This window comes from Lactuca saligna, chromosome 5 (assembly GCF_052625555.1).
Source record: "Lactuca saligna cultivar CGN05327 chromosome 5, ASM5262555v1, whole genome shotgun sequence".
Classification (NCBI taxonomy): domain Eukaryota; kingdom Viridiplantae; phylum Streptophyta; class Magnoliopsida; order Asterales; family Asteraceae; genus Lactuca; species Lactuca saligna.
The window spans coordinates 246,535,649-246,607,737 of record NC_136421.1 but is presented as its reverse complement, the minus strand read 5'-3'; the positions used below and the strand labels follow the sequence as shown (position 1 = coordinate 246,607,737).

General features: G+C 36.3%; 2 protein-coding genes and 1 non-coding gene across 3 annotated transcripts; all 3 read left to right on the top strand.

The window, feature by feature from the left end:
- The first annotated feature begins 27,760 nt into the window (after positions 1–27,760).
- On the top strand, positions 27,761–29,963 carry LOC145046480 (Gag-Pol polyprotein/retrotransposon). The gene is made up of 2 exons (XM_078994765.1): positions 27,761–28,241; positions 29,788–29,963. The coding sequence occupies exons 1-2, from the start codon at positions 27,761–27,763 to the stop codon at positions 29,961–29,963; spliced, it is 657 nt and encodes a 218-aa protein (XP_078850891.1).
- A 20,065-nt stretch (positions 29,964–50,028) lies between these two features.
- LOC144999224 (small nucleolar RNA R71) lies at positions 50,029–50,135 on the top strand. The gene has a single exon (XR_013660742.1). It is a non-coding gene; the product is annotated as a small nucleolar RNA R71 (small nucleolar RNA).
- Positions 50,136–62,728: 12,593 nt separating this feature from the next.
- On the top strand, positions 62,729–65,624 carry LOC145047250 (uncharacterized). The gene is made up of 8 exons (XM_078995494.1): positions 62,729–62,955; positions 63,832–63,882; positions 64,006–64,276; positions 64,372–64,421; positions 64,504–64,681; positions 64,781–64,877; positions 64,964–65,046; positions 65,343–65,624. The coding sequence occupies exons 2-8, from the start codon at positions 63,835–63,837 to the stop codon at positions 65,348–65,350; spliced, it is 735 nt and encodes a 244-aa protein (XP_078851620.1). The 5' UTR covers positions 62,729–62,955; positions 63,832–63,834; the 3' UTR covers positions 65,351–65,624.
- The last annotated feature ends 6,465 nt before the right edge of the window (positions 65,625–72,089 follow it).

The window sequence follows — 72,089 nt, the reverse complement described above, 5'->3', positions numbered from 1 at the left end:
AAGGATATTAAGAGAAAGGAGTAAAAGACTAATTGGACTTAGTCAGAGTACCTACTTGGATAAGGTGTTGAAAAGGTTCAACATGCAGAATTCCAAGAAACGAGATTTACCGATCCAAAGCAACACCAAGCTGAGTAAGACTCAGAGTCTGAGTACAGAGGCAGAGATAGCTGAGATGAGCCAATTACCGTATGCTTCCGCTGTTGGCTCGATCATGTATGCTATGACTTGTACCCGCCCTGATGTGGCCTTTGCTTTGAGCATGGTCAGCAGGTATCAGGGGAACCCTGGTAAAGCTCATTGGACTGCGGTAAAGAACATTCTCAAGTACATGCGGAGGACTAAGGATTGGATCCTTACCCTTGGTGGGAGTGATGACTTGAGAGTATTAGGGTATAGTGATGCTAGTTTTCAGACTGATAGGAATAACTTTCGCTCTCAGTCGGGCTGGGTCTTTACCTTAAATGGAGGGGCAATCTCTTGGAAGTGTTCCAAGCAGGAGACAGTGGCTGATTCGACTTGTGAATCAGAGTATATAGCAGCGAGTGAAGTAGCAAAGGAGGCGATATGGCTGAAGAACTTCATCGGAGACCTTGGAGTTGTGCCAGCTATTAAGGAGCCTATGGAAATTTTCTGTGACAACAATAGTGCGGTTGCTTTAGCTAAAGAACCGAGAGATCATGGGAGATCCCGACACATTGACAGAAAATATCACTTCATAAGACACAAGATAGAAGAAGGACTCCTCGTGGCAAAGAGGATATCATCAGATGAGAACCCTGCGGATCCCCTTACAAAGGGACTGACGAGGGTAAGCATTTTCAGCATGCAAGGCGCATCGGGCTGAGGGACGATATTAGTTTTACAGATTAGATAGATTCTCTGAAACTTGTAAAATGTAATCGACATTTGATGATGAATAAAATTGTGATTTATTTATGAGTAAGGAGTTGCTATCATTGTCAATTATTTACAATTGTTTCAACTTTACATGTTTTGACTTCCAGAATAATTAATTTATTCAAACCTCCACAATCGGTCATACGTCGGAAGTAGGTGTGAATCAAGATTGTCATGAATTGGGTTTGTAGATGGCTAAAGGTGTTTAGACATGGAAATGGTTGCTACAACGTTCATGAGTACTCATAAGTTATGAGTATTGGAATAAACCCACGCTCACTTGTATCACTTCATGGAATTTATCTCGAGTGATCGTGAGACGGTAATATCATATAAGTCTTCAAACCTAGAGATATGAGTTGTTACCTATGAGTTGGTTGTGCATTGATTGCACGTAAACACATCAGTAACTTGATGTTATAAAATGTGCCTTTGTGTACAATTCAACAAGTAGTAGAACAAGTATATGAGTCGAAGTTTATCTGTTCCTTCTAGAAATAGAAGCGATATCTGGGCCCCTCGATAATTTTGTGTTGACCCATGTACCGGGCCCGATCAGAACTAAATTGATGTGTTCAGTTGAGTTCTTTGTCAAACAAATCGGAAATCGAGAAACAACTGCCAGACAATAAGCAAGACATAGTTCCATGTGGTTCTCCAGCTGATATCATGAGAACAGAGGATTGTATGATCACTTATCTTAAAATGGCGCTTCATAGTTCAACAAAGTTTTCGAGAGCTATGATTGCTGGTTGGTTCGTGAAGTAATAGGCAAATACAGTTATTAGACTTATCCAAGTGGGAGTCTGTTGGATAAGGTGTCTAAGTCCATAACTTATTTGGTATATACTTGACCCGACCCGTCATGGTCCATTTGGGTTGCATTTCATCCAAACTATTTATGGTTAATTTTATGAGAGTTGTACACATATGATTATTAATATATTATAATTTATAATATATTAATATGAAGTCATGTTATTTAATTAGTCTTAGTCTTAAATTAATTATGAATTAATTTAGAGATTAAAAGGAAGACTAATTAGATTGTGGGCTATTGGTTTTATATGGTGTGGGCTAATACTCATTTGTTAATGGGCTAGGCTTGTATGGAAGTCCATCGATGATCCATGGAGCTTTTAACCCATGGATCCTTGGAAAAGGAAAGGTCATGGGTTATTAAGGTTTCACCCTAATCATGTACACTATATAAGCATGCTTATGTTGCATGAAATAGCCACTAGTGTGTGTGTTTGTGTGTAGCCGAAATTAGTGTGTGTATACACTCTCTCAAAGTTTTCCAAGAGTTTGTGGTGATTTGTGATTCCATTTGAGGCATTCACACTATTGGTGCTTGGCCCTCAAACTCCTTAAGAATCAAACTCATCAAAAAGGTATGTAAACTCTTCTAACTCTTTTATGTTTAAAAGTACCCCATGCCATGTTAGATAGGTTATGAACCTTGGAAAATTATTATTTTGCATGTATTTAGACAAACATAGATCCAAGGTTTATTAGGGTTGCATGCAGACTTAGGAAGTGTTAGATTGCCCAAAACCCAACACATAAAGCTATCAGCTTGGGCAAGTATGAACCCCTCCTTAAGTGTAAAACCCCATTTCAAGCTTGGTTTTGGCATTTTGAGTCATTAGAGCCTTGCATGAACGTAAAGTTTGCAACTTTACCTGATAAGCATGCCTTGGGAAGTTGGATCTATAGTATGGAGCCTTAGCATGGCTTAAAAAGCATCTGTATGGATGAAGGACTGAAGGGACTAGGCGAGTCGCATGGTAGACTCGGCGAGTCACATGAAGATGGTCATGAACTTGACGAGTTGGATGAACAACTTGGCAAGTCCGATGAAGATTGCCTTGGGCTCGGCGAGTGGCATGGTGACTCGGTGAGTTGGTAAGTTATGCAAGGAACTCAACGAGTAGCTTAGGGTACTCGAGAGTTGAGGTCAACATGGACTGTTGACCTTGATAGTTGACTTTGACTTTGACCAACGGTTGACCATTTTGACTATTGAGGATCATTGGTAAGTGGGTATTTATGAATTGGATCTTTGATGGTTATAGGTGTTGGAGTTTGGGGTAGTGTTTCGGGAGCATGATTTTGTGGTTCAGTCTGGCATTGCAAGGTGAGTTATCCTCACTATATCAACAGGGTCTAAGGCACCAAGGCCGGCCCTTTTCTCGGATTGTGTACTTGTATTTTTTTTGATATGCTTATTGTTATGTTAGATTGGCATCCTGGTAAATTATGACGGTATTATGTTAGTGACCTGGTTTAGGTTGGTATCTTGGTATATAGGATGATGCTATGTTAGTGACCGGTTAGGTAGGTATCATGGTTAGGATTGTTGCTATGCTTTGTAATCTGTTAGATCGGTTTGACTGTTATATATATACATGCTAGTGTTATATGATATCTATGTGCACATGATTGTCCTGATTATAGGATGATGTTATGTTAGTTATCGGTTAGGTCTGTACCCCGATTATTGGGATATTGCTATGATTAGTGATCTATTAGATCAGTTTGACTGTTATATGATATGAGCTAGAGTATGATACTTATGTGCACATGTTTGTTTGGTTGGGGGTTGGGTTGAGGCGGTCCTTCTTTGTGTTGTAGGCTAACATACCCGATGACCGGTCCGGATAGGCTGTAGGCCCTATGAGGCGGTCCAGTCATGCCGAAGGCTTGGGAGCTGTCGAGTCAGGCTGAAGGCTCATTATGCATTTTGTTCTATATTTATTGATATGATATGATTAAAATTATGGTTATATGAGGTTGGTATTTTGAGGGTAACTCACTAAGCTTCCGGGCTTACAGTTTCAGTTTTTTGTTTCAGGTTCAGCGGATAGTTGCGGGTAGGCGAAGGCGTAACCGTACACTTCCTCAATTGACGATTATGATTTTTGGGAACTCTAATGTATAATCTATTTTAAAAACAATTTGTAATAATTGAATGGTTTCAAATGATTTAAAAAGTTTCAAATTGGCTGGAATTTTATAGGTGTTACACAATATGATAAAATAAAGTTAATCAAAGCATTTATTAAAGAAATATATTTTCATTATGTAACAAAACTCTCGAAGTCATGTTCCAATACAAACCAACATAAACAATACAACATAGACCTTACAATAGTTATTTACAACTACTAGTCTATAAACAAAAATATAGTCACAAGTTTTCCAACTTATGCTCTCGCGCGACTACCTATAATACAAAAAAACTGAGTGGGTCAGGCTTAGGAGCCTGGTGAGCATATAGGGTTTTCAACCCATAATAAATAATTATATTTAATTTCACCAACCAACAATAACCTGATTACCCATTCCCATTATCCTCACTTTACGTCCCTAAAAAAACTATTATAAGGGACCTAATCTAGGATATTGCATCGGGATGGACATTACTGCAAAGGGGCTTCCTCAACAATAAATGTCCTAAAGGCAAATGAACACCTAAGTTCACTACACTTACAGGTTATGAGCCTATCAGTGTCCCACTGAACTATCTAGAAAAGTCTGTGGTCGTCATCCATATTATGCTGGACAACTAGATCACAATCACATCGAGGCATCTCATCATTTTTATTTCATCACACATCACTATCTACCCATGTTCTACCCAACATATTTGTAGATAAATTATACTTGTTTATATACAACTTAAAACCTGTATAACATATTCATTCAATACTCATACCACATAACAAATAGTATATAATCACATAGCACGTATTTCATAGAGCATAATTCATATATGTGTATTATCAGAAAGCAACTACACATATATCATATATATATATATATATATATATATATATATATATATATATATATATATATATATAATACATTCATCAATACTTGTATTAAAATCGTGTATATGAAAGGGACTATACACTCACCTGATAAGATGGTTATCGGACAACACTACTGCTCTTCAAGTAGTAATTCTTCGATGAAATCGGGAGATCTTCACAAACACCGGGCTTCTTGCAAGCAGAGCTTCGGCTTGAAACTCTTTTCTTCTCGAGATCTTCAAAGCGTTGGGACTTGCTTTGGGATGATACTGGGGCTTCAGGGGTATAACTTACACATAAAATGAGGTAATATAGGACAGAGAGAAGAAATTTGGCAACCAAACTTGATTGCCTTCATGTTCTATTTATAGCGTGTTGAACCCCTGATTACACTGGGCGTAACCCCAGAGTATGTTGGGCGTACTACCATGCCGACATGTACGTTGGGCGTACGCCTCGTACGCTGGGCGTACTGGGTGGATAAGACCGGAGGCTTTCGAGTCTGCGACGTGGCTCATCCATGGCCAAGAACACGATTACGTTGGGCGTACTACGTATTTCTAAACTTCAAAAATTTGTAACTTTTGCATACAAGCTCCATTTTTGACGATCTTTATATCTACATGCAGGTGAGACTATGCTCTACAACTTTCATTTAGACTATGTCGGCTAATTTTGACTTTATTTTTATTATATTATTTTTATTAGGCTGGGATAGGAAAACTCCGTTAGAAATTCATAACTTCTTCATCTGACGTCCGTTTTCGTCTGTCTTTCTTCTGTTGCACTAATATCGACGAGATCTTCGATTCTCATTTACATTTTTTCGGTTAGAAATCACTCGGTCTCAAATCCGAACTTCGTGTTGCATACTGCTAAGCTGAAACTTAGAAAAATCATAACTTCCTCATACGAAGTCAGATTTGGACGTTATTTTTTATGAACGCTCTCGGTTTAACGAACTCTATGACTTTGATTTAGATCACTAAGGCTAAATATCGCTCTATCGTAAATTCACTATTCACGTCACGCAGTGGCGTACCGGTTCTGTCGCGAAACTTCGATAGGTCATAACTTCTTCGTTATAACTCGGATTTCGGCATTCTTTATATATTCAGAAACCTTGTCACGATCACTACAACTTCCTTCATAGCTATTCAATTTATTTAACATTTTATTTTATCGCTTATTTTTTATGCTTAATTCTTTTAAATCACACAAGTAAGCATAAAACACATAATATTCAAATAATACATTTTTATTATTATTTCAAAACGGGTTACAAAGGTTAACCTAGACTATTACATCAACATTAATGTGTAGCCTAGAAACACGGGCGTTACAATTCTCTCCACCTTAGGATGATTCCGACCCCGGAATCACACATTAATAAACAAACGTGGATAGCGACTCATCATGTCACTCTCCGTTTCCCAAGTGAGATTTGGCCTATTCGTATGTTTCCAACGCACAATCACTAATTCGACCATCTTGCATCACAGCTTCTTAGTCTTACGGTCAATGATTGCCTTTGGTTCTTTAATTAACCTCTTATTTTCATCAATTCTTAACTTCGAAAGTGGAATCGTGTCGGGAACTTCTCCCGTGAACTTCCTCAAATAACACACATGGAAAGTCTTATGAATTCCATTCAGTTCTTCGTGTAATTCGAGCTTGTAAGCTTGGTTTCCAATCCTATGAAGAAATTTAAACGGTCCAATAAATCTTGGACTTAACTTTCCCCTTTTACCAAATCTTATAAGTCCCTTCCACGATGAGACTTTAAGCAAAACCGAATCTCCAACTTCAAAAGTCATCGGTCTTCTTTTATTGTTAGCATAGGTCTTTTGATGATCCTGAGCTGCTAACATTCTTTCCCTGATTATTTTTAGCTTTTCAGCAGTCTGATGGACTATCGCTGGTCCTATAAATTGCTTTTCCCCAGCCTCAAGCAAACAAGACGGCGTACGACACTTCTGTCCGTACAAATCTTGCTAAAGTGTCATCTTAATGGTTGAGTGGAAACTATTATTATAGGAGAATTCTACCAAAGGTAAGTGTTCATCCCAGTTACCTTGGAATTTCAGGGTACATGCTCTCAGCATATCTTCAAGTGTTTGTATTGTTCGTTCGCGCTGACCATCAGTCTGTGGATGGTAAGCTGTACTCAAACATAACTTGGTACCCAATTCCTCTTGTAGACTTTTCCAAAATCTTGAGGTGAAATGGCTGTCACGATCCGACACAATCGTTAATGGAACAACATGAAGCCTCACAATTTCTTTCATGTAAGAATTCGCAAGCTTATCCAAAGACCATTTCTCGTTGGCTTGTATGAAATGCGCACACTTAGTGAAGTGATCAACGACCACCCAAATCATATCGTGACCATTCTTTGTTCTGGGCAGTTTAGTGAAAAAATCCTTAGCAATGTATTCCCATTTACCCATAGGTATAGGCAAAGGTTCTAAACTCCCATATGGTTTCTGATGTTGTGCCCTAACTCTTGCACATGTCACACACTCGGTCATGTATTCTGCAATATCAAGCTTCATCGTTGGCCACCAGTAATAAGGTTTCAGGTCCCTATACATTTTAGTGCTGCTAGTATGAATTGAGTATATGGTTTTGTGAGCTTCTTCCATCAGAAGATCTCTTATTCCTCCTGACTTAGGCACCCAAATACGATCTTGGAATACCTTCAGTCCATGACCGTTTGTACCAAACACCAACATTTTTCCCAAATGTTCCTCCTTCCGGTCATTCTTTTCAGAAGCTTCCTCTTGATATTTCTTTATACTCTCTACAATTGTCGAGACAACTTCTACTCACAACGCTCTTGGCCTTTTTCTCTCAATATTGACTTTCCGACTGAGAGCATCAGCGACAACATTAGCTTTACCGGGGTGTTAAAGTATCTCACAGTCGTAGTCCTTAAGTAACTCTAGCCAGCATCGTTGCCTCATATTCAATTCTTTCTGACTAAAGAGATATTGAAGACTCTTATGATCAGTGAAAAGTTTGCACTTCGTGCCATAGAGGTAATGCCTCCATATCTTTAGAGCAAAAACTACAGCCGCCGACTCCAAATAATGAGTGGGGTAGTTCTCTTCATGTTCTTTCAGCTGTCGAGACGCATATGCTATCACCTTTTCTCTTTGGGTCAAAACACTACCCAACCCAACCCAAGACGCATTGCTATAGACAACGAAGTCCTCAACTCCGTCGGGTAGAGAAAGAATCGTTGCCTCACATAGCTTCTTCTTTAGCTTCTCGAAGGCTTCTTTATGCTTATCACTCCAGGCATAAGTAGCTATTTTGTGGGTTAAAGGTGTTAATGGAGTAGCGATCGAAGAAAAGCCTTGGATAAACCTTCGGTAATATCTGGCTAATCCCAAAAAGCTTCGGATCTCCGTGGGACTTTTCGGTTGTTCCCACTTCATCACAACTTCAATCTTTGCTGGATCAACCATTATCCCTTCTTGGTTGACCACGTGACCCAAGAATTGGACTTCTCGATTCCAAAAATCACATTTGGAGAACTTTTATACAGCTTCTCCCTCTTCAAGACTTCTAATACTTCTCGCAAGTGTTTACCATGCTCCTCTTAGCTTTTTGAGCAAATCAGAATGTCATCTGTGAACACTATCACATATTTATCAAGGAACGGTTTACAAACCCTATTCATTAAATCCATAAATGTTGCTGGAGCATTGGTTAGTCCAAACGACATAACCAAAAACTCGTAGTGTCCATATCATGTTCTGAATGCAGTCTTCTCGATATCATGCTCTCTCACCTTCAGCTAATAATATCCTGACCTTAGGTCGATCTTTGAAAAATAACTTCAACCTTGTAGTTGATCGAACATGTCATCAATCATTGGTAATTGATACTTATTCTTTATTGTTGTCTTGTTCAGCTCTCTGTAATCGATGCACATTCTCATACTTCCATCTTTCTTTTTCACAAATAACACTGGAGCTCCCCAGGGTGATGAACTAGGTCTAATGAAACCGTTGTCCAAAAACTCTTGAAGTCATCATCAGCTCCTTCATCTCCATCGGTGCTAGTCTGCAAGGTGCTTTTGCTATCGGCATGCTTCCTGGTAACAAGTCTATTATGAACTCCACTTGTCTATCAGGCGGTAATCCAGGAAGATCTTTGGTAAATACTTCCGGATAATCACACACCACCAGAATGCTCCGCACCTCCTTTTTATCCTTCTTTGCATCTATCACAAATCCCAAATATGAGGTACATCATTTGGCCAAACACTTTATGGCTTTCATTAGCGAAATGATTCCAGAATTTACTCTATATTCGTCCCCATACACCATAAATGACTCTTTCCCTGGTGGGTTTACTTTTACTATCTTCTTTTTGCATAATATTTCGATGCCATTAGCACTAAGCCAATCCATTCCCAGCATGATGTCGAAACCATTCAGCTCGATAGGCAATAACTCCTCATGGAACTTATTCCCATTTAGATCGATGAAGATGTTTTTCATATGATGGATAACAAGTACAAACGTGCCACTAGAAACCTCGACTAATAAAGCATTATCTAGTCTATCGATAGGTAAAACTAGTTTTCTAGCAAGTTCATGCGAACTAAAGCAGTAGTTGTCTCCAGAATCAAATAATATTTGGGCAGGCAATTTGTTTACGAGAAAAGTACCTGAAGCGACATCAGCTTATTCTTTAGCAGCTTCAAGTGTTATTTGGAAGGCTCTAGCTTTCGGCTTTAGGGGAATTTTGGGTCTAGTTACCTCCTTCTTCTTCGGATAGTCTTTCGAAATGTACCCCTCTTCATTAGATCCAAAACACACTCTCTTGTTGGACGAACACTCGTTGGCGTAATGCCCCGTCTTTTTACACTTGTAGCAAGTCACTTCCTCACTATATTTCCCAGAGTGCTTTTTCTTGCACTTTTCACACCATTTCGATTCGCCCCCTTTTCCTCCTCCAAACTTTTTCAAATTAGACTTCGAAAATTTGCTTTTCTTGCTGGAACCTGAAGTTCCTTCAAACTTTCTCTTTTCACCAACTTTAACTTTGCTGGCGGTTCTTCCCTTGATCATATCCTCAATAGACTTGGCAGCCCAAATAGCTGCCTCTAGAGTATGTGTCTGACGTACTGGCACCGCATACTCCCATGGGAGTCCCTTTGCATACCGGTCAACTTTCGTCTGGGATGATGCGCAAAGCAAACCCCATTTTGTCGGTGAAGGTGTTAGTGTAATCGTCAACTGACATGCTACCTTTTTTCAATGTCAGAAACTTGTTCTCCAACTCTAGTAGATTCTGGGCCGAGCAGAACTTACGCTTGAACTGCACCAAGAACTCTGCCCATGTCAGTTGCAGTGGCTCATTATGGCTTAAGGTCTTCCCCAGAGTGTTCCACCAACAAACTACACCACCCCTAAACTAATGTACTATGAAAGTGGTCAGTAACTTGCCTCTGCAACCACGTGTCATGAAGGCTAGCTCCATTTCTGAGATCCAATCCATAACTCCGATCGGATCTTCCTTTCCATTGAAGGTCGATGGTTTGCAAGTCAAAAAGTCTTTGTACTTGCATCCAACTCCATCATTTCCTCCATCGTGGTTATTTTGTCTAACTATCGGTGGGTTGGCTTGGCCAATGATCCCACTAAAGTTACCTCCCTCTGAATGCCATCCATTCACTTCAGGCTCTTCCACTTGAATTGATATTTCTTCATGATTCTACCTAAGCAGATGTCCTGTTTCTTCCATTTGACGATCCAACATTGTTTGAATCATCATTTGTACACCATCCATTGTTATTGGCTCAGGTGCTACTACTGCAACAGATACTTGTTCCATCACATGTTGTTGATTCCCGTTTTCATTCACGTTTCCAACTCCACTTCTGGTTCTTACCATTTTTGATCTACACGCCAAATAAAGTGAATTTGGATCCTCATTCACGATAGATGATTAAATCATCCTTATCAATCCAAAATGTTTACATGCTAGTTCTAATATCATCGTCATACACTTAGAATCCTACACACATAAGGTCTCCAGATCTGGTCGACAACAGACCATAGATCCGAACAAATAATTGTTGGGTTATGAGCATTCTAACACTCCTAAGTGTACATGCAACCCTAAATACCTTGGATCTATGTTTTCTCTATTATACATGCAAATATGAACATCCAAGGTATTATCCTAATCTAGCATACAAAACTATCAATATAACAAGATAGAATACATACCTCTTTGATGTAGAATGTCTTCATCAAGCTTGAGTGCCTAGTGCCCCAAGTGTGACACCTCAAATGGTTCACACAACACCAAATACACTTGGATTAACTTGAGAGAAATCTACACTTCATGAAAATCGGCTAGCCCTTTCTTACTATCTCTAGTGCCGATTTTGTCAAGAATAATATCTTTATATAGTGTTACAATTAGGGCAAACCCTAATTGTCATGACTTTCCATTTCCTTGGATCCATGGGTTCAAATACACCATGGAGCATCCATGGAGCATCATATGGGTTTTGGCCCAACTAGATAATCCATGGAGCATTAGCCCACTATACAAGCATGGATGATTTACACAATCAACCCATATATTTAATTAGTCTTCTTTCGATCACTTAATTAATCCTAGATTAATTGTTGATCAATACTAATTAAATAATCTTATTATTCTTATTATTAATATACTAGAACTTATAATATATTAATAACCATAAGTGTCTTATTTCTCTCATTATAGTCTATCCAAGTGCATGATGCCATGCAACCCAAATGGACCATGCAGGGTCGGGTCAAATCTTACCAATTATAGTTATGGACTTAGACATTAATCCAACAGTCTCCCACTTGGATAAGTCTAAAAGTATTATTGCGTATGACTTCAGGAACCAACTGGAAAACGTAGCTCTCAAAAGCTTCTGTCGAACTCTGACCTTGTCGATGAACTTTGACCTTTGTTAATGACTTGTCCATTAGATAAGGGATCATATATTCCTACATTCTAGATATCATATGGACTGAGACATGGATTATAATCATTCTCTCTGTCCATTTGTTGTTTCCCGATTTCCGATTTATGATGACTGACTAATTGAACAAATCAACTCAGTCCTGGCCCGGCCGAGCACTTCCATTTGTCATCATCAAATCATCGAGGGCCCACAGATATCGCTTTTATCCCGAAGGTAAAAGGAATGGATAAACTTCGACTCATATGGCTTGTTCTACTACTTGTTGAATCATACACAAAGGCACGTTTTATAGCACCGAGTTACCAAATGCGGTTTCATGCAATCAATGTACAACCAACTCATAGTAACAACTCATATCTCTAGGTTTAAAGAATATAAGATATTATCATCTCATGATCACTCGTGATAAAATCCATGAAGTGATTCCAATGAGCGCGGGTTGAATCCAATACTCAGAACTTATGAGCACTCATGAGTGTTGTAGCCCTTTTTCCAACACCTTAGACTTCTACAAGCCAACCCATGACAGTCTTAATTCATATCTACTTCCAACATATGACCGACTGTGGATGGTTTGAATAACTTAGTCATTCCGGAAGGATAACCCAGTTTATTCGGGAAGTCAAAACATGCAAAGTGAAACACAATAATAATTGAATCCAATATGGTATCAAAACCTATGAACATAAATAAAACACCTTTTATTTATCACCATATGATTACACATTATTCATTGTATACTGTTTCAGCTATCAACTTTATTCTTGAATTTAAAACAATAGTTGTCCCATGCTCCAAGCATGTACACTATGTTTTCTAAACACTAGTCATGCCATACACCAAGTATGCATACTATGTTTGTCTATGATCTTTACTTTGTGAACTAGATCAATTGACCATAACTTCAATGATTCTCTTTTCACACTCCTAAATCCTTACTGCAAATGCAAGAATTCCAAATTCATGCCATTTACTGAAATCTGTTAGATTCTAAACTTATACGCATTGATCCTCTTGTAATGGTTATGCACAAAGTCATAAAGTCTTGACAACAACCATTACAGAGCATTCCAAAGGAGATCGGCTCCTTGGAAACATCCTTCTTGCATTAAGTTTCCATAATCTTACACAGATTGAAAATTCTAACTTTGAAACATTTCCAGATTCCATTTTGACTATCACTTCTGAACAAGAGTTGCCTCCTTACAGATTATGTCAATATGGTCCTTCCAGAATTATCACTATACTTCCAACTGTCCTTAAGCAACCAATCTTTGGTAAACCTTATATTATCCTCGACAATTGTTTAATCCTTTTAGTCATATCTAGTTCTAAACCTTTTACCTTCTTAATGCCCCAGGCATTTGGAAAATTTTAGAAGGATGAATATAGCACATGTAATCGATCCTATATCTGAAGCATATGGGACACGATTCATGATGTCTCACATAAAGACTAAACCAGTCTTTTGCTATAACATTTCCATTTCTATTTGCTAAGTTCTCATAATTCAGATTATGAAAAGGGATGTCGTAATCATAATCGAATTTAAGAACGCAAATAATGGACCCATATACAGAATTTCCTTATGTTGAGCCATTCCAACATGAAATTCATATATATTTCCTTGACTAAATGATTAAAACCTCACGATCTAAGCTTATAGATTTAAGATGAAGTATAATTTCCTCTCCCTTAATTATAGCAAAACAACTTTTCCCAATTGAAACCTTTTGTTTTCTATAATTAACATTGCTAGTTTGCAATAGTTATCATAATTATCATGCTCCCACTAACATGATGATTATTAGCATAACACTTATGCTCCCACTAGCTTTGACATGTACTCAGAAATCAGCTGACTTTCTTACCAAAGTTCAGATTTCTTATACTAGATTGTTTTGATAAAACTTTATCAAAAACATACAACTTCCCTTAGATAGCACACTTGTGTGTCTAAACAATTATGAAGAGGGATGCCGTAATCATAATGGTTCGACCTTTTTGCCACTTCTCACAAGTCCAGGTTAGTGTGCCGGTAAACCACACACGCTCCACTAACGACTTTGAGAATGCAAATATCACAATTGCTATCTAACTAAAATCTACTTAGTGAAAGTGTTTCCTCACCATCATTTTCATGAATCGAAGAGAAATCTTATGACACTTAGATTTAATGCTGTATGTGTTCTTATCCATGTGAATTGTCAAAACCATAGTCACAAGACAAGGATAATGACAAATCCAAACTCATATGGATTGAACTCAATCTTAACTTCTTGCCACCTCGCAGCTCAAGGGCCTGCCATTGCTTCCAAGTTGTTGTGCAACCAATTGAGAACTCTAAGAACTCATATGCAAAGCCAACTTTAATTGGAATGGGCACATAGTATGTCAACACGATAGGTTATAAACCTCAAGTCGTGTGCTAGTGAAGAATTTCAGGTTCTATTCTTGATTAGTTCTTGAGACTTTCAAGACTTTTAAGACTCCCACTGTCCTCTTAACCTATAAGACTTCCTTGTCAAACATCCAAGAGATAGTGTGGATTCTAATCAAGACAAACACTTCACACAATTGGCCTAAGTTGGTCTTTGTTTTATCCAAAACATCATAACTTACCAATTTCAAATGTACAAGAGTAGAAAACTTTTACTCCTACATTTGACAAGTGTTTTAAACCTTCTTTAAGACATGTCACTCAAGTTACAATCTTGGAGTATGACTCTCAAAATGGTTTTTGGAACGAAGTATGACTCATCTTCTTGATTTAACCATTTCAACAATTCAAGTTCCTCTTCTTAGTCATAAGAATGCACTAAGATTTCCTTAGAGAACTAATTGTGCTATGGTTTCTTAATCATTAAGATGATCACAAAAACTGATACTAAAGTACTCTCCCATCTTTTCAGATTTGAGAAACTTTTATCCTTCTACCTAATTTGATTCTTCTTGTTCGCTCTGCCTTACATTGGAACCTTTTCCAATGTCTCAGAGTTACACTCAAGCTTGTAAGTATAACCATATTTACTAAGCTTTAGTAAACTATGACGAATAATCTTATCGATCTTTTGTGGTGGACTTGACCAGTGCACAAGAATGTGTACTCAATCCCTTAGTCCTTCACATTACTCACACATCCATGTGAACAAGTAATTAGTCTTAATTTTCCAATACTTGAAAGTTCTCATTCATCATGCTATACACCTTGCATGATTCCAAGTTCTGGTCCAATTGAGACTTGGGTGATGAGAATCTTTCCTTTATTTGGTAAATTTAGACATTACTACAAATGAAAGAATCAATTTCATATTTCCACTCTTGCTATTAATGGAATCATATAAGCAACAATTTTTTCTCAAATGCCATTGTACGGATATTTTTAAAATAAATAAAATCATCATATTTTTTTCCTTTTATTTTAAAAACTTTGCGAAAAAAAAAACTATCCTTACAATCCATATGAAAACTTGTTGTTATCTATTCCTAAGCAATATCTCATAACTCGTAAGAAGTAGCTCAAGAATCCGATTTTCAAACTACGCGATAGAAATCCATCTACGCGATCAGATTCAACATATTCTTTTCTTTAAGTTTCTTCACTTTTCTTTGATTCTTAAACATCACCATGTGACCCAGTCTCATCATATATCAAGAATCTCATAATAGAAACTTAACAGAGTTAGATAGTGGACTTTACCTGAAGTAGAGTCAAACTTATTGACTTTAACATCCTTAGGTAAACTTGGCAGCTTCGCAACCAATGCCCCTTCCTTTGGCAATATAAACATATGGACCCTTTGATAATGGTACACGAGACTATCACAAACTTATCTTTTTCTCTTTACCATTTGGTCAACCGAGTTGACTATGGCCGATCCCTTTCCTCTGGGAAGAGAATGCTTTTCTGGATTTCCTGTGTCACTATTGTCAATGTCCATCAAGTTTTAAGAAAGTTGATCTTAACAAATAGATAAGATCATTAAGGGTCTTGTCATAGTCTATTTCATAGGTGTCCCAAAGGAACTCACTATGTGACTTAGAAAGTGATTGAACCACCAACTTTCTCAAGACTTTGACACCCAACTCTCCCAGCTTGTCAATATGTGACTACATCTCCAAGATGTGATCACACCTAGACATTGCCTTGCCAATAGGGCTTGAGTGACCTTAAACTTTTCAAGAACTTGTGGGTTAGGGAGATTAATTGGAGGAGGATAAAGAAGTATTATATCCATGGGACATCATCTTCATTAGGAAAGCTTGTTTCAAGAGATTTGGGAAGATCATAAATGTCTAAACCGGACATGTTTTGGGAGATATTCAAGATAGTTGATCTTAAGTCCTTAATATACACCCAATATGAAATATTAAGGCTAGGACCCAACAATCTATTTTATAACTTAGAAGAGGGATGCCATAATCCAAGCTATAAAATATTTGAAGGTAGGTGAATGACGATTCACCAATTTCCACCAAGATAAACGAAATGTATTATTAGGTTTTAATTGGTTTTGAAACTCCTAGATCTTTTGAGATTCATTGAACTGTTCAATGGCATGTTTCAATCTCGAGTGTGCCCTTCAGGTTTTGTGACTGGGATGCCGAGGATCATAAAACAAGGTGTGAAGTAACCATTTAAATTACTTGGTACCCTTAAGTGTTTACCCCTTAATCGATGTGCCGGTTAACCACACACGCTCCATCGATACTATGATAAATATTAAGTCACCCTTTACCTACCTTGTTAAGTCCAAGTTAGTGTGCCGGTTAACCACACACGCTCCACTAACCGACTTAAACAAAGTGAAAAGTGTAATTTCATGGATTAGCACCTTCTTCACATTTTCCTAAGTAACTAAGATTGGGTATTTATAAGAGTTTAGTTACTTAGTATTTATCATTAATACTTTTAATGAAGGGAGAATTCTAGTCCTGTCAAACCCATTCGGCTAACGACCCTCCACCAGTCAAGCAAGCGGTGGGTGAGAGTGGACACCCATTAAGTTGCCATTTTATAGGCAACAACCTTATACCCACCTTATAGACCGGCTTCGTGAATGAGGCGTACTAGCGGTAAGACTGACTTTACTCTAATATATATATATATATATATATATATATATATATATATATATATATATATATATATATATATATATATATTATTAACTTATAATATTATAAAGTATAAGGGTTGAATTTTAACTTTTAAAAATTCTAAGGGCTAACTTGGAATTAAAGTATTTATAAGAGAAAACTTTACAAATTCCAAAACTTGAGGGCAAGTTTTTGAAACTATTCAAAACTAATTAATTCCATAACTTATGTGTTTAAAGTAGTTTTAATCCAAAAACTCTTCAAGTTCCATAACTTGAGGACAAGTTATGGAAGACTTTAAACTAATAAAAAAAAACTTTTCTATATTTTATAACTTATGGAATTAATTAAGGTTACACTTTTTTTTATTTATTATTTAATGAAGAGACTCTTGGTCCTCCATAACTTGAGGACAAATTATGGAGTCATAACTCCAATTAATTAGAACTAGACTCTTCATTTTGTAACCTTTGCCAACTTTTATGAGTTTTATGAAACTTAAATGTGACTTTTCATATAACTTGAGGACAAGTTACAAAAACACATTTTAGAATCAACTCTTAGATTAATTTGGATTGAAAACAACTTTTTCACTCAACTTTTCTATTAATCTAAGCAACTCATAAGAACAAGATAATTCAAATGAAACTTTTTCATGTAATTAGTCTAACCTTTAAACTGATACAAAACATGAATCTATTGACAATTATCTTTGAAATTGGATTAGCATGAAAATTACCACATCAAAAACATGTTTATAAGTTCAAAAACATCTTAGGGTAATGTTCCTAGTCCAATTCCAGCCAAAAAAGTCGAATTTATGCTGTCTGGGGGTCCAACTCGTCGAGTGCACTAACCAACTCGGCGAGTTGGATGCTTTTTGCCTTGGACTCGGTGAGTCCCTTCATGGACTCAGCGAGTCTGCTGGGCAGACAGCATCAAAACTCGATTTTTCAGCTCCATTTGCAAGTATAACAAGAAAACAAGCCCAGGCACTGATACCACTGTTGGGTTATGAGCATTCTAACACTCCTAAGTGTACATGCAACCCTAAATACCTTGGATCTATGTTTTCTCTATTATACATGCAAATATGAACATCCAAGGTATTATCCTAATCTAGCATACAAAACTATCAATATAACAAGATAGAATACATACCTCTTTGATGTAGAATGTCTTCATCAAGCTTGAGTGCCTAGTGCCCCAAGTGTGACACCTCAAATGGTTCACACAACACCAAATACACTTGGATTAACTTGAGAGAAATCTACACTTCATGAAAATCGGCTAGCCCTTTCTTACTATCTCTAGTGCCGATTTTGTCAAGAATAATATCTTTATATAGTGTTACAATTAGGGCAAACCCTAATTGTCATGACTTTCCATTTCCTTGGATCCATGGGTTCAAATACACCATGGAGCATCCATGGAGCATTATATGGGTTTTGGCTCAACTAGATAATCCATGGAGCATTAGCCCACTATACAAGCATGGATGATTTACACAATCAACCCATATATTTAATTAGTCTTCTTTTGATCACTTAATTAATCCTAGATTAATTGTTGATCAATACTAATTAAATAATCTTATTATTCTTATTATTAGTATACTAGAACTTATAATATATTAATAACCATAAGTGTCTTATTTCTCTCATTATAGTCTATCCAAGTGCATGATGCCATGCAACCCAAATGGACCATGTCGGGTCGGATCAAATCTTACCAATTATAGTTATGGACTTAGACATTAATCCAACAATAATATCATATATGGAAAACATATAACATTTAGCACCTAAAAGAATTTTAGGCATTTTCCTAAAATAAACTAGTGCTCGTGTCTAAAATATAACAGACACTTATCTCAGAATCTTCACTTAGCATTCTAAGTTTAAGTCTAGAAATCCTACAAATTCCTAGTTCGATTAAACTAATGCTCTAATACCAACTGTGACATCCCCAAAATCACGGCAAGAAAAGACCAGTTTCATTTATGTATTTTAAAAGATTTATGAGTAAATCCATTGATTTAAAAGAGTTGCGGAATTTGTCCCCAAAACACAGTATGATAAAATAAAGTTTATCAAAGCATTTTTTAAAGAAATATATTTTCATTATATAACAAAACTCGGGATATCATGTTCCGATACAGACCAAAAGCATAAACAGTACAACATAGACCTTACAACAGTTATTTAAGACTACTAGTCTATAAACAAATATATCTTCACAAGTTTTCCAACTTATGCTCTCGGGCCACTACCTATAATACAAAGAAACTGAGTGGGTCGGACTTGGGAGCCTAGTGAGCATATAGGGTTTTCAACCTACAATAAATAATTATATTTAATTTCACCAACCAACAATAACCCGACTACCCATTCCCATTATCTTCACTTTACGTCCCTAAAACAACTATAACAAGGGACCTTATCTAGAATTTTGCATCGTGATGGACATTACTGCAAAGGGGCTTCCTCAACAATAAATGTCCTAAAGGCAACCATAAGGGGGATAAAATACAGCAAATGAACACCCAAGTTCACTACACCTACAGGTTATGAGCCTGCCAGCATTCCACTGAACTATCTAGAAAAGTCTGTGGTCGTCATCCATATTCTGCTGGACAACTAGATCACAATCACATCGAGGCCTCTCATCATTTTTATTTCATTACACGTCACTATCTACACATGTTCTACCCAACATATTTGTAGATAAAATATACTTGTTTATATACAGCTTAAAACCTGTATAACATATTCATTCAATACTCATACCACATAACAAATAGTATATAATCACATAGCACGTATTTCATAGAGCATCATTCATATATGTGTATTATCAGAAAGCAACTAGACACATATCATATATATAATACATTCATCAATACTTGTATTAAAATCGTGTATATGAAAGGGACTATACACTCACCTGATAAGATGGTTATCGGACAACACTACGGCTCTTCAAGTAGTAATTCTTCGATGAAACCGGGAGATCTTCACAAACACCGGGCTTCTTGCAGGCTGAGCTTTGGCTCGAAACTCTTTTCTTCTCGGGATCTTCAGAGTGTTGGGACTTTCTTCGGGTGTCGGGATGATACCGGGCCTTTAGGGGTATAACTTGCACGTAAAACGAGGTAATATAAGAGAGAGAGAGAGAGAGAAGAAATTTGGCAACCAAACTTGACTGCCTTCATGTTCTATTTATAGGGTGTTGAACCCCTGATTACACAGGGCGTAACCCCATAGTACGCTAGGCGTACTCCTCTGTCGATATGTATGCTGGGCGTAAGCCTCGTACGCTGGGCGTACTGAGTGGATAAGACCGGAGGCTTTCGAGGCTGCGACGCCGCTCATCCGTAGCCAAGAACACGATTATGTTGGGCGTACTACACATTTCTAAACTTCAAAAAATTGTAACTTTCGCATACAAGCTCCATTTTTGACAATCTTTATATCTACGCGTAGGTGAGACTATGCTCTACAACTTTCATTTAGACTATGTCGGCTAATTTTGACTTTATTTTTATTATATTATTTTTATTAGGCTGGGACAGGAAAACTCCGTTAGAAATTCATAACTTCTTCATCTGATGTCTGTTTTCGTCTATTGCACTACTATCGACGAGATCTTCAATTCTCATCTAGATTGTTTCGGTTACAAATCACTCGATCTCAAATCCGAACTTCGCGCTGCATACTGCTAAGCTGAAACTTAGAAAAATCATAACTTCCTCATACGAAGTCAGATTTGGACGTTATTTTTTATGAACGCTCTCGGTTTAACGAACTCTACGACTTTGATTTAGATCACTAAGGCTAAATATCGCTCTATCGTAAATTCACTATTCACGTCACGCAGTGTCGTACCGGTTTTGTCACGAAACTTCGATAGGTCATAACTTCTTCCTTATAACTCGGATTTCGGCATTCTTTATATATTCGGAAACCTTGTCACGATCCCTACAACTTCCTTCATAGCTATTGAGTTTATCTAACATTTTATTTTATCAATTATTTTTTAGATTTAATTCATTTAAGTCACACAATTAAGCATAAAACACATAATATTTAAATAATACATTTTTATTATTATTTCAAAATGGTTTAAAAAGGTTAACATAGACTATTACATCAACATTAATGCCTAACCTAAAAACACGGGCATTACAACCGCCTCAACCTAACCACAATATGTCAACATATGTAACAGATAAACATAAACACAGAAGCAGAAAATACGGATAGTCATGCAGATCTACTAATCAGCCATATACTAGCATAGTACTACCCTATAACTAGGATACATAACCTAGCAGGTCGGTATTGGTGCCTTCGACCCATGGGTATAGAGAGGAAAACTTACCTCATAGTCTGAAAAAGATCTCTGATAGGACATAACTCTGAATACTAACTTAATTGGTCACATATTCCACAAATAGTGACCAAAGAAAATATTGGATTTTCTTGAGAAACATAAAAACATTTTCAAAGATTCAAAGTCAAGATTTCAGTACAAAAACCTTCTTATGAACTCACCAACTTAAATGTTGATACACTTTCAAAACCACTTGTATTATGAGGGAACCAATAGACAGGTACACCCTCAGGTTTTGAGAAGACAGAGCTTTTAGAGTCACGTCTTTTATACTTTTGTTATACATTTTGATGTCATACAAACTATGTATCGAACATATGTAAATACCTTATTTATTCAATGTAATGGTTGTGTTCACTTTGATTAATATGATGCAATTGTTGTGATACTGTACATGACGTCCTCCACCCCGAACGTTTCCGTCATTCCGGTTTAGAGGTGTGACATATAAAATCTTAATCTTGATGATGTATTTTTTAGATCTAGCTAGTTTTGGGTGTTATGAGCATTTGTTCACTTTAGTGCATAAAATTTAGATCTAGAAAGTTTATGATTTGTTATGGATAAAGTTGGAAGCTTTATCCATCTAAACATCATATTGATTTAGATCTAAAGGTTGGAGACTTGTACTTAATGTATTAAGTTGCAAAAGATGAGCTTTTGGTCCCTTTGAGACTTAAAGACTAGATCCTGGTCGTTTGGACCATTATAATGGATAAATTTAGAAACCTTATCTATTATGGAGTTATTAGGAACCATTAAAATGTGATGTTGATTGTTAGTATCCTCCCATGCATGAGTTTCAAGATCTTAATGGGTTGAGTGGTTAGGTTTTTGGTGTTTTGGCACTCAATGGCCATGGTAGACCATGAAGTTGAAAACTTTATGGTTAAGGACATTATTCTCAGACTGGATCTGGATTATGGGAAAATAGCTTAAGGATTAAGCTCTTAACAAGAAAAAGGAACTTAGCTGTGTATGTTGGGTGTTCCCCAGGAACGTTGGTATTCATGGTCAGCCATCACGTTTTTGGTTAAACTCATGTACACCAAGTGTACAAGCTGGGAACGTTGGGCATTCACAACCATGTTGACCAGATTTGACTTTTGGACTTTTTGACTTTGACCTAGATTTGACCAAGTTTGACTTAAGGATATTTTGAGTTGTATGTGAGGTTGGTCACTAATTGATGAATATGTGACAGGTAGAGCTGATATTCAGAGCAGGGACCTATTTAACTATTTTTTCAAACTGGGAGGTGAGTCTCCACACTATACCCATGGGTCGAAGGTACCAATGTCGGCCCACTAGGATTTGTGATATACTAGTTGTCTTTGTGACTCTTGCATGGTATGTTGTGCTAGGCCCATTATACGCTAGATTAGGCCCATGGATAAGGAAGGGCTAGGCCCAATGTATGTTATGTAGGATGATAGCTATCTCTATGACTCTTGTATTGTATGTTGCGCTAGGCCCATCGTATGACAAGCTTGGCCTAAATGTATGTCGGGTTGGCCCCAATGTTTGGGAAGGGCTAGGTCCATTATTATGGGTTGGGCCCAATGTGCGGGGTAGGCCCAATGATATGTATGTTATGTGGTATTCTGGGGAACTCACTAACCTCTGTGCTACAGTTTATGTTTATGGTTTCATGCACTTCCAATTCGGAAGGGAAGGGTCGGTGTGGCTGCACAACATCCCCCAAAGTTTATTCTGTATTTTACTAATTGAGATTTTAGTATGATATTTAATTACTAATTTTCATATTGAATGATTTGGAAACAAAATGTTATATGAATTAATAGTTTAAAAATGAAAATTTTTCCTTATGATTTTTGGGACGTTACACGTTAGCCCTTTATAAATATGTTGACATATGCATATTAAAAATAAAAAGATAATTCAACATCACAGGTAACAGTATACAAGTCTACATACCTAACAACACACAACATGTTAAGTACATCCTAACACACTAGGATACATACGACAATATATAGTGTAGTGAGGAAACTCACCACACGTTCAAGCAAACAAACACCACATCTTACAGAGAAGTAAAGGTTGGTACTACAAACTGCCTAAACACCAATTATGGCTAAATCCTTAGAACACAACCTAAAACTCTCGATTTCACCAAAAGTCAATCTGGTTAATGGTCAAAATCAATAGCCGAGTCACTGTGTCGTGATCAATCTCATGGTCGTGATGTGGTGACTGAAAGACAAAATACATGTTTTTCAGCCCGCCACCGTGCCATGATCTACAACTCTTCAAGTCTTGGCAATAACCCAAAACAAGTTAATGGGTTAAGCACTTAACCCATAATTTTTTGAATTTTCAGGTTACGACAATATGCACAATATAGAAAATCACTTAACAATTAAGAAGCGTACATGTAACCTAAAAGAATCTATGTATTTAATACTTTGATGGCAACATTCCTTGAATAACAAAACTAATTTGAGCCCCATAAAATTCAAAAACAAGGAATTAGGGTTTACGTACCTTTAGATCTATTACAAAAAATAGATCTCTTGATTCCTTCCTTTGTACTTCATAAATCTAGCACCAAAAGTTTACTGCCTCTTCTTAGGATCGGGATCCCGGAATTACATTTAGGATTCTCAAACCTAAGGTTCCTTAAACATACTTCAGGATCCTGATTATTATCATTTATTTTCCTAACATATATAACGGTTATATGCTTCTTTATTTTTCTCACATGTATAGAAGTAGTAAGATAAAGACTTATTCTCAACAAAGAACCATCTCGGCCATGCAAAAGACTTGGAATACCAAGTCAAATAACTTCTATAAGCTGATCTTGGAGGATCCCAAAATTATAAGACTTCTTGTTATTTGCTTTAGACTATAAATAACACTTGTATTTCACACACAACGAGCACACTGAGCTTATCTACGATACTTATACTTCCATTTTTAGATTCATCTCTATAATCAACATTTTCAATCAATAAAATCATAAAGGGGTGATCATTATCACCTCCCATGGTTTTGTGTCAGAGATCCTAGCAAGGATCAAGGGCTTTCCTTGTAAAACACTTGTGTCACTTTGATCATCATTTTGTACTTGTTTATACTGAACATCACAACCTCTCATACAATTTGGTTGAGTTTCACTTGTGTAACTTTTAACCAAAACTATTTGGTGCCCACCACGGGGCCGTGGTGTTTAAGATCTTTCGAAAAATCATTTACACACAATTGACCCTTTCCTCTTCCTCAATTCCTCCCATTTTGTCACACCCCGAAACCGATGGCGGAAACGTTCCGGGGCGGAGGATGTCATGTAAGGTATCACAACCAGTGTACATAGCAAGCATAGTAAACACAAAACATGACATTACATTAGGAATATTTACATTTGTTTGAAAGCAAAGTAATACATGTTTTATTTATACATCAGTACGAACAAAAGTAAAGACGAGACTTCTATACGCTCCGTCTTGTCTAAAAGAACGCGGGATACCTATCTAACGAGAACCTGAGAATGCAAGCAGTTTTAAAAATATCAGCATAAAGCTGGTGAGTTCATAAGTGGTTTGTTTTTGGTAAATGAATAAGTTTCCTTTGGTTTTATGAAAAGATTGTTATCCAAGAAAATTCCATATTTTCTTATAAAAGAAGTTTACTTATCCATTTGTTAAACAGCCTGTTTATGAAAATTTAAGTTATCCTAGAAAAACCCTTATTTTCCTTAAAAGTTGATGGTTGGTTATCGATCCGGAATGAAGTGTACAAGTATCTACCATACTTGTAGCGTTAAGTGAAGCATCCTGAAAGCCTGGATATCCTTGAAAAGTACATTAGTTTTAACACGTATATAAAATAAATAAGTAGGTAGTAAACTAATTCCTAAGGGTATTAATTTACTAAGTTCTTTATTACTTAAAAGTAAATCTCCATTATCTAAGTTTGCGAGTTCTATAACCATACGATAAACTAGATATGGCAAGCAGAAGGCCAGTATCATTTTATAACTGTTGTCACCCGTAGACCTGTCGGTCCCACTGTAGCTAGCAGCAAGGTGTGGGGTAGTCATCCCTATATAGATCTATACACTCAAGTCACGCTCTCCTTCTAGGAGATTCTGGTTACAGGGGCAGTCCTCCACTCACGTATCTCTGTGGAGTGTTACTAAGGACGTGTCTCCAATCTTAAGAATAACGAATTTACAAGTAATAATACGGCAAATCCTGTTTTATGAATGGCATGAAATCCTTTGTGAAATATAAAATATAACATTTTATAATGAGTTTTGCAATTAGTTTGAAACTAACTCTGCATTTTAAACGGTTGGTTAATACGGGTTTTCAGTGTTAAAGGCATACTGAACATGAAACATTTCATACGAAATAATAAATTTGAGTACAAGATTTTCTTGTACTTTTGCTTGTATTCCCACCCCCTGGAAACATGAAAAACACAGAAAATGGTGTAGGGGTATGAACTCACAAGATGAGAAATGTGTCGGGTAGGATGCTAAGTGTCAGTTTAGGGCTTGAACACGCGCGAGGATCCTATGTAACATGAAGAGATACATAATTGTATCTAATTATACATTGAACTACTAATTAAGTAAGATAATACACTCCGAGGTGTGAAAACACTTTATCTCAAGTGTTAGGAATGATACGGGTTGCATCTAAGGGGGTGTAGGGCCTAGTTAGGGAGTTTACTCTTCAAGAGTAAACTCTTAGAGGAGATTTTTGCCCAATGACCATATCCCCATGAGTTTACGAAAATAAACTCATGGGTGGTGTGTTCTTGGTTGCTCAAAGGTCTTATAACACTTGTGGAATTAAGCTAGGTTCAATTCTAGGGCATAGGAAGTGACTAGGTCTTCAATTAGACCACTTTGGGGAGTTCACGGCTGTAAACATAGAGTTTACGGCCATAAACTCTTACTTGTCCCCTCACTTCATGTTTTGATGGTTCTAGGTTAAGCACACATGTTTCTAGTCTAATATACAAGCCATGAAGGGAAGTTAGGGCACCATTTGACCTCCTTAAGGGAGTTTACGGACAAGGAACCAATCCTTGGGGGGTTTTACCGCCGTAATCTCTTAAGTTCATGGTTTCTTTGATGTTTAAGGTCCCTACTTCGATGCTGGTTGGTTCTAGACATTAACCCAAGCCATATGAGGTGTTTAAGGGGCAATTTAACACCTTAAAAGGTGTTTACAGTCTATGAATGAGTGTTTACGGTCCAAAAACGTTCTTGGGCAATAAACTCATGTTTACTCCCCAAATGACAAGTTTATGGTGTTCTAAACTCGTACATGCAAGTCCTTAAGTCATAGTTAAGCACTAGAAGTGATTTGGAAGGGTTTTGGGGTTTCAAAACCCCATTTATGGGTGTTTGTGGTTTGGGGTTGCTCTATGGCTGTAAACACATAACTTTGAGGTGTTTGGATGATTTAAACACGAATTTGCATGCTAAACAAGCTAAACAACAAACTAAGATAGATTACTTACAAGTTTGGAGCTTGAAAGAGGTGTTTTTGGATCAAAATTTGAGTTTTAGAGAGAGTATGTGTTAAGAGGGTGTAAAATCTTTAAATGGAGGTCCACTCACCCTTATATAGGGTTTGAGTTTGCGGCCCGGTGGAAATCTACCCGATACCGATGTTAAACGGAGCTTATGGCCGTACCCGATTAACTGTTCGTAACCCGACGTGGTCGTGAACGAAAAACTTTTCGAGGGGATATCGAGGGTGTTTCACGTTTTCCTAATTCGTTTGGACACTCATGAAGTCATAATAAAAGTCTTAATTCAATTAACCTAATTCAATACGTTAACGGAACAAATTGATAAAACGAGCTTTATCAACGGAGAAACGGTTACATTGACGGGGTAAATTTCAGGTTGTCACACATTTCCTCCAAAAACCTTCCACCACCTCCAGCTGGAGCTCCCAAGAAAGCATCAAAAGCACCAAAAAACACATTTTTGGTCGCTACCCAAGGACTCCAATATCCTCCTGTGCCGATTTCCAACAATGAAATCTTCACTATGATGAAGAGACGAGAACGAGAAGTCGGCCAACATTAGGAGGATAACAAGACAATTCTCAAGGATATGGAGAGAATAAGGATAGAAGCCCACAAGCCTCATGAACCTGTACCCTAGATCTTTTAACCCAAGTTCCTAAACTTCGATAACACAGGGTCCTCAACGATTTTCTGTGAGATAGGATCCTCAATACTGGCCTCTGTTTCGCCTGGGGTGAACTCCAAGAGAGCAAGCCCATACAACCCAGGATCGCAATGAAACCTTTGTTACTCCCAATAATAAGGATCCTGGTAACCCCGTTAATAATAATATCTTTACCACTAACTCTATGGACCTTAATACAGGTTTAAGCCCGATAATGGTTAAGGAGCTTTAGCAATTAAGACAAATGACTCAAGCGTGCCTAGAGTAGTTCAACCTGTATCAGAAGTATCCCCCACAAGCCACATGATCTCAAGATTTGTTCTGAAAATAGTTGATACCAAAGTCCCAAAGCTCTTCCAAACCCCCATCATGAAGCCTTATGATGGGACTATAAATCCTGAGGAGCACGTGGCACAATACAAGGGAAGGACAGTGATCATTCCCATCCCCACTCACTTGAAAGAAGCTTGCCTATGCAAGGGTTTTGGTTCAACCCTAACAGGATCAGCTTTAAAATGGCTTCTTAATGTTCCTCATTACTCTATTACATCATTTTCTCATTTAGTTAATTTTTTTGACAATCAATTCTCTTATAGCAGAACATTCGAAAAGATCACTAGTGATCTCTATCGGGTGGTCCAGGATCCTAAAGAATCCCTTAGGACTTATGCGAATAGGTTTGGCAGAGAAGTTTTGAGTATCCCCAACATCGACATGGTGACTGCAGTTAAAGCATTTAAAATGGGCTTAAAGAAGGAATCCTCTTTCTACGAAGATCTTATAATGACTCCATGCAAAAGGATGGACGAAGTTAGGAGTAGAGCATTAAGGTTCATAAGGATCGGAGAAGGCAAGGAGATACAAAATAGGAGCAACCCACCAATCTCTTATGATCTCCCAATACAAAGGCTGATGTGCACAAAAGTACCCACTAATTTTAATATTTATAACCTAACAAACTTAAACTAACTATGCACTTATAGGCAATGTACCTAGTCGGATTACAGTATAACTTGGGTAAGGCGGGTGTCGATCACAGGGAACGGTGTTACTAATTAATCTACTTACTATTAAATTAACCTAATTATTAACAAGTTTAAAAAGGGTTTTATCTGATTTTACAAGATCAGATGAACTTAACTCAAATTCAATAAGTAAAAACACACTCTTGTCTAGTTTGAATTCACTTATTCCTTATGGCTAGCTAATGATTATGGATTATTGAGTTGGTTTTAATTATATTAGTAATTTAGTTCTAACTTTACCAATAATTAACTAATTCATGTCAAACTATGTATGTTCACACACAGTTAAACACATAACTAATTATGAATGTAAATATGCTATATAAGATTTGTTATATAAACGCAATTATAGTCACAATACACGTTCTCTAGCACAACTAAGCTTATTTACTCTAATTACTAACTAAGATTGGTCAATCCTAGCTCTAACAATTCAATGTTCACTAAATCATTAGGTAAACAAGTTCATGCAGTTAATGGTCACTAAGCTACACAGAACATGCAATCAAGCAATTAGAGAAACAAACATAAGCATGCTAGGTTATACAAATCAAACACGAGCAATTTTACCAACTAAATAAATCCATAAAAATTGAGCTATTCATAAGTTAGAAGCTTCATCTAGCTAAACAAGAGTAGCTAGATTCAGCTGCTCATCATAGCAACTAACAAACTAACACAAATTGAAGTGATAAAAAAGAAATGTTCTTAATTAACAAAAATAAACTAAATTATGGACCTTCACTCTTTTTGGTGTTGAAAGCCTCTTCCCAGAACTTGTCTCTCCTCAAAATCGTCTTCTGGAACTCCTCTTTCTAGCCAAAAAAAATCCCCTCTATTCATAATGGTCAAGGATTTATATAGTTGCTGATATCCATAAATTCACATCGTGAATAATAAGAAATTCACGTCGTGAGTTGTAGATAACCGTGCCCGTCAAGGATTCCTTCACCCGCGTACATATCTTCTAGAACTAGCTCTTCACGTCGTGAATCCTTTAATTCTCACGTTGTGAGAACGTTTTTTCCAGATTTTCTTCTCTTTTAATCTTTTAATTCCCAAAGTTTCTTTCTTCAACACTTTTAGTCCATTTTCTTCAAAATGTCTTCTTTTTTGTTGCAAATAACATTTAAGCTCATAAGTACCATTATTTTAGACAAATTACCAACTTATTAATAAAAATGTACTTAAATATTCCTTAAAATAGGTATAAATATGGCAATATCAAAGGCCAACTCCTAGGCCCAAATATCCTATAAGTCACAACCATATTCCAAACCCAACCATCATAGGGTTAACGCCCTTGAAGATGAGGGAGAGGAAGAAGACTTTCCTAAAATTATTGACTATTGTTTTTTGTGATTATTTTAGGTGTAATATTTGCTATGCAGGATCTTGGAAACAAAGCAAGATGGCCAAGAAAAGGAGAAAAATACATCGCTTGGAAAGACAAGTCCAAATGGTGTGCATACCATGAAGACTTTGGTCATATCACAGAGGATTGGATATCTCTCAGGAAGGAGATCAGCTGCCATTTAGGCAAATAATTCCTCAAAGAAATCCTTAGAAGAAGAAAGGAGATATCCAAAGAGAAAGATCAGTATCCTCAGAAGATCCTCAACAGACCAGGATCCCCTCTTGCTAATGCCAAGGTAAATAATGTGATCTCTGGAGGATCTGACATTTTTGGCACCTCTTATTCTGCAGCAAAGAGGCGTGCCAAGGTGTTGAAAACAGAGAAATAAAAGGGAGCATAGAATAACATGTCAATCACAAATGAGAAGGAGATCACCATCGACGAAGCGGATAGACAAGACATCTAGGATCCTCACCATAATGGATTGGTGATCACTCTTTACATCGCCAACCATTTTGTCAAAAGGATCTTGTCGATGGAGGATCCTCAGTCAACATTATAGTCTTGGATGCATTAAAAATAATGAACATCTTAGATTCTCAAATAGTTAGAAGATCCTCAGTGCTGATCAGATTCAAGGCGAAACCAAACACATTGTCGGTGAGATAAAGCTACCTATATACATAGAGGGGTAAACTCTATACAATGTTTTTATGTAATTAATACATTATCGTCTTAAAACGTTATACTAGGTGGACCATGGATCCACGAAATGAAGGCCGTTCCATCGATACCATCGGTGTGTTATGATGCCTACCCCATGGGGGACATTAAAGATCATAAGAGATCAACATGAATCCAAAGAATGCTACAAGACTTCGATGAAAGCCTCGACGATACCACGACAAGAATAGCAATTAAATTAGGGGCACAAGACGTACTAGAAACAAGAGAACAAGATATAAAAGAAGTAGTGCCCCTGAACCTTGAGGATCCTGAAGCCAAAAATTCTCATAGGATTCTCAATGCCTGAACAAATCGAACATGATCTAATAAAGTTCCTCAAAGCTAAAAGCAAGACATTTTCATGTAAGCATGATGACACGACAGATATAGAAAAAAATATAATAACCCATAAACTTAACATTGAACCATTTTTCAGACCAATACACCAAAATAGAAGGAAGTTAGCACCAGAGAGAAACCAAGTTATACAAGAAGAAGTATAAAAACTTCTCAAAACAAGGATGATCTGTAACATCCCGACTCCCATGCATTTCATTTATTTATTAATTTATTATCTTGGGATTTCATGAGTGACTCGACGAGTTGTGTGTCCAACTCGTCGAGTAGAATTCAATTTGGTCACGTGGGTTTAATGATCGACTCGACGAGTCAAGGTGCTGACTCACCGAGTTAATGTTATGTGAGGAAACCCTAAATCCCTGGTTTTGTGACCTATTTAAAGGAACTCATGTCCTCATGTCCATTTCACCGGTTACCCAACTCCCCTGTTCGAAACCCTAATCGGCCATTTGAGCCAAGAGAGAGTGATAGAGCTAATATTTGAGTGTTTTGGTGAATCATTGTAAGAGAAGAAGTGAGATTCAAGCAAGGAACGAGGACATGCTATGAGATCCAATATTCTTTCACTTGGAGTTTATGTTGGAAGGTAAAAGTCATCACCTTGCTCATCATGTTGTTTAGGTCTTGTTAATGAGGAACTTTTGGGGTTGCTTCCATATTTCCTTGAGATTTTGTATGACTTGTGCAAGCCACGCATTGAGACATCATACCTAGACCTTGTGAGGTCCATAGAGTCCAAAGGTCCCAGCTTTATCTAGTCATAAAAGAGTTATTGTACTTAAACACCTTAGTTAGAGCTTATATTGGCATTATGGAGCAAATATGCCATGCATGAACATAAAGATCGAAGCTTTACGTAACATTCGAACCTTGGGAGGCTAGATCTAGAGTTTGGAATGGTAGATCTGCCTTAAAACGTCTAAATGAGAAGTTGACTTAAGGGACTTGACGAGTCAATGAGATGACTCGACGAGTCAGCTAGGGTTTCCCCCGATGATTCTAGACATGGGTAACTCGGCGAGTTGATGAGGCAAATCAATGAGTTAAGTTGGGTTTTCGCGACTTCCTGAAGGAACAAGAGGGACTCGGCGAGTCACCTAGATGCAATCGGCGAGTCAGGTCAATATGGACAGTTGACTCGAGTGTTGACATCTATTGACTTTAGGGTTTGGTCAAGGCAGGGGGTATGGGGACCATGAAGGGGTAAAATGGTCTTCGACCCATTTCAAGAGTTTGAGAGAGAGAATAACCTAGATATTTCGAGTCGTGGTTTAAGTTTTAATTAGAGATTATTATCTTATGTGTTAGGTGGAGGCTAGTTCGAGATTTGTGTACGAGATTGTTACTTGATTGCTTATGAGGTGAGTCTTCTCCCTATACTTTACCTAGAGTGTTTATCTTTGTGTGATCGGAGTGTCGTATGTGTGTATATTGAGTATTGTGATATCCTGCATTATGTCTTTGTGATTTGTGTTGTGCATTATTCTGAGTTTACCGAGTTAGGACCAGAGGGTCCACCTGTGTTGTGGGATTGGAGGGTCCCACTGAGAGGCTAATGAGATATGTGTGGTATTTTGGGGAACTCACTAAGCTTCGTGCTTACCGTGTTATGTGTTATGTGTTTCAGGCACCTCTCAGGATCATGGGAAGGCACTGACTTGATTGTACACACACACCCGAGTTGGAGATATGTTTTTTGAGGATCTTGGATTGTGTTATGAATAGTTTTTGGAACATGTGTTTTGATAACTTAATACTTTATGAGACTTTTGTGGTTGTGATAATGAGACAAATGTGTTTTTCAAATGAAAAATTTTAGTGAAAAATTTACAGTGTTACATGATCGATTAGGTGAAATTCTGAAAGGTATCTAGCTAATGTGGTCTTGGTACAAAAGAAGAATGGTAAGTGGAGAGTGTATGTAGACTACACGGATTTTAACATGGCTTATCCCAAGGATCCTTTCTCTCTACCACACATAGACTCCATGATAGATACGACAGCATGTCATGAATTATCAACATTCGTGGATGCATCCGCAGGATTCCAATAGATCCATATGGAACCATCTGACCAAGAGGATACGACATTCATAACTCCAACTGGTATCTATTGTTATACTGTCATGCCATTTGGTCTTAAAAATGCAGGTGCAACATACCAAAGGCTAGTCAACAAGATGTTCAAAGAGAAACTGTGGGACACCATGGAAGTCTACATTGATGACATGGTGGTCAACTCCGAGAAATCCAAAGATCACCTCAAGGATCTTGAAGAAGCCTTTGATATATTAGACGAATATAACATGAAGCTAAACCCCTCCAAGTGTCACATTGGAATGAAATCAAACAAATTCCTTGGATACATGGTGACTAAAAAGAGAATTGAAGCAATCCCGGAGCAAATCAAGGCCATCCTTGATCTAAGATCACCATTCACGACAAAAAGATATTCAAAGACTAACGAGAAGAGTGGCAACCCTAAACAAGTTCATCTCAAGATCCTCAGAGAGATGCAAGCCTTTCTACAACACCTTAAAGAAGAACAAAAGATTCGAGTGAACCAAGGAACATGAATATGCTTTCTAGGAACTTAAAAAATACTTAAGTTCAGCACCCCTATTGGTAAAACCATTAGATAGTGAACCACTTCTTCTCTACCTTTCAGTTTCCTCAAATATGGTGAGTACAGTATTGTCTAAGGATCTTATCAGGGACCAACATCCCATCTACTATGTAAGTAAAAGTCTATTGGATCCTAAGACCAAGGACTCCCACCTTGAAAAACGTATACTCGTATTGGTAAATGTTTCTGCTAAATTAAGATACTATTTTGAAACACATCCTATAAATGTAAGAACTAATTATCCCATTAAGAATGTTATAAGAAACCATAAATGTCGGGAAGGATGGCAAAGTGCTCCGTGAAATTAAGCAGATATGATATAAAGTATGTGCCAAGATCCGCTATAAGTCTCAAGCATTGGCAGAGTTTGTGGTTGGCTTTAGTGGTGATCTACAAACTGAAGTAGAAATAAAAGCCAAATAACTTCTAGAAGAAGAGAACATGGGAAGATGGACACGATTCACAAATTAAGCATCAAACCAAAGAGGAACTGGCCTAGGGATCATACTAAAATCGCCACATTGGTGTTGGATTAGGTGTATAATCCCATGACTATAATAGATATATACTTGAATCGATAGTAGCACAGTCCTTTTAGGTTGCCCTCAAGACTAGCAACTTGAACGGTTAATTTTGAAGAAAGATGTTGATTTATTAATTTGATTAATAAATTGAAATAAGTAATTTATTAATATATTTTGAGAAGAATATATTAATTAGAAACTGTAATATTTAATCAGAAATTAATTATAATTAATTTTGGGGTTAAAAGAATTAATTAAAAGTGTAGGGACTGAATTGTAATTGTTCAATAGTTGAGCAATAGGCGATCTAGAACCCTCCATAGGCTATGACTGGTTTCTAGAGCCTTAAGGTTTCTTGAATAGTCTCTTATGGATAATTAGGAAAGTGGATAATTACCCAGTTTAAGGTTATCTTGGACTTAGGCTTATCTATGGTTTCATATTTGCATTATAAATAGGGATATAGCCCTAGCATTTTCAACCACTTCTTCCTAGAGAACTCCAACCAAAAAATTTCCTCCTCTCTCCTTCTCCGTAACCTTCTTCAATTTCTAGTGTTGGGTATGAGCCATTATAGGCGTGACAATTGTGATGCTTGTTCTCAAAGTCTCAACAACACTAAAGGATTTAGATTGTTATTACAACATAACAATCAAAGGTATGTTTTGTAACCCTAATTATGTAATTTTGATTATATACTAGTGTTCTAGGGTTTCTATATTGTTGTTCACATGGTATGTTTAATTAGATAAAATGTAGATCAATTTTAGGGTTGGGTGCACACGTAAGATTGTTTGTTAAGCTCAAAACCCATGAAGGGGGACATCCTACCCCAAGAAATCAGTTATGAGTTCAATGTAACCAACAAAGAAGCATAATATGAGGCACTAATCATGGGATTAGAGTAAACCAAGGATCTTGGAATCAAGGAACTTTAGGTATTCATCGATTCTTTATTATTGACTAACCATTTTAATGGATCATATGCAGTAAAAGGAAAAAGATTAGCACTATATCTACAGATCCTCACAAACTTAGCCTTCGAATTGGAAGTGTTTAGCCTAAACCAGGTTCCTAGAGAAGACAACGTTGAAGCAGATGTGTTAGCCAATCTAGGATCTTCTCTTAAGATCCTGCCAGAAACTAAGATCCCGATAACCCACGTATTGATCCTAGCAATCGAAGATCCTACCAAAAGACTGAAGGAGCCCGATAATCACGAGGAAACTACTAATGTCGCTACAATCAAAGATCTCAATTTTGTACTTCCTTATCAGGATCCTAACACCAAGGATCCTTCCCCAAGATCAAGATCTTGGATCCAACCTATTATGGAATACCCCCATAGATCCCAAAATAGGAAAAAAGTGACAGAGCATTGAGAATAAGGGTCTCACGGTTTTTTATAATCCAAGGTAAATTATATAAAAAATATATGGCAGGTCCATACCTTAGATGCTTAGAAGATCATGAACTTGCGTAAGTTTAAGGGATTGTTAGGGTGCAAACTCACGTTTGGATGTGTTTGTGCTTACTCTCTTGTATTGTTTAATGAGTTGTATTTTCTTTATAAGGAAGTGAGTGACACTCATTTATGTAATGATCATTTTGGAGTGTTAATTTTAGAGAGAGAAATAGCAAGACCCATTTATACTCTTTCTATCAAAAACTAATGAGAGCTTGAACCAGATTGATTTACTCCATGTGTTCATGATTTGTATGATGATTCACTAGATCTTATTAATTCCACACATGCCATCATATTCAACGCCACTATAATTGTTATTAGAGCGAGTGTTCTTGATTAGATCAAGAATTGATCCATTAGGGCATTCTAGATTTGGTATTTTTACATTTTGATCTTTGATCATCGTGTTTTAGAGAGTTTGAATTCTAGAAATCGAATTCCTATTTGATTCTACTCATAATTTGATTTTATTCACTAGAATTCAAGTGATTTTTACTTTCTCTCTCTAGAAAACCCACTCAAAATTACTTTCTCTCTCTACAAAAACTTAAGATCTTGTCAATTGATCAAAGATGGTGTACTTGGATTATGATTCTTGTTTTATAATCATTGAAGATGTGAAATACAAAGTCAACAAAAATCAATTATATGGATTATTATTGAAAGGTGGTTTGATTTCATGGGATACTATGGCTTCTTATGGAGGTTTGAAGGATGATCATGGAAGACTAATTTTTCAATCACTTTCAAAGATTGGATGCTTGGTTGAAATTTTCATGAACATTTTATGTTTAAGAGCAAATCAAAAGGAAGGGGAAGAAAGAGATTTTTGAAATAAGAAATACATTTCTCTTGTTGAAAACCCAAGTGATCTTCATGCTCTTAAGTATGTTGAAGTTCAAGATTATGGAGTTCAATGTGATCTTCTTGATGTTCTTGAAGTTCATGACAAAAAAATTCAAGTTGATGCTCATGAAGATGAAAAGGTTTTGTGCTCGATTGGAGTTCACACCGATGATATTTTGTGTTCTTCTGATTCATTTGAAGGAATGATTCCTTATCGAAAGACATTAATCCAAGAAATTCACAAATATCAAACTCCAAAAGATTTGATCCAAACTTGTCAAGTTGAAGTTGTGGAAAATGGGTTTGTTCATGAACTCAAATCTTCAAGTTCCAAGAAGATGAGAAAGAAAAAGAAGAAAAAGATTAAACGAAAGAACAAGCGGGTTTATTCACAAATATTATTAAATGTTGTTGTGAAGATGAAATCCATGAAAAAAATTTTGGGTTCCAAAGCAACAATCTCTAAGTGTTGCATTGAATTTGAAGTCAAAACCCAAAAGTGTTGATAGTTCTTATGAAGATGTTCTTAGATCGTTGACGAACACGAAGAACAGGAAGAACGAGTTATACAAAACGCATCATTGGTGGTACAATGTTCAAATTGGAGATTTCTCGTTCCAACAAAAGAACCAAGATCTTCTAAATTTCATTCGTTCATAGCAAATGGAACTCGGATCATCAAAAAGGTATCTCAAATTCTCAAATGGATTCCAAAACGTCAATGATTTCGATTCGTGATTTGCGTTTTTCATTTTTGATCGATTTGTCTCATTGGATCAAATCCGTTTCTACCCCATTGATTGATCCAATTATTTTTTTGATCAAATACCAAAAATCAAAACCAAATTCTCAAAATTCTTTTACTGTTCATCAAATCAAAATAAAACCAATCAAAACAATTTCGAATACTGTTAACTAAGCACAAACAATTTTGGTCCATATCTAAAATTCTCAACAGAGAGTCAGCTCAACTATGCTAAAGACCCGAAATACCAAGTCAAACAACGTTCACAAAGCTGGTCATACAGGATCCTAACAATATCGGACATCTTGTTAGCTAGTTTAGACTGTAAATTGACACATGTATCTCGCATACAACACACTCTACTTACTCTGAGCTTAGTATACGAACCTTTTTCACTTGTTCTTACTGAAATACTCTCTGTAATCTTCATTTTATACTAATAAAATCATAAAGGTAGGTGATCATTATCACCTCCCAAGGTTTTGAGCCGGAGATCCTAGCAAGGATCAAGGGCTTTCCTTGTAAACAATCGTGTAATTCTCTTTACTTTTCTCTATTGCACAATTCAAACATCACAACCTCTCATTCAATTTGGTTGATTTATACTTGTGTAATTTTTGACGAAAACAATTTGGCACCCACCGTGGGGCCATGGTGTTCAAAATCCTCGCAAGATCATGTCTACACAACCGATCCTTTCTTCATCCTCCGCTCCTTCCATTCCAACCAAAAACCTACCACCTCCTCCAAGTGGACCCCCTGGTCAGAGGAAAGCACGTGATACTTCCAAGAGAAACACCCCTCTGGTCACTAACCAAGGAAGTTTGGAATCTTCAGGGCTCCAGGATTTGACTCGCTCAGGTCACTACTGCTGAACTCTTCGCTATGATGAGGAAAATGACGTAACAAATGACTCAGTAGCAAAACGACAACAGAACACTACTAAGAGAAGTGGAGAGGATCAAGGCGGAATTTTAGAGATCCCAGCAAACGATGCCCACAGTTGTACAACCAAGGATCCTGAACTTCGACAATGCAGGATCCTCAGGAAATCAACAAAGGAACACAACTTCTGCTACTGCCGCATCACCCTGGGGGACAATTATGAACAATCGAGCTTCTAAAACCAATGATCCCAATGAGCCTCTCAATACTCCTAGAAACCTTGATTCTAGTAACTTCTCAAAAAACAATACTATCAATACTAACTCCATGAATGCTGATGCAGGAATAAGTCCAAACATGGCTAAGGAAATTCAACAGTTGAGACAGATGATCTCAAGCATACCCGGGGTAGTTTAACCCATACCAGAAGCATCTCCAACAAGTCACACGATCTTGAGATTTTCTCCTACGATAGTTGATACCGAAGTTCCTAAGCGCTTCCAGACTCCTATAATGAATCCTTACGATGGAACTACGGATCCTGAAGAGCACGTAGCACAATATCGAGAAAGGACGGAGATCATTCCCATTCCAATGCACTTGAAAGAAGCATGTCTATGCAAATGTTTTGGTTCAACACTCACGGGATCAGCTCTTAAATGGCTGCTAAACATTCATCCTTATTCTATTACTTCATTTACACACTTAGTCAATATTTTCAATAACCAGTTTTCTTGTAGCAGAACCTTCGAGAAGATCACTAGTGATCTCTACCGGGTGGTTCAGGATCCTAAGGAACGACTTGGGGATTTTGTTAATAGGTTTGGTAGGGAAGCTCTGAGCATCCCCAACATTGACATGACGACTGCTGTAGAGGCCTTCAAGATGGGTCTAAGGAAGGATTCACCCTTCTATGAAGATCTTGTGATAGCCCCTTGCAAGAGATTGGCCGAAGTTAAGTGTCGAGCATTAAGGTTCACAAGGCTTGAAGAGGATAAAGAAGTCCAGAAGAGGAGTAACCCTTCAAGTCAATACGAGAATCCCAATAGGAAGGCAAATCCTCGGCTCCAAGATCCTACAAATCGAAGCCCTATTTCACACCAAATCATCACAGGGTTAATGCCCTTGAGGATGAAGGAGAGGAAGAGGAACCTCCTAAGATCATTGACTATTGTTTCTTTGTGGATGTTTCAAGTTTAATCCATGTGATGTGTGTAAAACCAACTAGTTTTAATCCTATTAACTTAATCACAAAGAAAAACACACGAAAGGCATTGTACCTATCGATTAGCAGTTTAGTTCAGATAAGTTGGGTATCGAACACAAGGAACGGAAGATTAAACTAACTACTAGTATTATCTACAAAAAAATAATAAAAGGAAGAGTTTTCTCTAGTTTTGCAAGACTAGAAACTTAAACAATTAACTAAAATTTAAACTATCGAATAAATAAGAAAGAATCAACTAAATTCAATAATAAAGAAGACATCTGTTTAGGGTTGACTCATTTGATCCTATGGTTGATTTTATGAAAAGTACAATGGATTAATATGTCTTTGGCTACCAATTAAGATGATTAGGTTCACGTTCGCTATTACTAATCCTTAGAAAACTGATTAATCTAAGCAGTGGCCAGTTGTCTAAATTAATGAATTTCCTAGATTATTTATTCGGGTTAAGTAAGACTTGTAATGGTTAATTGAATTGGTCTTTCAATTAACCTCTTGCTCATGGTTCGTCACATAAGCTCATACATTAGTTTTCCTATTCTCTATCAACCCTAGTTTCACGTTCGCTATTCCTAGGCATATAACCAAAATTATATGAGATTAGCAATTAAGAGATTGTCATGCAACTTAATTACATATTAATTAACAGGGAATAGTAATAATTAACACATAAGTAGGGATGTTATTCCGGTCGGAACCGAACCGAACCGAACTGAACCGAATAAACCGAAAACCGAATAAAGCAAATTGTATGAACCGAAAACCGAACCAAATAAGCAATATGGGTTCAGTTCGGTTCGGGTATTATTCAGTTCGGTTCGGTTCCGGCCCGAATAACCCAAATAACATGTGCAAGATGATTAAGGAGTCGAATAACCCAAATAACCTGAATATTTTGTAGTCGAATAACCCGAATAACACTTGTAGTCGAATAACCCGAATAACCCGAATATTTTGTATTACTTTTGAAACTTATGATTTCATAAGTATATAACCCGAATAACATGTACAAAATGATTTTGTAGTCGAATAACCCGAATATTTTGCATTATTTTTGTAGCTTATGATTTCATAACAAATCTTTTAAAGAAACAAATTAAACACTAAATATTAAACATCCAAAACACCCAAAAATCTATCTATAAGTATATAACCCGAATAACCCAAATAACATGTACAAGATGATTAAGGAGTCGAATAACCCGAATAAATATTGTATTTTTTATGATTTTTGTAGCTTATGATTTCATAACAAACTTTTTAAAGAAACAAATTAAACACTAAATCGACTCACGCAAGGCCGCAAGGGAAAAAAAGACTCTTCATATTCGGTTCGTTTTTTTGGACCGAATAACCCCTTATTCGGGTAACCCGGACCGAATAAGCCTTATATAGATACCCGAAAACCGAATCGAATTGCTTATTCGGGTCTAATTCGGTTTGGTTCGATTCGGTTCGGTTCAGGTTTTCGGCCCAATTTCTCATCCCTACACATAAGGGTCTTTAACAAGCTTAACAAAACAAATCACCAAATAAAGATAATCCAAATCATAAAATCAACACATAATCACAAACTTTGTCTTTCCTAAACAGAAGAAAATAGGTTTAGTTCATGATTATAGCAAAACTAAAGTCAAAACGAATTCTAGTAATCAAACTTGGTTCAAATTAAAGAATAATAAAAGTAAACTTGAATTTTGCCTTAATCTTCTCACAATTGGATCTAGGGTTTATTCTCTGACTCCCAGCACTTGAATACGTCTTCTAATCATTTCTTCTCTCTAGGAGTTCATTCCAGAAAATCGGATTATGATCAGGAAGTCTCTTTTTATAGGTTAGAGGCGACTCGTCGAGTCCATGGGGTGACTCGTCGAGTCCCTCATTAAATTCATGTGCCCGGAAAGGTAAGGATTCTTCTTGCTCGAGAACCTTCATGGGAACTCGTCAATTCAAGGGTCAACTCGCCGAGTTCCTTGTTATTTTGGCTCTTTTCTTTGTTCTTTGATTCCCAAACTCCTAATAGCCATTCCAGCTTCCTTTTTGCTTCCAAGCACTCCTTTTGAACTGAAAATATAATTCAAACATGATTAAGCACCTTTTGTTCCATACTTGCAATAAATTAGCCAAAAAGTATTAATAAGCTATACAAAATATATGACTAAATATGCACATATCAAATTACCCCACACTTGACTTTTGCTTGTCCCCAAGCAAAACCGGATTTTTAAACATACTAACATCACATAAGATAATCCTAATCAAATCCAACCATTATGTCAAGACCGCAACGCATGCATTCATGTCTAATTTTTTTTCCTAAGGAACCCCCATACCCTAAATACTCACAATCCTCATAAACACTCACCCACTTCTTTTGAACAATGCTCATTCTATGCATCCCTCCGAATCCATCCTTAGAAAACTCTCTTAACCTCAAGGTATTTTTGGTCAAGCAACCCAAGCATACATAATCTAGAAAAAATTACAACTTTTTTCGATACCACTATGGAGCTCTTTTGATAATTTGATCTTGATTTCTTTGAATTCACCACCTTCTTTGTTTTTTGCTATCTTCAACTTTTTTAATCTTCAGAATTTTGATCTTTTGATCTTCACTTTAACTGCTCCAAAATTCTTACAACTTTTTTTGTAATTCTCTCTCTTTTTTTAACATGCAACTCACTTTTTTCCACTCAAAACCCTAGATGCTTAAGCAGGGGTGCTCAACTTCAACCTTTATTGGTTAAAGATTAAATTTTCCTGGATACATTTCTGGTACATGATGCTAAACATATTGCATCCCTCAAACTAAGCGAGGTTGTGTTTTTGTCCCATGATTTCACTAGAATAAGGAGGCCACAAATGCACTATAACGTATTTTGGTTCAACTAAACATTTGGGTCCTCATAGAATCATCAAATATAATACTCGCATGATCCCTAATTGCTTTTTACCAAAGTTTCTAATTTAGCTCTAGCAATTTTTATGCAAAAATTTCAAAATTTTCAAAATTTAACTAAAATATTAACTAATGTAACCAACCCTCTAGCCCACATTTAATTTATGCAATGTCCTCATTGCATACTATGCATGATAAAGAAAAATAAAATAAAGAGGGAATTGGAACAAATTCCCCTGGGATAGTAGTTGCGAGGTTGATCTTCTTCATTTAAAGCTCCATCTTCAGTGGACTTTAGACATGGGAACAGCTTATCCATCCCTCGATCGTCATATCATGTATGGTTGAAAGCTCAAAAATGCAAGAAACTCTGAGAAACCTCCAGGAATCATAATTCATAAATGCAGCCAATTGTCGTGTGAGATAATACCAAATCAGCAAGCTGGGATGAGAAATTCATATGTGCTCGTCGAGTTAATAGACAGACTCACCAAGTTGATACGCGTAAATGCCGAAACCAGGTTTTTTACACTAAGACTCGTCGAGTCGGATAAGTGCACTCGGCGAGTCCATCATTGTATGGAAAATTTGTCATCTTTTTAAACAGATGTGAGAATCACTTCAAAGCCTTTTATGCAAACAATTTTCTTGAGCATTTAGACACTTTTAAGACTTCTCGTAAACACCGGACTTGATACTCGAACTCGCTTCTCTCGTTCACCTACACTCGTCCTTCCTAGCACTCCCGAGGTGTTTTGTTTTCAATCCCTAGCATCCAAATTCTGTAATGAAATAAAACAAACAACCATTCAAATAATCAAAAGTCCTAAACTACTAGTTCAAACATCAAACAAAAATTGTTTTTCTTAAACACAACCAAAAATAAAAAAGATAAATCATTCTTCGTCTTCAGCATCCTCGCCGTCATCATCATCATCATCATCATCATCATGTACCGCCCGGCTTCCACTAGCTCCTGCCCTCCTTTCCTCAAACCGTTCCTCCCATGTATGAATGTATCGGTAATTACCCCCATCGATGTGTTGGAGTTGAAAATGATTGAATAATTGGACATGTGATTGGTTGCTAAAATTGAACCCCCTTGCCAAATCACTTTGGAGCCTCCACATTTCCACATTGTACCAATCCATAAGTACATCGTCCTCGACCGGGATCACCGGTGGTTCCTCTGGAGCTTCCCGTTGGAGTCTCCTCGCATTCCTTCCTGGTCCCTTGGGTGCCATCACTAGGTCATCATTGGGAATGGCATAGTGGCCCCCTCCATAGTCTTCAATAAGCTTTGCCCTCCTAAAAAGCACATGATTAAAAGGAGGGGTTGGAACCTCCGTCAACATGTCCCACGCCCCTGCATTCATTAAACCATAGGACTTAGCCAGGCGGGTCACGAACATCCCACCATTTATTTTTGAAGTCTTCCTGTCCTTGACCACCCCCTCTCTCAAATACGCGGCTATGCAATACGGGATGCAACAAAAAGTGTTAGGAGTAATAATACTCCATAAATAGAATACATCAAGGGTAGGGACTTTGTCATCATCTTTCCTTTGGTTGATGGTACTTGAGATAAGACGATGAACGAGTCAGTGGGTCGGGGATCGAATGCTCCCTTCTTGAGCAGATTTTGAAATGTACATCTTGTTGGTGATAGTATTCCACCAAAGATCACCCCTTACTCCATCTGGAAAGACTTGGTGGCAATGCTCCAAAAATGTACCAAACTCAGGAGTATTGACCAATTGTTGGTCATAAAACACAAGTCTCCAAGATAGCTCCACCATACTGCATTGGCGGTATTCCCCACCAACGCAGAATTTTATGTTCCCAGGATTGTAATAGTCATTTCCTCCCCGTAAAGAAATTGTTGAGAAAAACTCCCAACATAGCTTTTGATACACCGGCTCTTGAATTCTGAATAGCTGGTTCCACCAATCACATGTAAGAGCAACTCCACTGTGGTTGAATGTTTTGACGAAGTAAGGCGCTAACTCCTCTTTGTATCGTGCTACACCCAACCATTCCCAATCAAGTGCATTGGGCGCATAAATCTCTTTCTTCTTCAGTTCGTCAAGTTTTTTTCTCCACCTCCTCATCGTAGAATCGAAATTGATGCGTGGAAAAGTCAACCAAGGGTGAGAACCTTGGATTCTGCGGGAGCTTTGACCGAAGTTGAACATGTTTCCTGCACACACAATCCAGAGAAACATAGAAGCATCAAAAGAACATCTATTATGTATTACGACCGAACTCGTCGAGTCCATGAACAGACTCAGCGAGTCTGATGAACTGCATGAGTCAGTCGGCGAGTCTGTGAGATTTCACCCGTGAAAACTCAAAATTAGTCTGAGGGTTTGTCCCGAAATGTGTATAATGCATATTAATTGAAGAATATTCATCCAAAACACCACAATTCAGTCAAAATCAAAACCCTAAAAAAATCCAAAATTCCAAAAATGGGTGTTCTAACAAATTAATACGTCCAAACATCTAAAAATCATGACTTTAACAGCAATATAGAAGAAATTACGTACCTTGTTTGATGAATTTTGAAAAATGAAGAGAAAGTTGGAAGAAGGTGATGAATGCTTGAGAGAAAGAGAGTGCACGGCAAGTGTGTCGGCTGAGATGTGTTCCAAATGAGGGTTAAAACACTAGTTTTACCGTATGTAAAAATGATTTATTTTTTTAGTAAATAAAGTTGACTCGTCGAGTCTGACCCAGAATCGGTGAGTCGGTCGCGGGAATGAACCATATTACTTTGTATGGACTCGTCGAGTAAGATAACAAACTCGGTGAGTCTTGTTAAGCTATTCAACAAAAACTGAAATATTATCCTAAATTTTTTTTTTTTTAAGATTGAACCACACCCCACACTTAGGCCTTGCTTGCCCTCAAGCAATCAATTGCAGATAATTAAGAAAAATTGGAAAAAAAATCCTAAGAAAACCTAAACGAAAAATAAAATGAGAAAAGAAAGAAAACTCTCGTAACGGGTTGCCTCCTGTCAAGCGCTTCTTTTTTGAGGAGTCGTTAGCTGGACTCCTTCCCACTCTACGTTGTTGCGGTTTCCTCTAAATCCAGCATTTCTTCAATTCTTTCATCTTGTGCCATTCCTTCTTCGTATCTTTTAACTCGATGCCCATTAACTGTGAAACTTGATCAATCTTTGTTCCATAAATCAATCACACCATAAGGATAGACATGCTTAACAGAAAAAGGCCTGGTCCAACGAGTGCGTAATTTTCCCGGAAACAGTTTAAGTCTTGCATTGAATAATAGCACCTTTTGTTCTTCCTCAAACTCTTTATTTCCTTTCAACCCTACATCGTGCCATCTTTTTGTCTTGTCCTTATAAATCAATGAGTTAGTATAAGACTCATTCCTCATTTCTTCTAGAGCATTCATTTGCAAGAGTCGATTTGCACGCAACTCATGTGGCTCAAAATTACATGTTTTCAAAGCCCAATAAGCTTTGTGTGTAAGTTCCATGGGTAAATGACAATTCTTTCCATACACTAATCTATATGGTGTGGTTCCAATTGGTGTTTTAAATGTGGTCCTAAACGCCCAAAGTGCATCAACTAATTTATCCGCCCAATCTTTTCTATTGTACCCCACCGATTTTTCCAAAATTCTTTTCAACGCTTTATTCGTAATTTCGGTTTGCCCATTGGATTGTGGATGATAAGGCGTTGAAAATCTATGGCGTACTCCATATTTTTGCAATACTTTTGCAAGTTGTTAATTAGCAAAATGGGTTCACCGGTCACTAATTAATGCTTTAGGCACTCCAAATCTTGAAAATAATTTCCTTAAAAATTTCACCACCACTCTTGCATCGTTTGTTGGTAATGCTTGTGCTTCCGCCCACTTTGACACATAATCTACCACCACCAAGATATATTTATTGCCCTTAGATGAAGGAAATGGTCCCATGAAATCTATACCCCAAACATCAAAAATCTCACAAACTTGAATATTCAATTGGGGCATTTCGTTCCTTGCCGATATATTCCTCGTTCGTTGGCAAGCATCACATTCTTTTTCGTAAGTTGATGCATCTTTAAAAATATTTTGCCAATAAAAACCGGAATCAAACACTTTTTTAGCAGTGTATTGTACCCCATGATGTCCTCCAGCAGGTCCATTGTGGCAGTGTCCCAAGATGTATCTACTTTCCTTTCCAAATACACATCTTCTTATTATTCCATCCGCACAACTTCTAAAAAGATAAGGCTCGTCCCAAAAATAATATTTAATTTCAGCAAATAACTTTTTCTTTTGTTGATGGGAAAGGCCTTTTTGGAGGTAATTGACGGCCAAGTAATTTGAAATGTCTGCATACCATGGTTCATCGCTCACAATCACCATCAAATATTCTTCGGGGAAGCTATCTCCAAAACCCATGTTGTCTTTGTCTTCCTTTTCTGGGTTTTCTAATCTAGAAAGATGATCGGCTGCAACATTCTGCATCCCCTTTTTATCCTTGATCTCGATGTCAAATTCTTGAAGTAAAAGTACCCATCAGATCAATCTTGGCTTTGCATCCTGCTTGGCAAACAAATACTTAATAGCAGAGAGGTCAATAAAAACAGTGGTTTTAGATAAAATTAGATAAGGGTGGAATTTTTCAAAAGCATACACCACGGCTAGTAATTCTTTTTCAATTGTGGTGTAATTTTCTTGGGCCAGATTCAAAGTCTTGCTTGCATAATAAATGGGTCGAAAGTGCTTATCAACCCTTTGGCCAAGTACAACTCCTAATGCAAAGTCGCTCGTGTCACACATTATTTCAAAAGGTAGGTTCCAACTCGGGGCAATAATGATCGGGACATTAGTTAATTTTTCTTTCAAAAATTCAAAAGCCTTTAGACATTCTTTAGTGAAATTAAATGGTGCATCGTTTAAAAGTAATTGTGTTAGAGGTTTAGTTATTTTAGAAAAATCTTTTATGAAACGGCGATAAAAGCTCGTGTGACCTAAAAAACTCCTAATTCCCTTTACATTAGTGGGTGGAGGTAATTTAGCAATTGTATCTATTTTTGCCCAATCAACCTCAATTCCCGCTTTGGATACCTTGTGGCCCAAGACTATACCCTCTTTAACCATAAAGTGACATTTTTCCCAATTAAGGACTAAATCGGTCTTTTCATACCTTGCAAGCATTAAATCAAGGTTAGCAAGACAATCATGGAAGGAAGATCCAAAAAGAGAAAAATCGTCCATAAACACTTCCATAAATTTTTCCACCATGACATGGAATATGGCCGTCATACACCTTTAAAATGCCGCAGGTGCATTGCATAACCCAAAGGGCATACGACGATAGGAAAAATTCCCACTTGGGCAAGTAAAAGAAGTCTTTTCTTGGTCAATTGGGTCTATGGGTATTTGGAAGTACCCCGAAAATCCGTCTAAGAAACAATAGTAGCTATGGCCGGACAATCTCTCAAGCATTTGATCAATAAAAGGTAGAGGAAAATGGTCTTTACGATTGGCATCATTTAGCTTTCGATAATTGATGCACACTCTCCAACCGGTTACCGTTCGTGTCGGAATAAGCTCGTTCTTCTCGTTTGTTACGACCGTCATCCCGCCTTTCTTGGGCACCACTTGAACAAGACTGACCCATGGACTGTCGGAAATAGAATAAATGATCCCCGCATCTAAAAGCTTTACTTCCTTCTTGCCTACTTCTTTTATGTTCGGGTTCAGTCTTCTTTGGTGTTGCACTACCGGCTTTGCTTATTCTTCCAGATTAATCTTGTGAGAGCAATAAGAGGGGCTTATTCCCTTAATATCGGTGATACTCCATGCAATGGCACTCTTTCTCTTCTTTAGGACATGGACTAATGCTTCTTTTTCAGATTTGGAAAGGTCAGAAGCTATTATAACAGGTTTTTGATCACCTTCTTCCAGAAATGCTTACTCTAAATGATCAGGTAGAGTTTTAAGGTCTGATTTTGTGTTCTGTGCACTAGACAAGTCGAGTCGATACAAGTGAACCGTCAAGTCTGGGTGAAATTTCTCATCTGATCGTGATTCCTTGTATGGACACGTCGATTCTGTGGTTGCGACTCGACGAGTCGTAAATTCTGCACTTTTGACTAAATCATCGTAGTCGGCTTCTTCAAGCAGTCTCTCTATATTTTTAAGGTCCATTTCAGCATCAAATTCTTCTGCAAAAGTTATAGAGGAATTGTTTGACTCGCCTTCTTTCCGATCTTCTATTAGTTTGTCCATCATATCTATGGAGAATGTCGTGTCATCACTAAACCTTGCATGTTTCATTGCTTGATCAACTCCAAATGTAACTGATTCGTCTCCCACCCAAAGGGTGAGTTTGGAATCTCTCATATCTACTATAGCATCAACGATGTTAAGGAAAGGTCTTCCAAGTATGATCGGGACTTGAGGATCTGCTTCCATGTCTAGTACTATAAAGTCCACCGACAATACGAACTTATCCACTTTTACCAATAGGTTCTCGCATATTCCTCTTGGAAATGTCACTGTTTTATTTGCTAAATGTATTGCCCTCCGAATTGGCCTTGGCTCCAGAAGGCTTAACTTCTTGAAAAACGAATATGGCATGAGATTTACACTTGCTCCCAAATCCACTAATGCATGTATGGTTTCCAAATTCCCGAATTGACATGGTAATGTCAAGCTTCCTGGGTCACCTTTATTTTTAGGCATTTTGTTTAGCATGGCGGCTGAACAGTTTTCATTAAGAACTACCTTTTTCACTTCTTCCATCCTCTTCCTATTAGTAAGGAGTTCCTTCAAGAATTTAGCATACTTAGGCATTTGTGCAACCGCCTCGATAAAGGGCATATTAATTTGAAGGGCTTTTATATGTTCCAGGAACTTTTGATAATCCACATCATGTTTATCTTGTATAGCTCGGCCTGGAAAAGGTAGTGGAGGTTGATAAGGTTTTGCAGGAGGTTCCTTTTTCGATTCCTGTTGGGGACTCGTCGAGTCCATGTCATCGACTCGGTGAGTCCCGTCGGGTTTCGGAGATTTCGGGGATTTTTTCTTTTCTGCTTCCTCTTGCACCAGTTTGGGATTTTCTTCTCGAATTGGGATCAGAGGGGTAATTATCTTCCCACTCCTGTTTGTTACGATATTTATGTGTGCACCTCTCGGGTTGTGTTCGATATTACTTGGAAGTCCACCCGGTTGTCTTTCTTTTATTTGTAGTGCAAGTTGGCCCAGTTGTTTCTAAATATTCAGAATCGATGCTTGTTGGTTTCTAAGCATGGCTTGTTGATCTATCATCATGTTCTGATGTTCTTTTATCATGCCTTGTTTCTCCCTTAACATTTTTCGTTGTTCTTTTATCGCAACATCGGTTTCATTGTGTCTCTTCTCGGATGCAGCTGCAAATCTTGTGAGCATGTCTTCAAAATCAGATTTCTTCTCTTGCACTGGTTCCTCCTTTTGATAAAAACCCCTCTCTTTTTGTTTGAACTTTTCCTCCTTAGCCTTTTTATACTCGTCATACGGGAGCCACTCTCTTTTTGGTTTTCGCCAATTGTCATCAAGTCGGTCGCTACTTGAATAAAATACTTGAGCCTTCTTATTTCCATTTTCATCCAAGTCACAATCCCTTGTGAGGTGAGGTCCATTACAATTCTCACATCCAACTCGAATAGCATGGATTGTTTGATCCATTTTAGTCATCCTCCTATCTAGACTGTCTAGTTTAGCCATCATTGCCGCCATGCTATCGTTGACCATGTTCACTACCCCTACTTACTTCATTTCGTGGGTTGTGATATTCTCTAGAATGTTTAGAGAACTCCTCAGTTAATTCCTTGATCAGAGGGGGTGGCTTCTTTGTGAGCGGGCCTTGCGAGTCAAGTAATTGCCTTGTTGTAACATTGACTCCATCATAAAAGATGGAGACTTCTTGTTGGCTATTAAGGTCATGGTGTGGGCAGTTCCTTAGTAAACTTTTGTACCTTTCCCATGCCTCATAAAGGGACTCTCCGGGTTGTTGTTCAAAGTTGGCTATAGCTTTCTTTAACTTGTCAGTTTTAGAAGGTGGCCAAAACTGATCAATAAATTCTTCTTTCATTTTAGCCCATGTAGTGATGGATCCGGGAGGGAGTGACTTAAGCCAATCTTTTGCAGCCCCTTTTAATGTAACAGGAAGCATGCGAAGCAGCTGGGTCTCACGAGGCACATTTGAAACATTAAAGTAATCAGCTACATCATTGACTTCATCCAAGTGTTTATAAGCATCTTCGTGGTCTTTTCCGAAAAAGGGTATCTCCTTGAGTTGAGCGAGTATGTGACCCTTGAGCTCAAAAGTGGCAGTTGCTGGAATTGCGGGTTGCACAAGCCTCGTCCCGGTGTCATCTCGTATCCTCTTCTTCCATTCACCCATGGGAACTTCATCAATGTTCGCCATGGTGTTGTTAAAGTCACATTATAGATCGTTGTCTTCTCCAAATTTGCTCTTCTTTTTGTTGAAAACGGACTTTAGATTCTTCAAAGGCGAACTTTTCGAAGAAGTGGAGTCTCCAACAGCTTTTCCTTTGTTCCTCTTTAAAGCAGACTTCGGATCTTCAAGTGGAGGAACCAGAGGCGTATTGGATCCTCTGGTCATGTAACAACTGCAAACAAAACAAAACAAAAAAATGCGTAAAAAGAACAAAAAATATAAAATAAAACTAAAAGTTTTCTGTTCAGCGATGGACTTGTCGAGTCTGTACGAAGGGACTCAGTGAGTCGATTGCAAAAACAACTAAAAAATTTTAAACGAAATTTCCTAAAAACTACTACTACAAACTCAATCCTAATGCTAAATCTAATAAAAACAGTAACCTTGTGCAAGAAGAATCTCACACAAGGGATCGGTAACAATAGTAATCAATTCAAAGTTGGACCGTTCCCCGACAACGGCGCCAAAAACTTGATGTGTGTAAAACCAACTAGTTTTAATCCTACTAACTTAATCACAAAGACAAACACACGAAAGGCAGTGTACCTATCGATTAGCAGTTTAGTTCAGGTAAGTAGGGTATCGAACACAGGGAACGGCAGATTAAACTAACTACTAGTATTATCTAAAAAAACAAATAATAAAAGGAAGAGTTTTCTCTAGTTTTGCAAGACTAGAAACTTAAACAATGAACTAAAATTTAAACTATCGACTAAATAAGCAAGAATCAACTAAATTCAATAATAAAGAAGACTTCTGTTTAAGGTTGACTCATTTGATCCTATGGTTAATTTTATGAAAAGTGCAATGGATTAATCTGTCTTTGGCTACCAATTAAGATGATTAGGTTCACGTTCGCTATTACTAATCCTTAGAAAACTGATTAATCTAAGCAGTGGCTAGTTGTCTAAATTAATGAATTTCCTAGATTATTTATTCGGGTTAAGTAAGTCTTGTAATGGTTATTTGAATTGGTCTTTCATTTAACCTCTTGTTGATGGTTCGTCACACAAGCTCATACATTAGTTTTCCTATTCTCTATTAACCCTAGTTTCACGTTCGCTATTCCTAGGCATATAACCAAAAATCATATGAGATTAGCAATTAAGAGATTGTCATGCAACTTAATTACAGATTAATTAACAGGGAATAGTAATAACTAACACATAAGGGTCTTTAACAAGCTTAACAAAACAAATCACCAAATAAAGATAATCCAAATCATAAAATCAACACATAATCACAAACTTTGTCTTTCCTAAACAGAAGAAAATAGGTTTAGTTCATGATTACAGCAAAACTAAAGTCAAAACGAATTCTAGTAAATCAAACATGGTTCAACTTAAAGAATAATAAAAGTAAACTTGAATTTTGCCTTAATCTTCTCACAATTGGATCTAGGGTTTATTCTCTAACTCCCAGCACTTGAATACATCTTCTAATCGTTTCTTCTCTCCAGGATTTCATTCCAGAAAATCGGATTATGATCAGGAAGTCTCTTTTTATAAGTTAGAGGCGACTTGTCGAGTCCATGGTGTGACTCGTCGAGTCCCTCATTAAATTCCCATGCCCAGAAAGGTAAGGATTCTTCTTGCTTCGAGAACCTTCGTGGGAACTCGTCAAGTCAAGGGTCAACTCGCCGAGTTCCTTGTTATTTTGGCTTTTTTCTTTGTTCTTTGATTCCCAAACTCCCAATAGCCATTCCAACTTCCTTTTTGCTTCCAAGCACTCCTTTTGAACTGAAAATATAATTCAAACATGATTAAGCACCTTTTGTTCCATAATTGCAATAAATTAGCCAAAAAGTATTAATAATCTATACAAAATATATGACTAATATGCACATATCACCATGTTATGCAGGATCTCGGAGACAAAGCAAGGTGGCCAAAGAAGGATAATTAGTCCATTAGCTGGAAAGACAAGTCCAAATGGTGTGCATACCATGAAGATTTCAGTCACATGACGAAGGATTGCATAGCTCTAAGAAAGGAGATCCTTGGAATAAATAAAGAAAAGTCCAAGGAGAAAAACCAAGATTGTCGCAAGATTCCGGAGAAACCAAAATCTCCACCCCCAAATGCCAAGATAATTAACATTATCTCAGGCGGATCTAACATTCGTGATAGATCTTATTCTCATGCTAAAAGACATGCCGAGGTCTCTAAGATAGAAAATAAGGATAGACCACGGAAAAATACCTCAGTTAGCAATGAAAAGGAAATCACGTTTGACGAGACAGTCAGGGAAGAGATCCACGATCCTCACCATGATGGACTCGTGATAACTTTGTACATTGCCAAACACTTCTTCATAAGGATCCTTTTCGACTGAGGATCCTTTTTTAACATCATACTCTTGGACGCATTGAAGAGGATGAACATCTCGGAATTAGAGAAATCAAAAAATCCTCAGTCCTTATAGGATTTAGTGGAGAAACGAAACACACCATCAGGAAGATAAAGCTACCAATATACATAGAGGGGGTAAACTTTATACAAAATTTTTGTGTTATTGACTCCCTATCTTCTTAGATATTAGGTAGGTCGTGCATCCACGAGATGAAAGTGGTTCCATTAGCATATCATCAGTGTGTAAAGATGCCTACTCCGTGGGGAACAGTGAAGCTCATGGGAAATCAGCAAGAGTCAAAGGAATGTTATAAAACCTCTATGAAGCCTAAGACAAAACCCAACAATAATAGAAACTTAGGCAGGGGGCATGACATGTTCTAGAAACAAAGGAGCAAGACGTGAAGGAAGTACCCCTGAGTAGCAAGGATCCTGAAGCCAATGTCTTCATAGGATGCTCAATACCTGAGAAAATTGAGCAAGACCTGTTAAACTTCCTTCGAACCAGAAGCAAGACGTTCGCATGGAAACATGAAGATATGACAGGTATAGACAAGAGTATAATCACTCACAAACTTAATATTGATCCTTCTTTCAAACCGATACATCAAAAGAGAAGGAACTTTTCACCCGAAAGGAATCAGATCATCCAAGAAGAAGTGGAAAAGCTCTTGAGGACATGGATGATCAAGGAAGTGAAGTTCCCGAGATGGCTAGCTAATTTCGTTGTCGTACAAAAGAAGAACGGAAAATGGAGAGTATGTGTAGACTACACTGATCTTAACAAGGCTTGTCCTAAGGATCCTTTCCCTCTACCACACATTGACTCCATGATAAATGCAATGGCTAGCCACGAACTCTTAACCTTCATAGATGCTTCAACAAGATTCCAACAAATCCAGATGGAACCATCCAATCAAGAAGATACGGCATTTATAATACCAACATGTATATATTGTTACACCACAATGCCTTTTGGTCTTAAAAATGTAGGTGCAACGTATCAAAGACTGGCGAATCGTATGTTTAAAGAAAAGCTAGGGGACACCATGGAGGTCTACATTGACGATATGGTGGTGAAGTCCATGAAAGTTGAAGATCACCTCAGGGATCTCAAAGAAGCCCTCGACATTCTAGACGAATACAGCATGGGTATATAGTAACCAAGAGAGGAATAAAATCAAGCCCAAAGCAGATCAAATCATCATCAAGATGAAATCTCCATCTTCAACAAAAGACATCCAAAGGCTAACCGGAAGAGTAGAAACACTCAACAGGTTCATTTCAAGATCCTCAGAAAGGTGTAAGCCCTTCTATGATATCATGAAGAAGAACAAGAAGTTTGAATGGACCGAAGAACATGAAGAAGCTTTTCAGGAACTCAAAAGATACTTAAGTTTCGTCCCACTACTGGTGAAGCCTATAGATGGAGAACCACTTCTCCTATACCTCTCGGTATCCTCAAATTCGGTAAGCATTGTCCTAGCCAAGGATCTTAACGGAGACCAACGTCCTATCTACTATGTAAGTAAAAGTATTCTGGATCCTGAGACCAGGTATTCTCATCTTAAAAAATTAATTCTTGTGTTAGTAAATGCTTCTACTAAGTTACAAAATTATTTCGAGACACATGCTATACATGTGAAAACCAATTATCCTATTAAGAATGTAACGAGAAAACTAGAGATGTCAGGAACAATGGCAAAATGGTCAGTGAAGTTAAGCATGTTTGACATCAAATATGAGCCAAGATTCGCCATAAAGTCACAAGCATTTGTAGAATTTGTGGCTGACTTTAGTGATGATCTACAAAACGAAGTAGACATTGAAGCTAAACAACTCCAAGAAGATGAACACTTGGGAAAATGGACACTATTCATGGATGGAGCTTCAAACCAAAAAGGAATCGGGCTAGGGATCATACTAAAATTGCCACAAGGGGACATCCTACCCCGGGCAGTTAGTTGCGAATTCAACATAACCAACAACAAAGCGGAATATGAAGAACTCATCATGGGACTACAATTGGCTAAGGATCTTCAAATCAAGGATTTCCAGGTATTTGTTGATTCTTTATTATTAACCAATCACTTCAATGGATCTTATGCAGTGAAAGGTGAAAAACTAGCATTATACCTCGAGAACCTCAAAAAATTAGCCTTTGATTTTGAAAACTTTAGCCTAACCCAAGTTCCCAGAGAAGCAAACACAGAAGCAGACACATTGCCAATTTAGGATCCTCTCTAAGGATCCAACCAAAACTGAAGATCCATATAACCCACATAATAACTCCAGCTACAAAAGCCCTTTCCAAACCCGATGATCCTAAAAAACCAATAAGTGTAGCAGGCATCGAAGATCCTGAACCTCAAATCTATCCTCGAAGGGATCCTGACGAACATGATTCTCGAAGAAGTCCGCGATCCCAACAGAAGAAAAAATCTAAAGAGCATTCAGAACAAGAGTCTCAAGATTCGTAATAACTTAAGGTAAACTCTATAAAAATCTATGGCGGGTCCATACCTCAGATGCTTGGAAGATCCTGAAGTTGTAGAAGTATTCAAGGACATACATGAAGGAGATTGTGGCAATCACATAGCAGGAAGATCCTTATACTCCAAGGTATTAATAACAGGATACTACTTGCCAACCATGAAAAGAGATTCTTTTCTACATGCTCAAAAGTGTGATGCTTGCCAAAGACATAGAAACATCCTACATCAACCAGTGGAACCTCTACATCCTATTATCTCTCTATGGCCATTCATGAAATGGGGAATGGATATAATAGGAAAATTACCAATAGCTCCAAGAGGAAAAGTCTTCATGTTGGTGATGATTGATTACTTCTCAAAGTGGATCGAAGTTGAAGCCTTCGTCCAGGTTAGAGACAAAGAGGTAGTCTCATTTATCAAACGAAATATCTTGACCAAGTTCAGGATCCTTACCGAAATCATTTACGACAGCGGATCCCAATTCATAAGCAAGAGGACAAGAGACTTTTGCACAATTTGGGGAATTAAAATGATAATGTCCACTCATGTCTATCCCCAAGCTAATGGTTAAGCAGAATCTAGCAACAAGATCATAGTAAAAAACTTGAAGAAAAGGCTAGATAAAAAGAAAGGAAGATGGGTAGAAGAGCTTCCTTTCATCCTATGGCCAGATAAAAGTAACGATCCCTACCGAAGTAATGATCCCGAAAACAAGATACTTGCTCCAAAATCAAGAAAAAAATGATAGGATCCTAGCCCAGGATCTTGACACTACTGACGAACTCAAAGATCTTGCCAAGATATGTATTGTTGCCCATCAACAAAGGACCACCAAGGCTTACAACAATAACATAAAAGTTAGAAGATTCCAAATGGGAGACTTGGTATTAAGGAAAATATTCCAAAACACCAAGGATCCTAGTGCAGGTAAATTAGCTTCTAAGTGGGAAGGACCATATCTCATAGACGCTAAAGCAGGAAAATGAGAATATTAGCTAGCAACACTCGAAGGAGACATTTTTCCAAGATCTTGGAATGCTATAGATCTCAAAGCATACTACATGTAAATAAGATCAATTGATCTTCAAAAAAAACTGAGGTGCACATGTTCTTTATCTTAAACTTTTTATCATTACTTATTTTCTCCTCGAATATAGTACTAGCTCAAGCATCGGAGGGGTGTTAGGTAGACTAACACCCACCAGCTAATGTTTGTTATGCAGAACAATGTATAGCTAAGGATCTCCATGAGCAATGATCCTGAAACATAAGGATTATCAAGGTTGAAGATCCTGAAACATAATAATCTTGACACACTAAGATCTCAGCATCTTATCACATAGACAATTCTGTTATATCAATGGTATGATCTTTAAACTATCATATACACAAGCTAAAGACTGATCATCTCTCCTACGCTTAAGGGTACTTAATCCCCTCTAAGGCTTAAAGAGTTAATTACCTCTTTCACATGAACTAATGTTTATACACCTCACTTGAACGCACAATATCAAACTATGAGATACAAATAAGGGGATCATTTCACGATTCAGTGGCTTGGAAACCTTCTTATCTTTGAACATAAGTTGAGATCCTTAAGGTTTATAACATTTTCATGTTATCTAAAATTGGGATCTTACCACAGAAATTACATAAGGTTTATAACATCTTCATGTTATCACACATTGGGATCTTTCCCCAGAAAAATACACACGAATCATAACATTTTCAAGTTATCATAAGTAGGGATCTTTCCCATGAAATATGTCACAAGTTGGGATCCTCCACAGTATATAACATTAACATGTTATCAATTGAACTTATGGTGTTACCCAAGGATTTTGTCAAAGTCTATAGCCTAAACAGGTTATCCTAAGAAGATAATTCCCCCATATGATCTTATAATTAAGGCTCCTCATAATTAAGGATCCTCATCGTTAAGGATCCTCATCGATAAGGACCCTCATCAATAAAGAATCTTATCATCAGAAGTCAATAGAGATCCTAAGTTCTTTCCTAAGTTGAGATTTATCCTCAGTAAATTCTAAGATTGAAAAACTTATGAAGCTTTAGGAAAAACTCGAAGACAATCAGGTTCCATCTTTCCTGGTTCTTAACTTTGAAAATTTTTAAGTAAAATTAAGGATCTTAAACTTTTCAGGATCCTAAACCAGTCACTGATTTGTAGACTTTCATCACTTCAGAGTCATTTACTATTTTAAATTGATATTTTTAAAGAATTTTTAAAGCACTTAGATTTACCAAAATTAGTTCTTAAAAAAATTCTTTTATACCTATTTTATTATAAAAATTATTTGAAACTCTTAAGGATTGCAAGTCAGTCATCAAACTTTTAAAGTTTCTTAACAAAGTCAGTTCTTAATGTTTTAAGTTATTGCTTTTAGTTGTTTAACTAATTCAATTCTTATCAAATCATTTTATCTATTATTTACCAAAAGAACTTTATCTTGAAAATTATTCCCTATTTTTAGGATCTTAACTATGCAAAGATCTTAGTATCATATTATGCGGGTAAAGGAAACACAAAAAGATAAAGGAAATATTAACCATTGTATTCAAAATAAAAGGCTTACAACCCTACAGGAGTCAAATGGTTACATAAAAAACTACACTATCCTAACCACCTAAAAGGCCTAGACCTTATCCTGGTCATCATCGGACTTCTTCTCCTCCTTCTCCACTTCTGGCTGCAGTGTAGGATCCTCAGCAGTGGTGATAGGCTTTCCAGTTAGTTTGGCTAGTGCCTCGTGCCATCCTACCACATTCCAGGATCATGAATGCTCAAGATCCTCCGCCAACTTGATCTTATCCTCCAGGATAGCTACTGTAACACTTGCCTTTGCATCGGCAATCACCTCCTCAAGCTTCGCAAAATTCTCCTTCTCCTTCTCAACCTTCTGTTTTCTCAACATCTCCACACTCCGAAGAAGATCCTCATAAGTGGCCCTCTAGATTTTCTTCTTCTCTTTTAGAGCAGACTCGGCTTTCTCAGCATGGATCCGAGATCATTTGTGAACTGAGAAACATGATTGGAAACCTGAAAGAAGCCCAAACATTAGCAAAAGAAGAAACATGTATGTTAAACTAATATAAATAATTCTTATACATAGGAAACTTACAGCCTGGGAAAATGAGGTCAACTATCTAAGAGCATCCTCAAAGGTTCTCTACGATGGAATTTTTGGCCTCAGAAGTCTTCCTCTTTCGGGATCCTGAGTCTTCACAACCAGGTCAAGCTGGGCTTTCTTTGAAGGAGGCGGAACAGAGGGTTTCTCCTGCTTGATCTTGACTAATCCACTGGTAATGTCATCCTCAAGGTCAGCCAAAGAAAAGCGAGCACTGGAGCGGACAGTCCTGGAACCTACACAAGAAATAAAGATCCTGATAAGATCGAAGATCCTAAGACAACAATTAAAATCAAAAAGAAAGAAAGATATACATGTAGCCATAGAAGTTGTGTTGGAAGATCCTTCTTGGATACTGGAGTGATCAAGTCTGAGAGATATATCTGCCTCTGAGAGAGAAAGAAAATTAGCAATCTTATCCTCTATGTCCTCAGCAGCAGCAATGAGCTCCGCGAGCTTGAAACCTGTAACAGAAAAAACAAAATAAGCAAAAGATTTCAGGATCATAAGGAAAAGTATTGAAATCCTACCATTCTTAACCCAATCTTTGGGTAAGAGATCTCCGCCAGGAATAGAGTCACGCCTGACAAAGGAGTATCTCCCCTTCCAAGCCCCATCAGTGTGTTTTGTTTTTAACACAAGAGGAGGATTACCACTCTTGACCTTGAACAGGAAGCGAGGATTGCCAAAAGTTAAGAGATCATAGACATGGGCCATTTCAGCCATACCTATGCCAAGATCTTGTGTATGATTCAGACACTCAACCCAGTATACGATCCTCCAAATGATAGGAATCACTTGGACAAAAGAGAGTTTCGTGATCCTGAAAAACTTTGAGACCACTCCGTAAAATGGGAATTTAAGGCCTAAAATAGAGAAGGGATACTCCAGAAAGCACACCCAAGAAGAGGAGATGAATCATGGTTGGATCAAAGGGTCATAAGGCCTGAACACTGCTTCAAGAGGGAAGGCACCACTAGCCTTAAATGCTTCAATGTCACCATCATCAAAGGAGCACGTCTCATCATAAGACAAGATTCCTTATGTTTTAGGCTCGGGAGCGGTCTAGCTGGTAGCTGAAGGCTCAGTGGCGGTCCAGACTAATGTTGTAGGCATGGTTGCGTGCATTGTATTATGTTGTTGTGTGGAGTACTTTGGAAGAACTCACTAAGCTTTGGCTTACAGTTATATTTTTATGGTTTCAGGTACAACAGAGGACAAGGTTAAGGCGAAGGCGTGATTGTGCACATCATCCTGAATATTTATTTGACTTATGATTTTGGGATACTCTGATTTATACTTTTGGTTTTGGAAACTATGTTTTGTGTGATCTATGGATTTTAAGATGGTTTTTAAAAATGAAATTTTTTTTCATGATTTTTGGGATGTTATAGGAGTCTCTGTCAGCGATGGTGCGGTCGTCGTTGGTTGTGGTGGTCATCATAAGTGGAAGAATGGAGATGAGGGAAGGGTTGTGTTCTTGGATCATGTAAAGAAAAGAGTAGATATAATGTAATTAACTTCAAATTTGATTAATGTTTGCTAAATATTAGGAGTTTAATGTTAGAAATGTATTTTGGCAAAAATACCCATAATGAAACGAGTTATTAAATGGTTCCTAACCCTTAGTTGTTCTTATTTGATCTTTAACACACACACACACACACACACACACACACACACATATATATATATATATATATATATATATATATATATATATATATATTCAACTATCGCACCCTTTCACGACCATTGCACCTTTACATTTGGCAGTTGAGTGGTCTTTTAAAAATAAAAATAGAAGTTTGTTAACTTTTTTTTTTGAAACAACAAAGTATCTAAACCTACTCATAAATACCACTTATGTCTCCTAATACACTTGAACACATGATCTCTTATTTGAGAGGATCACTCATTACCGTTTGATCCTTTTTGGTAGAAGTTTGTTACCTAGTTACAACATTTACACCATGTTCCCAAGTACAACTTAAGGAGGGAAAATAAGAGAAATTAATGGAAATGAGAAGAAATAAAAAAAAAATGTGTTCCTGAGTTTTATTAATGAAAGAAAATAGAAAGAAATTGCAGGAAATTAAAGGAAAATTTTATCTCTTAACCTTCCTTCCAATTTAGAAGGATTTAGAAAGAAAGAATTAAAATGTTCAACTTTTCTTTTCATTTCTTTAGAACACAAAATACAATCCTTATTGTCTTTCCCATTCTTTTTCTACTTTGCTAAAACTAAAAAACATTGTGTTATATTCTTCTTTTCTAAAACTTGGGAACAAGGTGTTATAATTGAACGTTACTTTTATAGACATTTCAAATAATTTGTTATCCATGTATGTTATTATCTTTAACTAATTATTATCTTTAAGGTTATCCTTCGACAACATATACATGCTTTGAAAACTATTTGGATATTCGTCGAAAATCTATTAATTTTGTTTCACTCTTACAAAAACCTTACCCAAACACCTTATTGGAAAACTATTTGGATATTCATCAAAATTCCACCGTCATACACTAGAATTCATAACTAAATCATGATAGTGTATCATGATAGTGTGTGTATTAATTAACTTGTGTCTTGCAGTAATGCTACATGAATAAGTTCATTAATCATTCACAAGCTTCAACGAGACCCATCTTGGATCTAGATTTGAAAACATGTTATACTTGCGTATATCCTATGATCTCTTCTATCACAGCTGGTTTCTCTATGTCATAAACTCTATTAAAAGGAAATGCTTATTTAAGTCATCAAATATTTTTTGTTTTATTTTATCAAAACACTTAAAAAAATTTAGGGGTTGTTGGGATTACTTATTTTAAACGACCTATGTTTTTTTGTAAAATTATTTATTAGTTTATATGGTACCAAAATATATTTTAGGATTGGATTAGTTTATATAGTATCAAAATACAACAAACCGATAAGTTGCTTTTAGTGTTTGTAAAGTAAATGGTTATACATGTAAATAAGTAACAATGACATGTTAAAGAGGTAAAATGATATGAGTGTTGCTTGTCATGATAGAAGAAAAGTGAGATTAAATTTTTTTGGGGGTTAAAACATTATTAAATTGGTTTTAGGGAAAACAAAATTTGAATATGAGCCAATTCAGAATCTACTTTTGTTTAGTCTAGTTTCATAAAATCTTGCATCTTATACCAAACAGGCAAAAAAAAAGTTTGTTAATATAATTAATTTTCATGTTTTATAATATGATTTACAAAACCCATACAAAACAAGGAAACAAGTAAACAAATAAAAACGAGTTGAAGGAGAAGACGAATAAATAGTAGGGATGAGCATGGGTCGGTTTGGGTCGGTTTTTGGTTAAAACCAAACCAAACCGTAGAAAGTCGGTTGTTCGATTTTTAAAACCATATAGGTTCGGTTTTTCGGTTTTCCGGGTTGAGTTTATGGTTTTTCGGTTTTAAACCGTGGGTTTATGAGCTCCTGTTTTTTTTCTAGTCTTTGGGTTCAAACCTAGTGAAAATACATTGCGATAAATACTATTTTATCTACTTTAAATATATTAAAATAAAGAGTACGAATTCTAGTATTATAAAAAAAATAAAAATGTTCAAAAGATCAAAGTTTCACACCATTAACAGTTTGTTGAAAATAAATATAAAATATTAAAGAGATAAAGTCTAAAGTGTAAAACTAAAAGTGTAAATCATAATATAAATAATATATGTGTGGGTCGGTTCGGCTTTTATGGGTGGTTTTATACGTCAAAAGCGAATCAAACCATTATTTTTCGGTTTTTGTAAAATTCAAACCTAAACCGTCGGTTATTGCTTTGGTTTCGGTTATGTCGGTTTTTTTTTCGATTTTTACTCATCCCTAACAAATAGACCAAAACGTCCTTGATGAATGTCATGTGCATGACGCATGACGTGTCATATCTTTCTTGACAATTTTTATCATAAAGGCAAAAGAAAAAGGTACATGGACTAGTATGGTAAATTAAGAATATATTGGAGGACTATTATTGTAGTTTACTGCCCTTCTCACAATTTACATGTGTCACCCTTATCTAACACATGTTTTTGCAGTTCGCACACATATTGTATTTTCTAGCGGGACCTACCAAATCGTTCAGTAGAGTCTAGAAGATAGACCACATCCATTGTTATTTGCAAGAAGCAGAGAGCTCCAAAGTCGAAGCTCAATGCCCACTTTTCTTCAACCAATGGAAGCACTTATTGTCGCATTTTGACTCACATACACCTTCCTTCAACCCCCTTATATAAACCTCATTTGTTTAATTTCATTTTCAATTTCAATTCCGGAGAGGCAGAATTGGATTAAGAAGCCAAGAGGAGAGACTCAATACTGATTAATTCTCCCCTCGGATACTCTTTAATCTCGCTATATTACCTTTGATTCAAGGTTTTTTCTTCAGCATTTGTGATTCGTGTTTTTTTTTTGCTCTTGTTACCTTGTTTTGTGCGATTACTTTGTATCTCTTGTGATAATAGAGTTTTGATTCATCAAGTTACGTGGCAATTCTAACAATTTATATGGAAATTTTCTTTTCTTTTCAAATTTAACGTGCCAAAATTTGTTATTATCATGCTTATTTTTCAGATTTTTAACCCCATCTAACTGTCTTTTTTGTAGTTTTTACAATGTTTTGATATAGTTATTGGGTTTTTTTCTCCGAGAACAATAAACGTATAACAGGAATTGTGGTATCTAATTGTTTGAGAAAGAAGAAAGTAAGAAACTTGAATGTAATGTTTTCATGAATTTTATTGATCTTTTATTTCTTCTTCCATGTTTATTATGTCAGAAAATTTTGAGGGTTGTTCACTTTCTAACTGCCTTAACTACCACTTTACAACTTTATTTTGTTTAATAATGATGTTAGTCTTAATTTTCTTGCGATTGTTTTATAAACAAAGCCTTAAAGGTTCCATGGATTGCAATAAAACACGTAGGGTGCCTGATGAAATTACAAATAATAATAATAATATAACAAATAAATAAAATCCAAAGCCTTGATTACCTATTTAAACTATAAACTGTTTCTTTCTTTTAATATTGCCTTTTCATTACTTTCTTTTAGTTTTTAATCATTCTTTCTTATTTCACTTGAAGCTTTTAAGAATTGCTTGGGTTTTTATATATTTTAAATACTATTACCTATTTTAGTTTTTAATCTGCTTAGTGTTAAACCTTTTTCTAGATGAATAAAAGTGAAAATTCACCAGAAGTGTGTAGTTATTTTCATATTCAAGTGTATGATTAGTTTCTTGTCTGCAGACTATGGATCTCGTAGGTGGACCCCAGAAGATTTTACACAAAATCTCACTGGTATATATTATTCTTCTTTCTAATTTCATTGTTAAATGCTAATAAGAGTTCTGATCCTTTCCGTTTTCTTGTTATTTTATTAGTAAATAATATGTGTTCATTTGTATTCAATTTATTGTTCAGAATGATCACATGATACTTCTGTTGTTGTGGCACATTCTTCATTTAATTCTCAAAGTCATATACTTTGTTTGGGAGAAGATACGTGCAATTGAAAGCTATCTTATAGCAAATGGAATTGTGAAAACATATGAAGATCTGAATTTAGACAGAGTGAAGTATCTTGGAATTGTGGTTGATAGTGATGAAGCCCGTGAAACATCAAAAGTTATTGAACTTTTGGAGTGGATTTCAGATATTGGTGTGAAAAAGGTTTGCCTTTATGATAGAGAAGGTAAATTTTTATATGAATTCTTATTCATTTTATTTTTATTATAACTATACTTCTAATACATCACATAACATAATAACATGTATGTATGTATGTAGGAGTGTTGAAGAAGTCCAAGGAATTGTTGTTGGAGAAATTTGATTCTATGGTATATTCTTGAATCTTGATATAGTATTATACAAATGAATGAAAGTACAATGATATAATCCTTTAAAATCGGTTTGATGCAGGAGAATTCAGAAACTAATCATAAAAGGAAAATGGATTTTGAATTCGTATCAATTGTTGATGGAAAAGAAGCAGTTGCTAAAGCAGCTAATCTGCTATATAAAAAGTATTATTCTGATCCAAATTCAGAAAAACCATTCTTTACTGAAACCTATTTGACCGAAGCACTAAGGATCCTAGGTATTTTTTTTTTTTTTTACTTTCGTTCTTTTTGTGTGTATGGTAAAAAAAAAACTAAAGAAAATATAATTGTGACATCATTGTTTAACGTACTACTAGGTTCTAATGAGCAAGATCCTGATCTTATACTAATTTATGGGCCCACGAGGTGCCACCTTGGTTTTCCAGCATGGCGTATTCGTTATACAGAGATGGTGTAAGTCTAGTCACCTTTATTTTAGTAGAATTTGGATTGAAAAAAGAAGTTGACTTTTTTGACTTTTTTTTTTTAATGTGTGACAGACACATGGGATCATTGAAGAACAAGAAGTTTGGTTTGATTTTGAAAGCCATCAACAAATACACCAAGGTGAAGCAGAACTACGGTGAGTTTCCTAGATCTATTATTTGTTGATAACTATTTTATATGTCCAAACAAGCATTATATGCATTATGTTTTTATAAATCCACACAAAAATATCTGATTTTGACTTAATACAGAAAGAACGACTTAATAAAGAAAGTCATGCTTTCACTGTTATGTCTTAACTTTTTACAGATATTCACTCATTTATTTTTTCTATTTATTTATTTCCCCAAGTATGGCATCATTTCTCAAATATTTTTAAATAATGCTTTTTTTTCTGAATTTTATTTGTTTTGACATATACCTTAATACCAGGTTCTTAAGATACTATGGGTATGAGGAATCTTGTTACATGTGGTTATGAGGTTACGGGGAGTAATAACCTTTTGTAAATCTTTCCCATGTGATTTTTTCTTGGTTTTTGTGTATTTATGTCAATAAAAAAAAACTAGACAAGAAGTTGATTCTGTATATAAATGTTGCAGAATCTCTGTGTTTTGTGCATGTATGAACAATTGGGATGAATGTATGATTGTATGATTGTAATATAGCTTATTGAGAAATGGAGATGGGATCTAAACAATTGGGATCAATAAATGATTAAATATTTAGGAAACCAAAAGTTGTTTATCTTATTTGTATTAGAATGAAATTTGGTATTTCATCATTAGAAAATTTAAGTGGACTTTAGTCCGATCCTATCACATGCTTGTGGAGTAAGTCTCTAGCTAACCCCTTTATCAAGTGGTTGATTGAGTTTTGTTGACAACGAACAAACTCTATAAATATCACTCAGTTCATGATTAATTTATGAACCATGTTGTGTCTAACACTGATGTGTCTAGACTTATTATATATTTGGCTAAATGCCTTACCCAAAGTGGTATCACTATTACAATGAATAGAAATGAGGGATTTCGGTTCTAGCCACAATGTAATCTCATAAATCAATTTTTTTAGCCATTTTGCTTTTTTCCAACAACGTATAGTACTATAGTATTGTCTATCTAATTGTAAAGCAATTTAATTCAAAGTATCCGTCTCAACAAAACAATACAAGAATCTTACAAACATACGACAATTAGGATAATGCCCTCATATGATTACATGATTAGTTTTAAACAATATCAAAATATTCAAACACTAAATTGATGAAAGCCACATGAAAAAAAAAAATCATAACCCTAACTAGAACTATCATGCTATAGTTGTTTGCTTCAATTGGTTTTTAAACAATGGTTTCGATATGAAGCTATCCAGTTATCTTATTCAATTGTTTTTGTATTTCTATAATCTTCTTTTCGAACTCGTTAACTTTTGCCCTTGTATCCTTCCATTTGGAATTAATTGGATGTGTTGAATGATTCTAACCCCCAAATTGTTGTTTAAAGTGATGTGGAATTATTTGAAATGAAATTGGATTTAGAGAGAGAATTGGAATGGAATGGGAGAAAAGGTGTGGTTTTTAAAGTAGTAGAAAGTTGTATTTATAATGGGTAAAAAAGATTTTTTTTTAAATTGAAATTTGACCATTGGTCAAAAGGTCAACAAGAGAGAATAAAAGAGAAACAATGTGACGGTTTAGGTATAAACCTAAATACACCTTCAAATGGCGGTACCGCCCAACGAAGGTCGGTGTAGCCAACGATACCGTACACGACCGACGGTTGTTGCTGCTCCACTATGTCCATCATTAAGTAGTCCATTTAACCACTTAAAATATCCATAATCTTACTTTTTATTTGGAAAATATGTTTTACATAGGCTTTTATCGGCCCATTAAATAGAAAAGTTGGTTTGAATACCACATAACATCTACAAAATTGTTGATATCTTTGTTTTCACTCAAAAATTTGTAAGCTTGAGCCACTTTGATTTCTAGTGTATCGCTAATATTCTTCTAGATAATTGGTCCATAAAAATGATTTTTCTAAAATCCAAAATCCGAAAGACGTGTCCAAAATATGGAATTTCGGACAATGTGTTAGTTAAAAGCCGGCTAGATAGTAGATATTAGATATTTTGCCATTTTGAAAGGCCCCTTTTGTGATAATCCCTATTTTTTTAAGTAGTTTAATATGCACCACGTTAATGAAGGTTATTTTTTGTGTACCCTATTTTTTTTAAGTAGATTAATAGGCACCACGTTAATGAAGGTCATTTTTTGTGTACCCTATTTTTTTTAAGTAGATTAATAGCACCACATTATTGAAGGTCATTTTTTGTGTACCCCTATTTTTTTTGTAGCTTAATATGCCACGGTAATGAAATAAATGTTTTTTTTACCATGTTAAGTTGTTCACCTTCGTTTAATGCTATGTGTACTTGATGATATTAAACTTTTACTTTGCATATCATTGAATAAACATAAAAGGATCGGTAATGAAATAAATAATTTTTTTACCATGTTAAACTGTTCACCTTCGTTTAATGCTATGTGTACTTGATGATATTAAACTTTTACTTTGCATATCATTGAATAAACATAAGAGGATCGGAAATGAAATAAATATTTTTTTACCATGTTAAGCTGTTCACCTTCGTTTAATGTTATGTGTACTTGATGATATTAAACTTTTACTTTGCATATCGTTGAATAAACATAAGAGGATGTTAAGACCCATGCGGAGTGGCTGCGAGCTGAGGCCGCACTCTCCTTGCCATATAAGCACAACACCGTCCTTGTGTGTGGTCCAGGTGCGGCTAAAGCCGCAATACAGCTTTCGGAGGGACCGTTCATTGGTTGATTTTGATTGGTATGTCATTTTGACCATTGCAAACGGTCATAATTTGGGTTTTTAAATTTTTATTATTTTTTTTTCCTTTTAACCTTTAACATTTATTTAAACCTCTTTAACTCTTCATTTTTTTTTATCTTTCTACTACATTACATCTAAAAAAATCAAAAAAAATGTCTTCGCCCGATTCTTCTGAAAAATTTGATGTTATGTTCGATGTTTTTGTCGCTGCTGCTAAATTTGCAGTACAAACGTATGAAGCGGTATGCAGTAGGGCATCCATCAATGCTGAACAAAGCACCCGAAGATTTATTTGTAGAAATCATGAAGATGCAAACCAACGTCTGATACAATACTACTTTCAAGAAAATGACAATTTTCAATGATACTACTTCAGAAGGCGCTTCAGAATGTTCAAACCAATGTACAAACGTGTAGTCGAAGATCTAACGAGGGAGTGTGATTTTTTCGAGCAACGGCCTGATGCTAGAGGTACACCCGGTTTCACTCCTTTACAAAAATCCACACTTGCACTTCGTGAACTAGCATATGGCATAGGGATGGCAACGGGGCGGGTTTGGGACGGGTTTTGATAATCCCATCACTGTCCCCGAATATGAAAATCGATCTCATCACCGACTCGATTCCCAACGGGTACCCGTTTACCAAATACTATCGATTTTACGGGTATCCCAACAGGGTAACGGAGATCCTCGTTTAACATTCAAATTAAGAATAATTTTGATGCAATAAGAATGCAAAACCATTAGACTTAGTGATGCAAGCATAAATTCATATCTAAAATAATTTTGATAATTTAAAAAACGATTAAGAGCAGACGTATTTGTTCTGATACATAAGTAGTTACTAGTGACAAAAAAATAAAGAGAATAGCATTCATAAACCGTAATATCAGTATTACTCTAAGTACTATGAATAAATAAAATATTAAAACACTAGTACTACAAATAAACAGGAAACTATCTTTAAATAGTTCACAACAAAGAAGATAACTCAAGGAAATTAATATATATATATATATATATATATATATATATATATATATATATATATATATATATATATATATATATATATATATATATAGGAGGGTTCAATTGAGAAAAAAAAAGGTTGAGAATGAGGGAATCATTTATTTTTGCCGCAATAGGCTCCAACGTATCGGCGGAAATGAGAAACGAATGCACATGTGTTTTCCAACATAACATATTTGCTTAAACTATGCTAATCATTACCTTAATATATACAAAACATAGTTTTTTTCGTTTTTCTTTTTTAAATTTTTATAAGTTATTTTTATCAAAAAATGATTTTAAATATACCAAAATTCATTATTTTGTATTCTCTACAAATAGACATCCATATTGATATAGTTTTAAGATAAAATAAATTTTTTTTATATATATATTTTCAGCTATCGTTATTTATAAATGAATAACAATGCATCAGGTTTTATTACAGTACATTCGTTATTCACTTATGAATAAAAAGTATGATTTTTTTTTTACAATTTAAGTATCATTCATATATGAATATAGTATATAATAAACATAGTATATTCATATTTTAATATTGGACGATGAATTCACTTATGAATATTAACATAGTATATTCACTTGTGAATATTAGAGGGTATATTCACTTATGAGTATTAAATGATATTTCATATGTGAATATTACATAGTATTACATGGTATATCACATGTGAATATTACAAAGTATATTCACTTGTGAATATTAGATGATATATTCACTTATGAATATTACACAGTATATTCACATATGAATATTACAAGGTATATTCACTTATGAATATTGAAGGTATTTTGACAAATATATATAATTTTTATATGTTATTCACATATGAATAACATACAGACTTACATATTTGTTTTGTGTTTTTAATAATCATATACTGATTCAGGTGAGAAAACATATTCATCTGTGAATATAACGTGGTAATTTAGTGTATGCATTTCATCAAACAGTTGGAGTGCAAACAAGTTAACTATTTTAAAAATGTTAAAAACATCAAGTTATCAATTCCAAATCATCATATACTTCCGATTTCGACTTCAGATGCGACATCCTATCTCTGATCGATTTCTCAAGTTGATTTTGATTTCCGAAAATCCGATTGGGAACCTGTGAGTACCGATTCTAAGCACCTCAATGTCGACTGTGATTGCGAGTCCAGAACTCCGATTCCAATTTCATGAACAGCGAAGAAATTCCGGTTTAGTTGAAGAAATCTGGATGATTATTGAAGGTTGAAGGAAATTTTTTGATGATGAACGAACAGTTATCGAATTCTCTATAGTTACGTATTTGAGATTGAAGGTTATTACGATATTTACAAGTTTGTCACCGTGTCTTTTATGCTTAGATTAAATGAGTGGCTGAGAATGATTTCCCCATTCTCAACCTTTTTTTATTTTCTCAATTGAACTCACCTATATATATATATATATATATATATATATATATATATATATATATATATATATATATATATATATATATATGAACGGGTTTTGGTTTTGGTTTTGGTTTCGGGTTCGGGTAATCGGGACGGGTATTTTGTTTACCATCCCCGTAACCAAACCCGTAAAATTTTTCTAAAAGCATAACAAACCCGATCCCGGCCTCGATTAACTGTCCCAAAACCCGACCATATTATGTCAGTTTTCGGTTTTACCACCGGGTTCGGTTTTTTTTTTTTTGCCATCCCTAATATGGCATTCCTCCTTATGCATTGGACGAGAGTTTTAGGATGTCAGCTAGGATTGCACGAGATAGTCTACACTATTTTTGCAAAACTAGTATTCAGTTTTATGGTCCAAAATATATACGTAAGCCTACACGCAATGACATCATGAAATTGCAATCTCTTCATGCTAGCGTACATGGCTTTCATGGAATGTTAGGAAGTTTAGATTGTCTACATTGGGCATGAGAAAATTGTCATACCTCACACCATAGTTAATTTACCCGAGGTAATCATGGGCATCCAATGGTAATACTTGAAGTGGTGGCATCACAGGATCAGTGGATTTGATATGCTTTTTTTGGTTCTCCTGGATCCCTTAACGACGTTAACGTTCTTAATCGTTTACCTAAATTTAACAACATATACGACATATCTACACCGGATTCTTCTTTCCAGTTGCGTGGAACACCATATAAATATGATTATTATCTAGTTGATGGGATCTATCATGAGTATGCAATTTTTGTTAAATGGTTTACGTGTCCGAATGATACTCGTCGGAAAAAAAAAAAAGTTCAAGAAAGAGCTACGAAGGATGTCGAATAGGCTTTTGGAACTCTCAAGAAACATTGGTTTATATTGAAAAAACCAGCAATTGTTTTCAGCGAGGAAAAAATGCATGAAATCATGTATGCATATATAATACTACATAGTATGATTATCGAAAATGAAGGAAGAGCGATATGTGAGTATGATGAAGAGGAAACTATTTCCGCAACACAAGCAATAGAAATTGGGGGCGACGAGTACATTGAAAAAAGAGCAAAGGTTCGCTGCAATGAAACATTTCACAATCTTCGTATGAACTTGGTGGAACACATTTACGGGATTCAACACATCAACCTCAATTTAGATCCTGAGGATGACCCGGAAGACGAGTTCTCGGAGGACGACTTCATGTAGTTGTTTTATTTTTAATCGTTTGTATGTTTTTTTAAGTTTGTAGGTTTAAAATTTCTAGTGTTTGTGTTTTTTTTTTTTTTGAAGTTTTTAGAATTTTTTTATACAATGGAATGTAATGTTATTTTCATTTTGAAGTAATGAAATGAATGTTTTTTATTAAAAATATAGTTTTTATTTAATTAAAATGAAAATAAAATCAAGTGTAGCACCACTCATTGGGTGTGGCATGAAACCACACTTTTGTGGTAAAGGATGGCGTGTCACCTACGTGGCAGTGAAGGGAGTGCAACTTTTGTGGCACCACTCTCTCCAGTCTAATTGAAGAAAAAACAGAGGTAACGACATGTATATCGTACTTGGTAAAATCTTTGTTTGACCAGTACTTTTGAAATATACGAAGCAAGGCTGACAAAATTTGGATTCTACATTACATTGTTTTTGTCTTTGCAAAATCGAGATTATAAAATCCTACCAAAATAATATTATTATAAATTTTAAGACATAAAAAAAATAATAAAAAAAAATACATCCCATGCTCTGTTTTCTGTCTCAAGAACCTTCAACCCTTGAAATTTTGATTTATTTTTATTTTTTGTACCATGACGACGAGGTCTTGGTTCCTTCTGTGCA

Bases quoted from the DNA above. Each gene is read 5' to 3' on its own strand.
- LOC145046480 (XM_078994765.1), top strand. From the start codon at position 27,761: ATGAAGCCTTATGATGGGACTATAAATCCTGAGGAGCACGTGGCACAA. The intron at 28,242-29,787 runs GCAAGGAGATAC...TGATTATTTTAG, and splicing joins GTTCATAAGGATCGGAGAAG to GTGTAATATTTGCTATGCAG.
- LOC145047250 (XM_078995494.1), top strand. From the start codon at position 63,835: ATGGATCTCGTAGGTGGACCCCAGAAGATTTTACACAAAATCTCACTG. The intron at 64,422-64,503 runs GTATATTCTTGA...GGTTTGATGCAG, and splicing joins TGGAGAAATTTGATTCTATG to GAGAATTCAGAAACTAATCA. The intron at 64,682-64,780 runs GTATTTTTTTTT...ACGTACTACTAG, and splicing joins CGAAGCACTAAGGATCCTAG to GTTCTAATGAGCAAGATCCT.